This window comes from Peromyscus eremicus, chromosome 1 (assembly GCF_949786415.1).
Source record: "Peromyscus eremicus chromosome 1, PerEre_H2_v1, whole genome shotgun sequence".
Classification (NCBI taxonomy): Eukaryota; Metazoa; Chordata; class Mammalia; order Rodentia; family Cricetidae; genus Peromyscus; species Peromyscus eremicus.
In genome coordinates, this window is record NC_081416.1 from 71,714,726 (window position 1) to 71,786,814 (window position 72,089).

The 72,089-nt window shown below is 42.3% G+C and overlaps 1 protein-coding gene across 5 annotated transcripts; it reads right to left on the bottom strand.

Annotated features, from left to right (window-relative positions):
- Positions 1 to 1,405: 1,405 nt before the first annotated feature.
- Positions 1,406 to 50,686, bottom strand: Plekha1 (pleckstrin homology domain containing A1). 5 transcript variants are annotated; one of them, XM_059265648.1, is made up of 13 exons: positions 50,574 to 50,686; positions 39,227 to 39,387; positions 35,059 to 35,115; positions 33,772 to 33,817; positions 25,818 to 25,915; positions 19,903 to 20,028; positions 16,058 to 16,201; positions 13,473 to 13,541; positions 10,355 to 10,419; positions 9,713 to 9,776; positions 6,422 to 6,511; positions 5,214 to 5,254; positions 1,406 to 4,002 (listed from the first exon to the last, which is right to left on the bottom strand). In XM_059265648.1, the coding sequence occupies exons 2-13, from the start codon at positions 39,365 to 39,367 to the stop codon at positions 3,792 to 3,794; spliced, it is 1,152 nt and encodes a 383-aa protein (XP_059121631.1). In that variant the 5' UTR covers positions 39,368 to 39,387; positions 50,574 to 50,686; the 3' UTR covers positions 1,406 to 3,791. The 5 variants fall into 5 exon arrangements, with proteins under 5 accessions (XP_059121631.1, XP_059121622.1, XP_059121613.1 ...); XM_059265639.1 differs by having other exon boundaries at positions 5,184 to 5,254; XM_059265657.1 differs by having other exon boundaries at positions 3,892 to 4,002; positions 5,107 to 5,254.
- Positions 50,687 to 72,089: the final 21,403 nt, after the last annotated feature.

Below are 72,089 nucleotides of genomic sequence, written 5' to 3' on the forward strand. Positions count from 1 at the left end.
GAGACAGAGTCTTATTATGTAGCCCCAGCTAGCCTGAAACTCTCTATGTAGACCAGGCTGGCCTCAAACTCAAAGAGATCCATTTGCTTCTGCCTCTCAAGTGCTGGGATTACAGGTGTGCACCACCACATCCAGCCCTATATCTTCAAATTTAATTAGGGCCTGCTTATAGTTTCCGAGGGTCAGTCCATTATCATTCTGGAGAATGTGGCAGTATGCAGGCAGGCATGGTGCTGGAGAAGTAGCTGAGAACTTATATCCTGATCCAAAGGCAGCAGGCAGACATAAAGGGAGACTGAGCATGGTGTGGGCTTTCAAAATCAGTGACAGAACTCCTCCAACAAGGCCATACCTCATCATCTTTTCAAACAGTCCATCAACTCGGGACTAAGCACACAAATATATAAGCCTATGGGATCACTCTCATTCAAACCCGAAAAGGAGGTCAGGTTCCCTGGAGCTGGAATTAACAGGTAGGTATGTTGGGAACTGAACTCAGGTTCTTTGTAAGAGCAGTACATGCTCTTTTTTCTTTTTCTTTATGAGACAGGATTTCTCTGTGTTCCTGGGACATATGCTCTATGTTCACATTTAATTTTGCTTTTGAGAACATGCTTTTTGTTTATTTTTTAAGTAAACTAAGCAAGCTTTTTAAACACACAGACATTTTCTTCCTACAATTTCACATGAAATTGTCTTAAGAATTCATGGATTGCCGGGCGGTGGTGGCGCACGCCTTTAATCCCAGCACTCGGGAGGCAGAGCCAGGCGGATCTCTGTGAGTTCGAGGCCAGCCTGGACTACCAAGTGAGTTCCAGGAAAGGCGCAAAGCTACACAGAGAAACCCTGTCTCGAAAAACCAAAAAAAAAAAAAAAAATCAAAAAGAAAAAAAAAGAACTCATGGATCTGCTGGGCCTGGTGGTTCACGCTTTTGTAGCCCAGCACTCAGGAGATAGAGGCAAAAGGATATCTGTTGAGTTCAATGCCAGCTTGGTTTACATAGTGACTTTCAGGCCAGCTAAGACTGTATAGCAAGTTCCTATCTCAAAACAAAACAAAACAAAACAAAACAAAACAAAACAAAAACCCAACAAAACCAAACCAAACAACAAACCCCAAGAATTCAAGAATCTGAATTTTTTTTTTTCCCTTTGATTTTTCGAGACAGGGTTTCTCTGTTGTAGCCCTGGCTGTCCGGGAACTTGTTCTGTAGACCAGGCTGGCCTCAAACTCAAAGATCTGCCTGCCTCTGCCTTCCAAGTGCTGGGATTAAAGGCAATGTGCCACCACCACCTGATGTGAAATTTCTTATTTGTCAAAAGTAAGCAAATGAACTAACCAAAAATGTTTCTTACCAGTTCTACTGACTTGTTCACATGAGAACTGAACCAAACAAAATGGGAATTAAGTGAAAATGAATTCTGAGCAGTTTATTCTCAAGTCATTACAGTGTTCAACCAATTGGACATACAAAGATAGCGGGTGTAACAGTAAACATCAGGAGGCACACTCCTGTTCTGAAAAGAGATACATTATACACACAGAAAAAAATGCAGCAAATATTACGGTATTCAAAGTAAATGTTGACACTTCAGATGTGACATATTTACAGGAAAGTATGTTTTAAAATAATTAAATAATTTCTGTAAGCTTATAAAAGAATTGAGATAAATATTAGGAGACCCTGACAATCACAAGAACATATCCTACACTTTTGAATAAGGGTAATTCTATAAAAAGTCTCAAAATAGAGCTAATATTTTGCTACCATGAAATATATCAAATTAACAATACCAAAATAAGCTAAAATGAACGTGCACTGGGGAGGCTGTACCAAAGGAAACAGCGCCAGGCTCATCAGTACTGCCAAGTGTCTGTACATGGGTTCCTAGGTATGTTCATGAAAAAGGAACTTCCAAAAGAGCCTGGGTAATGAACAGGGCAGCAGAAGGGTGCTAACTGCTTAAAAACCTTGTTGTCCTATGGTTTTCCAATGCAGCTGCAAAAGAGAAAACTACATAGAACTCTAACATATTAGCTTATGAATACAAAAGGTGAGTGGTATGTTCTTGTGCTGGGCAACTTAATAACACATCTTAACCCCTAGGCCCCACATGGTAGCAATTTTCTCGTCCTCCAACAAGTAGTCTTAGAACATAAAAAGGCAAAACACTAACACCCATGACTCAAAAACAGAAGTGTGTGGAACTGTAAATACCATGGAGCAGCAGCCTGGGAAAAGCAAACACTTAAAACTTTGCTGCAAAACAGTACTTGCTCAAACCAGTCTATCACTCAACACCAGAAACTGTGGGTTCCTTAGAGAGGTACTTCTAATTTAGGATATCCCCACAATTAAATGCATACTCAAATTTGTTTTTCAAGACATAAATATTGCACAGGTAGTAGAACACCAACATTCTGGTGTCTCTGACATAAAATGGTATCTTATTTAACATATCAAACTATACTACTGAATTAATTTATTCAAACATTTAAAGCCAATCATGTAGGACTTTGGAGCACAATCCTAAATGAGATGAGAAGACACAGGCACTTGAATATAGGCTATTAATGATGAAAAGGTAGAGGCCACAACAATTTCACGACTAAGGGCAGTTATGACTTCACATATGAACTGTTGTCTTTCACCGATCCAAATTCAGAAATAAGATCTAGTTACAAAAAAAAAAAAAAAAAAAAAAAAAGCTGGATGTGGGTGGTGCACGCCTTTAATCCTGGCACTTAGGAGGCAGAGGGCAGTGGATCTCTGAGAATTTTTGGCCAGCCTGGTCTACAGAGCGAGATCCAGGACAGCAAGGGCAACATAGAAAAACTGTCTTGGGAAAAAAAAAATCAGATCTTCCCAAAATTTATGATCAAATAATTTTTACTGAAATAAAATACTGATAGGTGTAAGTCTTAAGCTGTTTCAAACAAGTGTCTCAGGCTGTGAGACACAGGCCTATAATTTGGGAGGCAGGAGAGGCAGAAAGATCACAAGTTCCAGGACAGCCATGGCTACACAAAGAAACCCTGTCTCAAAAAGAAAAAAGTCCCCACCAAAAAAAAAAAAAATCTTCGCTATAGCTGAGCTCTAATCCTCCACCTTTGCTGCCCCCATTTCAACCCCTACCTGCATTATCAGTCTAGTGGAATCTTTTATGCAAAATTTACCACTCACCTGATATCAAAAATGGCTAGAATTTCTAAATAGTCCATATCACAATATAAATTTTGCAGCACCACAGACATCATGAGTTTAAGAATTTTTGTCTGGCGATGTCCCGTTTGATAATGTTAACTGATATGAACGTGTCAATATTAAATATTTCACAGGGAGTCATATTAGCATTTTTAAATGATCAAAATAATAAGAAATTTTAATGTTTTAAGTTATTTAAAATTTCAAAGTCACTAGAAAAAAAAAATCACACACATTTTTACCACCCAAACATATAAAGCTTCGGACAGTCAGTATGGGCACATCTTTTTTCCTTCCTTTCTTAAAGAAATTACGTTGACTTGGCCACTCCCTAGATTCTTGGTTTGCCAGTTTACAAAGTACACCCAAGAAACAATATAATACACGCACTGAAACCATCCATCCTCTATCATCTTTGGCTAGAAGCCTCATGAAAGGACACTGAGGGATGAGAGGGGCAGGCAGCCCATGTGCTCCCACCTTACACATCACTGACTGGCAGGCTGGCATCATCTAAGTCCACTGGCTCACCATCTTTTCCCTGAGGGCCATTTTTACTTTGAGGTCTAAGCAGAGCTTGTTCAGTCACTTTGGAAGCTGGTTCTCTTGGAGAGACAGTCTGGACCTTGAAGTTCCCTGGCTTGACCTTGGCAAGAGATTCGTAAAATCCTCGCTTCTCCATGGTATAGCTTGAGACCAGAGAGTGGCTGCGAGAGGCTGCGGAATGTGAGGTGGCTGCTGCTGCCCCGGCAGGACGGACAGGGTATTTGGATTCTGAAGGACAGCCGGAATGCTCCTGGAAAGAGGAGTGGTGGTCAGACACAGCTAATCACTGACAACAAAGTTAGTCAGTCACTCAATGTGAGACTTGATTCTCTGAAAAACAAACAACACACACACATACACACACACACACAAAGCAGAAGCATGAGCCATGCAGCATAAATGTGCAAGTTCCTTCCCAAAGCAATGCATTTTAGGGGTGAGTTCAAAGCAATTATAGCCAACAACCAATTCCACTAAGAAACTGATTCTGTCACCAAAAATGAATTTGTCAGCTTATGGCACTTTGAAGGCCTATCTAGCCTAAAATGAAATACGGTGTTCCAACTGCAACTGAATTGTGTTGAAAGAAGAGTCTACCATCATTTAAGACTAATGGGGATTATCCCAAGTATTTAAAAAAATAAAATGACAAAATATAAAAATGAAAGGCTATAGGTTAATCAACAAGAATCAAGACTTTTCAGACATGATTTTATCTAGTAGTCTGACAACTTGTTTTTTGCCTCTCTTAATTTCACTGCAACTAATTGCAGCAGATTTAACTGTTTATTTTGGGTAAGTCACACATTCATATGGTTTAAGATTTTAAAAGTAAGAAAGGGTACAACTGAATCACTTTTAAAACTCTAATGAAGTAAGATCAGTTGGGAATACTGATTTTATTGTACTTCTAGTAACAGATCTGAAGACACTGGGGGTGCTGTGCAGCTCCGGAGTGTGCTCATTTACAACACTAGCTGCTTTGAAAACAGCACCACAATCAGCAAACACTACAGGCTCCCATTACATGGTAAACTTCACCAGAGTTATAAAATGCCATGCAATTCTGGTGACATAGTTTATCCAACGTGGGCGCATGCAGAAATTTGCCTGGATCAGAACAAAGGCACCTTTTAAGTGTTGTATATATATATATAAAAAAAACAAAACTCAAAATGCATAAAATGTGGAAATCAAAACTCTTGCAGCAATTCAGTCAGTTTCTGAAGCTCTGGAAGCTTCCATTAGCATGGTTGCTTTTGTCTTTTCTTACTATACATATTCAGTCTGATGACTACAGTAAAAGAGTTTGCGTTAGTGACGACAACTGCAAAAGGCAGTCAGTTCACTCAACCTTCTGTGATCAGTTGTAAGTAGGAGCGAGTCCAGGCCCTCTACTAAGAAGGCACATTTGCATGAGAGCCCACATACGTGCTGCATTCACCAGCTCTTGATGTATACCTCTGTATACAAGGGTTCGACAGCCTTCTGGCCTGCCGCATCTGGAACACAGTGCAAAGCTAAGATTAGAGTTAACCTATATTGGGAGAAGGAGGAAAAGAGAGAATTCTGCTGATAGTCACAGCTGGACAGTCCGATTTGCCCCCACCATAAAGCACAGAACACAAACACCCTTCTCCAACTTTCCCTCTTCCCAACAGACATTGTTTTTGCAGAGAATCTCATACTTGACGGTTGAAAGTCACATAAAATGCAGGCAGTTACAAAACTTAACACCCATGAAAGAGATTTCTTCAATATTCCTAAAGGAATACCTGTATAATGATAAATGATTAAAGAATGGGAAAAGTGGATTACTATCTACTGATCTGTTATTATCAGCACCATGAGACTACTAAAAGACAGTATTACTACCAGGAAAAATACTGACAGTACAGGATGTCTAGGCAGATACAGAATACATCATAAAGGCTAGGGATGGCACACCAGGACAGCTGGCAACAGTGCTACTTTGAAGATGTAATTTCTCAACAGGGTTTGCATTTTCAGAACGGAGATGAATGACCAAAGTATTCCAAACAAAACTACTTAAGATTCACTTGAACAAGATGAACAAGTGTTTCTCTTGCTGTGTCTGAGCAGATCATTTAGTTGTTCCAATGTTACTATCAAACCACAACAAAGATAATAAGCTTTTCTACCAACCTGATAAAAAATTTAAATAACAATATGAAATAGGAAAAAAATTAATGGGAACACAAAACTGTACTCAAGGCTCTTGTTTGGTCAGTGGTATCCCAACACCATTAAGGAAAAAAATCTTAAATGAAAGTTGGCAAGTCAAGGGGAAACCAAGACTGTGTTTTGCTAGACCCAAAGGTGCCTTGAATGGTCAGGCCAACGCCACATCAAGAGTACCAAACTGTCACACTCAGACCTACTAACAAGAACCTAAGTGCAAGAACAAAGGAAGAAAGGCTCTACTCTTTAGCTGCCCAGCTTGTGCATTAACACAATGTGCACAGAAAGTTATGTACATGTGACACTACAAGGAAGCTCTGAATTAGGGTGAATTATTTTTGCAAGTCCAATTGGTATGAAAGTCAACATGCAAATAATCTCAACAAAGAAAGAAACTGAAGGATTAGGGAAGAGGAAGAAAACAACTCCAAAGGATGCAGAGTTTCCCCAAGAAGGAGAAAACCTACAGAAGATGCTGATCTGCCAGGTCCCCGCTGTGCTACAATGGCGCCAGAGACTGCTTTAATCCAACTGTGCATCTCTTCCGGGCTATCAGCCTAAAGGAAATAAAAGGGATATCTCAGTCAAATTTCTCTCAAAATCACCTTCTACTTCCATATACTCCGTACCTTAGTAACTGCAAACACATTCAAAGACAGTAATTTCTAAAAAATAGTTTTCAAAGCATTTTTATTTCTATTATTTATTTTTGTTTGTTTTCTTTTTCGAGACAAGATTTCTCTCTGTAACCTTGGCTGTCCTGAACTCTCACTGTAGACAAGGCTGGCCTTGAACTCAAGAGATCTGCTTGTCATCCACCTGTTTCTGCCTCCCAAGTGCTGGGACTAAAGGTATGAGCCACTATGCCTGGCTTCAAAACACTCTAAAAGATTTATTATTTTTGTGTGTGTGTGTGTGTGTGTGTGTGTGTGTGTGTGTGTGTGTGTGTGTGTATAGAGTGGAGTTCAGTAAACTCATGAGTCATTGGTTCAGCTGTCCCCAGCTACAGAGGTTAAAAGAGGGCATTGGACTCCATTGGAGCTGTAGTTACAGGCAGTTGTGAGCCACCCAGTGCAGATTCTGGGAATAAAACTTGGGTCTTCTGCATGAGCAGCCAGTGCTCTTAATCTCTGAGCCATCTTTCCAACCCCTGAAGGCATTTTTTGTGTGAGTATGTGTTATTGTGTTATGGCACTTACATGTTCAAGGAAAACACTCGGCCATTGAGTCTTTGTTTTAAAATGTGTGTTTTAGTTTTAACACAGTCACACTAAATTGCTCAGGCTGGCTTCACTTCACTCTTTATCAAGGTTGCCCTTGAAATTCCTGCTTCAGCCTTTTGAGCAGTTGTGGTTACAAGCATATGCCACTAAGCCTGGCTCAAAAACACTATTTTCAACCCTGTTTTTTCTGAGCAAGTTACTATGTGGAGACATATGATAGCCACTGCATGCTTTAAAACCAGGCACATAAAACAGTCAATGATGAACGTTTTTAGAAAGGAAATAAGAGGAAGAAACCAAAGAAAGTTCTTATTTTGCTGTCAAATGCTATAGTCTGAACTTCCTACATGCATAACTGAAACTTTAATTTTAATGTATTAATTTTAGAAATAATTTCTTGGGCTGGAGAGATGGCTCAGAGGTTAAGAACACTGGTTGCTCTTCCTAAAGGTCCTGAGTTCAATTCCCAGCATCCACATGGTGGCTCACAACCATCTGTAATGAGATCTGGTGCTCTCTTCTGGCATCCAAGCATACATTCAAGCAAAAGACTGTATACATAATAAATTTATTTATTTAAAGACAAAGAAACAAGGTTTGTCTGTGTAACAGCCCTAGCTATCCTGGAACTAGCTCTGTAGATCAGGCTGGCTTCTAACTCACAGAGATCTGCCTGCTTCTACCTCTTGAGTGCTGGGATTAAAGGCATCACCATCACCACCTGGCTAGAAATAATTTCTAATAGGACATTGAATTAAAGATGCACTAGTAGTCAAATTCAGAGGTAGTCCCTTTCCTTTTTTTTTTTTTTTTTGTTTGTTTGTTTTGTGTTGTTTGTTTTTTTTCAAGACAGGTTTTCTCCATGTTAACAGCTCTGGTTGTACTAGAATTTGCTCTGTAGACCAGGCTGGCCTCGAACTCACAGAAATCCACCTGTCTCTGCCTCTCAAGTGCGTGCACCACCAATGCCTGGCTATAGTTCTCTTTCTTGATAAAGATTGCCAGTGTGAATTTAAATATAAGACCAGAATGCTCAAGGTGGTATAGCCACAGCACAAGACTAAGAAGGTACCAACACATACCTTCTGCTATTTTAGAACCCCTCAGTCCTTGAGAAGTGATCTAAATTAGAATCTAGAATCTACAATTTCCAAAAAGGTAAAATATAGAATGTTTCTGAGCTAATAATGTCTTTTTTTTCTCCTTAAATGATGATACTTTGCTTTACTGTGGCAAAACAATTTTCCCTATTTGTTTCAATATTTAGGCCATGTTTTTTCTATGCACTTTGTAAACTGCACATTGAATTTTATGTTTTTTACCAATTCTTTGTGAATTTCATACAATGTAGTTTGAACATATCCACCCCCCTCTCCTAACTCCTTCCTCTCTGCTCTCCCATCCTTCCCACTCAACTTCGAGATCTATACCCCCTTCTCGACATCAAGTCCAGTGTGTGGTGCGTGGCTAATATTGGAAGTGGGGCCTGCTCTGGTATGTGGTCAGCCTACCAAGGGTCACACAGTGAAGAAAACTAACTCTCCCTCTCCCACAGTCTATCAAATGCCAATAACTTCAAGGAGCATTTTTCAGAAGGCAGAACCTGGAGCAGGCACAGGGCAGAGCAGGAGCACAGTGATCAAAGCCAGTGTGACAAAACAGAAGGACTGTTGATGGCTAATCTGACCTGGAAACATCCTAAAGAAATCAGTCAGGCCAAATTTTAAACACAGATGCTCCCATCATCACACTTTCACAGTAAATTATGAAAACTACGAAAATGAATGTTTAGTCACAAAAGAACAGAACTTGTGGAGCAGCCACACATGGAGTGAGTGTGGTGCAATTCTAAAATGTTTCCAGAGGTGGCTTTTTTTATTTTTTGGAGACAAGATCTTATTACACAGCCCTGGCTGGCCATGGATTCACCAGGATCCACCTGCCTCTGTCTTCTGAATGCCTTTAAACCCAATTAAAGGCATGAGCCACCAGACCCAGCTATTTCCAAAGAACTTTTAATGGAAAAATGACAATATATGAAAACAAACAAGATTTTATACACTTGGTATGACCTTGCTTGCTGTAAGATCAATGCTTGGATGTGGGAATATGTGTATTTTATAAACTATCATTTTAACTTTTCTACAATAAGGAAATCTGCAAACTCTCATTAACAAAACAAATGCTCTTTCTAATAATTTCATTTATATACCTGAGGCTTTCCTTTTTATAAAGTTAACAAACATAATATTAAAGAAAAACACAGAAAGATAATACTTTTGAAGGCACTGCTAAAATATAAGTAAAACAGCACTCCCTTTCTCCTAAATGTGATTCTGATCCATCTCACTAATTCATAACAGAACACTCCCATTTCTGAGCATGTACCCCACCACCAACCTACTACCTGACATCTTTCAATAAGCTGGTAAATTATATTTGTCAAAACTGACAAGCTTTATTTATATTTATTTCACCTCTAAATGTTATTAATTTCTTGTAAGAGAATCTATAATCTCCAAGTAACTGTCTTACCTGCACATAAAAAGTTCGAGACGTCGTTACAATTTCAAACAGGTTGTCCCTCATCATTATGTCACTGTTAGGAAAAACAAACATCCAGTTGTATGTTAATCACAGTTTGATAGTTTCTCTTTTGGCTGGTTACTCAGTGCCAAATATGTGTCAATAAATCAGTGTTAGAGAAAAAACACCAACAAAATCACATTATCTTTTCCCAGTTTTGCATCACAATTCACATGCTTTGCACAGCTCATTTAAAAAAGATACATAAAGCAACTTTAAAGTCCAAGTGTTTACAGTTCTTTCAATTCAGCACGGCACAGCCGATGCAGCTCCTTGTGACAATCTGTTCTGCAGTACTTTGAAATACTAAAAATACCTCAAATTGTTAAATCTCAGAAGTTTCTCATAATTTTTCCTTTACATTAAGGAGCTACTTCTGAAATGTCATTTACAAATGAGCCATTTCCTAATTTTTAGTTTTCAAATAAAATATTGCAATACTTTAAGATTAAAACACAAAACAAAAGTGCAGCATATCTTAACCACAGTTAAAAATCCACACAAGAACAGAGAAACACCTGCTGTAAGCTCATGAACCACAGGAGGCACTGTTCTTCAAACTGTGCATGCCAGCATCAGGCAGTCCCTTACCTTTGCTTACATTCTTGGACTTTATGAACTTCTTTAAGTGGTATTACCCGCAGAGGTTCCTTTTCCTGGCAAAAGAGCAAACAGACACAGGACATTTCATCTCAAGGGCTAGCTCTATCTTACTTGGAGCTCAAGTCAATCTCAGACACAACACCTTCTGAAACTTGCAGCAACAGGACAGCTTGTTTTATGCCCTTATACACACTGCTGTTTCAGTTCCTGATCTCAGTGACAATCACTAAGCAGCAGACGTGGTCTCGGTGGACCAGTAAGTGCTCTACTCCCTCTTTTGGAATGTTACCTTGGCACAGATGGCACCGTGTAGCAGGCCCAGCTATTATAAGCCTGTGCACATGTGTCTAAATACACACTTCGGGAACGTCTGCAGACAAGTTAAAGACATAATGTATCTACACTACTAGGTATTGAATTTAACTTCTAAAATGGATTTTCCATAATTATGGCACAGTTATGAAGCCTGAACCTTGACATCCTTGCAGTATGACCACAATCCAAGGGCCACGTTCTGATCTTAAGTTACCGCATGGTATCCTTCAGGGCAGACTTGCTTTACTGTCCTTTCTCTCCGTCTCCTTTATTTCAGAGTGGTTACTTCTTTGGTCTTCTGTCATCTTGCAGAGCTGTAAAACGTCACCTTACTTCACAGACTGTGTCTCAGTCTGGTCTTTCTGATGTTTATTCATCCTGATGTGTAGGCCACATGCTTCTAGAAGGAAACCACAGCAGCTGACTACTTCTTGGCCATTCCTTCCAGGAGGTGCGCGGTATGGATTTGACCAACTGCTGGTCTATGACTCATATTGGTCACCACTGAGACACTTGGAGCTCCATTTTCCAACATGATCTTCCCACTAGTTTCACCAAATATTGAGGAGTCTTACCTGAAATCATTATTGGCATAGTTGCCTGCCAAATGGTGATTTTTTCCTAACATCATTCACATACATATCAACCTGGAATTTGAAGAAACACTATTTCTTCTCCACGTATTTTCTCTGGAAACAGCGGATCTGTGATCTTGTCACTCAGCCACAGCCTCATGATTGATGAGTACCATCTGTGCAGTGCACATCTGTATTTCCCTAATCCTGAGTGACACTGAAAATTGTTACATACTTCTGAAGACTACTTTAGTTTATTTTTATCGCTCAGAAGTGCTGAGGCCCCAAGGCCTCAGATACACTGGGTATGCATGCTACCACTTAGCTCCACACTCAGCCCAGTTTCTTTCTAAATGAGTTGTTTGGATTTTCTGTTTATTTTCCTACCAGGTATTCCCCTCAATTTTCGGTCTCTCTTTGAACCTTGAGATAGTGACAAATTTACAAAAAGACTTAAGAACACAGTCACTTCAAGCTCAGCTGCTGCTCTAGTCTGCTACCCTAAAGTCTTCATGTTATGGCCATCAAAGCCAGCAAGTGGCCACCATACAATCTTACAGGGGGGGAGTGCTCGCTTGCTATCTCTCTTTTCCTTCAGTACGAAGAGTTCTCACTCCTCCAGAATGAGGAACGTAGAATCCTGCAGATCACAACAGTTACTTTATTTTGTAGATTGTCCCTTGCCTTGGATGTGGCTACTACTGTCACCTGGTGACTAAATATCTTTAACAGGAGCAGCACAGAACTGATGCTGTGTTTTTTCATGATATTCTGTCAGATGGTTAAGTGGTTTCAACATCCTCATCACCAATGGAGTTCACTCAACCTGACTGCCTGATGGAAGTGGTACCTGGCAGGCTTCTTCACTGTCCAGCTGCTCTCTTCTCTCTGTGCTCAGTGTTTGTTTCACAGCTTGGTCTCTCATTCCTATTTAGGCATCTTGTCCCTCACTGTAGTTACATGAACTGGCCACCACTCAATCATTGAGTCCTATCTATATGAGCACATGGATATGTGGAGTCCAGGTTTCTTTCAGGCGGGGAAATGATCATTTTCCCAAGACACAGTATATTTTACACTCACATGCACTCACATGAGGACACAATATTGATGTCTGGTTCCATATTTGTTGAGTTTTATCAAGAACCCATGCTTTTATACCAGGAACCTTGGCTTCTATTATCCTTGATATATTTCCTCATTTTATCAACAACTATGTGTGACCATTCTCATCTCTGTCACTATCCACTTTCTGTGCATGCCTTCCTCTCTGTTCTTCAGGCTGGGAAGGACAGCCTCCTCATCACATGTGGGCTCTGAATGTCTACACCAGGTACAGGTTGCTTCTGCCATTTTACCCATAACAGCTTCCTAAAAGAACTGACACCTAAGACAAATCTTAAAATATCCCTAATAGAGCAGCCATTGCCCATGAGTAACTATAAATTTGAACTACTAAAATGATAAAATTGGCTTTAATTTTAAAATGAGATGAACTCACCTCCTTACCACATTGGTTACATTACCAGCACTCAAAGGCCACATGTAGCCTGACAGAACAATACAGGTGTGGAACATAGCTAGCAGGGCAGAGAGTTCAACTGGACAGTGCTGTTCTGATGCCTGCCCTCAAATACAGCATGGAGTATACAAAAGTCCACATTTTTGTAGAAGAGGCAGAGAATTTCATTAATTTATGCAATATCTACTGTAAGATTCAGACTACCTGACATCTTAAACAGAGCATTACTCAAACAGGGTGGGTGGTGGGGACAACACTCAATCTTTGATTCTGCCCTCAGAACATGACAAAGGTATCTCAAATGAAACAACTTAGAGTTGATCTGAAACAGGAAAAGAAAGGGCTATGAAAAAGCAGGGCCGAGAAGGCAGACGTGCAGAGGGCTGGATGCTGTTACGGGATTCCTTTCACCACCTCTTCCAATGCCCCTCTGACAGAGGTGTACATATGGGGGGTGGCGATAATTTCAGATCCACCGAAATGGAATGCTTCCTTGAAGATATGGTAGTTTTATTTAAAACACATTTAAAAAAAATGTAACTAACCAAATGCATTACAACCAAGTAGACTGAAATACAGATGCCTTCAAAACCAGAACCAGAGTATTTGAAAAACAAAACAGCATACAAGCATACAATCACTACAGTGTAACTTGCTAAGCATTTGAAAGTATATTTACGAAGTAACTGCATACCAGTTCAGATTTGAAGTAGCCTATTGTGTTCTCATCCAATTGAAAGTATCTTCTCTTCCAGTTTTTCATCTACCAGAGAAGACACAGACATAGGCTTCAAAGAATGTCCAATGTTAATCACCCTTTAGTCGTTCCAATAAAAACCCACAATCAGAAATGCCAAGCACGCAGAAACAACACACCCTTCCCAAGGAAAGTGGTAAATGGCATTTCTCCTTAATAACCAGATCTTGAATGATGGTCTCAGTCCTGGGCAGCTCACTCTCAAGAGTTTATGAATGACTCTGGTATTTCAGATTTTTCAAAACTTTATTTTAGTTTTATGTGCATTGGTGTTCTGCTTCTATGTATATATGAAGATGCCAGATCCCCTGGAACTGGAGTTCCAGACAGTTGTGAGCACCATGTGGTTGCTGGGAATTGAACTAAGGATCTCTGGAAGAGCAGCCAGTGCTCTTAACCACTGAGCCATATCTCCAGCCTCTCAGATTTTTTTTAAAGATGTATTTATTTATTTTATATGTATGAGTCCTCTATCTGCATGTATGACTTTATGCCAGAAGAAGGCATCAGATCCCACTATAGATGACATATATATATATATATATATATATCAGTGCTCTTAACCGCTGAGCCATCTCTCCAGCACAGTATTTCAGATTTTGATCTCTAACAATGGAAAGGAAAGAAAAGGTATTCCCTTCCCTTATTGCCAGCCCAGCCCACAAGGTAAAGATCAGCACAGGAAATGTCATTAACCCATCAGGTTTATCTATCTACAATATGCATTTCAAGTATTTCATATATAATAGGTCAGCAATAAATATAAGATAGAACAAACCCATACAGAAAATATTTAATACACTTTCATAGGAATATTTCTGTCAACTTTTTTAGCACCTGAAAGTATCTGTAAATAGTGTTGGAGAGATGGCTCAGTGGTTAACAAAGCTCTTCCAAAAGACCCAGGTTCAATTCTTAGCACCTACACGGCAGCTCTAAGTCCAGTTCCAGGGGGATCCTACGCTACCTTGCTGGCCTCCACTAGCAGTCCACACACAGATGTACACTCAAATAAGCACACATATACATAAAATAAAAATAGATAAAATCTCAAAAAAATTAAGGAAAAAAATCTGTAAATGATTTTTTTTTTTTAGATTTAGGAATAAGGGTTACCTCCTTAAAAGCCTAATTAGCCTACAACTAAGCCTCACAGCCTGGGGGAATTCTGCCTCCACCTATATAGAGACCCTATCTTGAGAAAACTCTGGCCCCATCTTCCTTTCCCTGGAACCAATGATCCAACAGGCAAGAAGAATTTTCCCATGCTAACCTATCAGAAATTGGAGAACAGATTACCAGGAGAGTTTGAAGTATTTCTTTATTCACATTTTTTCCTTTTGTTTTCAAATGTTAAACTTTATCTTCTCTTGAGATTCTCAAGATTTATTTCATACAGAATAAACTTTATAAAAGCTAATAAAAAAACAAACAAATGAAACAAAAAAACATCAGCTGGGTGGTGGTGGCATAGCACACCTTTAATCCCAGCACTCTGGAGGTGGATCTCTGAGTTCAGAGCCAGCAGTCTGGTCTACAGAGTTCCTGGACAGCCAGGGCTACACAGAGAAACTCTGTCTCCAAAAAAACAAAACAAAACAAAACAAAAACAAATCAAAGAAAACAAAAAACCCAAGATTTTGCTATATAGCTCAGGTTAACCTAGAACTTTCTTTCCTTTCCTCCTCAGTCTCCCAAACACTAGATTATAGGTGTGAACCACAGCACCTGGCAGAAAAATATCTGGAGTCTTAGAAATACTGGTAAATGTATTTGTCTTGTAGAAATCTACCATGACGCTCATAATGGGGACAACCTGGACTCACCTGTGGTGCTTGCTGAAGCACCTGGAGCTGTGTCAAAAACTATACCTCTCATTTACCTATTTCAAAATCCACAGACCATAGGTTTATAAAATCAAACTGGAAGCATGGGAGATTAGGTGGCCCAACCTCAGAGCTGTCCTCTCACAGCCACTCCTCCTGGTCCTTCCACTTCTCCTATGGCTCTACACTGACCCTGTCTGAGGGTGTGGGAATCAACAGAACTTCCTGGGTTAAGATGGCTCAGCAGGGAAAGGCACTTGCCTACAGTGGAGCCTTGGAATCCAAGTGAAGGCATCCAAGTGAAGGAGAGGACTGACGAGGTTGTTTTCTGATCTCACAGCATCATGCACTGCACTCATGTTCCCTTCCCTCACCCAGATATGCACATGCATACACAAACTAAAGTTTTTAATTAAAAAACAAACAAAAATCCCTTTCTGTCATAAACCTAAACTCAGGAAAGTTCATTTCAACTAAATGTTGGTGGAAATATACATTAACTTACCCAGCTGCCCAAAGACCAAGGAAACAACTGTGCTGTGTGATAAACATGGAGCAACCCTTCTCTACCCTTCCCAGCAACAGACTGCTCTCCACTCAGGCTTTTTAAAAACAAAGCACACGACTTGAATTCTGACTTGCAAGCTTGCTGGCACATGCCCTGCCCAACTTCACAGGTCTGGTTAAGCTACTCACCACTGCTCCTTGTTTCACACAATACCCAGCTTTGATAACTGCACTGTCTGGTGGTGGTTTAGGAGCAAAGTAGGGAAGATGGCTTTGGGACCGTTTCAAATTGTTTCTGTCAACAATTTCACCACATTCATTTACTTCTTCTTTCTAAAATGAAGCAAAAAAATTATTTTCTTGCTTTAAAATATACTTTCATTTAATGTTATCTTAGAAAAATCTTAAAATTTGTGACACTCAATCACAACTTTCTTGCCATTGATCAAACCACAAACATCCACTTCTATAGTTTTGCAAAACTGTCATTAGTGCTTTTTCTTGGGGTGGAACACTGCATATTAAAATAATTTAAACAGATTCACAGGAAGTTACAATAAATATAAAAAGTAACAGAGGTCCTGTATACCCTTCAACCAAATTCTTCGCAAAGGGGAAGTGCATATTTCTAGGGTACATTACCCAAACCAAGCATCCATAAACTTTATTCAGATTTTAATAGTTATATACGCACTCTTTTGTCCATATGTGACACTACCACATGCAGCTGCTGTTGTGGGATATCTGTACACTATGTGAAGATATATTGCTGTGATTGGTTTAATAAAGAGCTGAATGGTCAATAGCTAGGCAGGAAGTATAAGTGGAACTTCAGGGCAGAGAGAGGAAGTAGGAGGAGATAATCGAGGCACAGGGTATATGCCAGGAGACACGGAGAGGAAACAGGAGGCGAAAAACGGAAGAGAGGTAACACCAAGTGATAGAACGTAGATTAATATAAATGGGTTAATTTAAGTAATAAGAGCTAGTTAGAAACAAGCCTAAGCCATAGGCTGAGGTTTCATAATTAATAAGGAGTCTCCATGTCGCCACTTGTGAGCTGGTGGCCCAAAGGAAAATCCGACTACAGGCTCAACAACAATCTCTAGAATCAACACAAAGAACTGCTCACTGTCACAGGGCCTCCTTGTGTTGCCCTTGAGCACTCCCATTCATTTGCTCTGACTTTTTTTTTTTTTTTTTTTTGGTTTTTTGAGACAGGGTTTCTCTGTGTAGCTTTGCACCTTTCCTGGAACTCACTTGGTAGCCCAGGCTGGCCTCGAACTCACAGAGATCCACCTGCCCCTGCCTCCCAAGTGCTGGGATTAAAGGTGTGCACCATCACAGCTGGCTAGTCTGTTTTCTAGTCATTATCTGAACAGGGTCTTTCACAAAACAAGCATTTGAAATACTGATGATGTGAAGTTATCAGTCTTCTTTGATGGATAATGTGCTTGATGTCAACTCAAAGGCTCTTTGCCTGATCCTTAACCTGCAGATTTTCCCCCCATGCTTGCTCCTGAAAGTACTATGGTTTTTATGTTTTAAAGCTCAATGTCAACAAATCCTTAGCCATACCCAAGACTTCCTGGCTATTTACAGCATCCACACACTACAATCCCATAAATAAGTCAGTTATGTTTTTAAAACGCAAAAGAACAATTAAGTCAACTGTCAGGTGTATCATGAGGTATTTTCAACCTGTTCTACATTTAAACAGGTCAACGACACTAATTAATCACTTAACATTTGCCCAATAGATTCTGAATAAATTAATCATCCCAAAGAGATTTATTTTACATTTTGTTGATTCTATATTGTCTAAATGTTACTTTGTAAATTTTTTTTCCGTTTTGGTTTTTCAAGACAGGGTTTCTCTGTGTAACAGTCCCAGCTGTCTGGAACTCACTCTATAGACCAGGCTGGCCTGGAACTCACAGATTCCCCTGCCTCTGCCTCCTGAGTGCTAGGATTAAAGGTGCCACCACTGACAGTGCTACTTTGTAATTTAAAATTCTGTATTATAATAAATAGCATTATTTGAAATGTTTTAAAAATGACATCTGTAGAATCTAATCTACAAAGTCATACAAACTGCTAGTGTCTTAACTCATCTATCCACCAACAGCCACACAAACTGCAACAGTGTCTTCATAAACTTATCCACCAATAGCCAACACAAGTCATAGTATGGGAGAAAGTTCGGCCCAGCTACTCATCAACTACATGTTTAGCAGGCTAAAATCATTACTTTTAGATAAAGCAATCCCCCCACACCCTTCTCTCTTCTTCCTTTTTTTTTTTTTTTAATTCAACTTTGACCAAAAAAATAAATAAATAACTGTAAACTCCCCCTAGAGCAGGGACTGGTGCTATTATACACACTTTGAAAAGCATAGAGAAAGATACTCAAGTTAGTTTATTGATGTTATAAGATTCTTCCCACTAACCACAATCACCTGGCACAAGGCTTGAAAAAATATGTTATCTGTTAAAATTTTAAAAGTCTATGCCAGATGATGGTGGTGCCCACCTTTAATCCCAGAACTCCAGAGGCAGAGGTGGGGGATCTCTGAGTTTGAGGCCAGTCTGGTCTATATAGTGAGTTCCAGGACAGTCAGGGCTACACAGAGAAACCCTGTCCTGGGGGGCGGGTGGGAAGGTGTCTACAAAGAATCAAAATCTTTTAAGATAAAAAGACAAAAGTAATGCGAATATTCAACACTGGCACATAGCCATCACTTTAAATTCTCATTTCTCAACTATTACTAATTTAATTTGCATTAAAAGTGTATTTCCTCAGTAAGTAAGTTGATATAAAAGTTTCAAGTTCATCTTTTAAATTACATAACTTTATTTTTCCTAATACCTAGGCACATCAGTACTTTTAGAATACAATCCAGCCAGGATTGCAGTCCCCGGGTCACAAGTTTAAAAAAGTTACACATATTTGCAGAATCTAACCCAGCAACTTTACTTCCAAGCATTAATTTATCTTGGTGTAGACCTGCAACCTCAGCTGCTCAGGAAGCAGAGGTAGGAGGAGCCAGAGTTCAAGGCTAGTCTGAGCTACAAAGCAGATTTGAGGACAACTACGGCAACTCTAAAAAGAACTAAGATATAGCTCAGTGGTAAGGCTCTAGCCTAGCATGTGGCAGCCCCTAGTGTTAGTCTCTAAAGTTTAAGATACATGAATGTGGGCTGGAGAGATGGCTCAGGGGTTAAGAGCACTGGCTGCTCTTCCAGAGGTCCTGAGTTCAATTCCCAGCAACCACATGGCAGCTCACAACCATCTATAATAAGATCTGGTGCCCTCTTCTGGTGTGCAGGAATACATGCAGGAGGAACACTGTATACATAATAAATAAAAAAATAAAATAAAATAAAAAGATACATGAATGTTCATCCCAACATTGTTAAATAAAATTTTAAAAAGCCCTCCATTTCTCTATTAATAGAGGCTTATAAATTATGGCAAATCCACAGAAGAACTCCAGCCATTACAAGTGACAGAGAATAACTTCTGATGACTGGTATAAGATATGCTGCTACAAAGTCTAACATGTAACTCTCATCTCCACTTCTGTACGGAGAATACAAAGAACTCAGCTCAGAGAAGGATCCAGTGTTTATCTGTGTAACTTCCGATCTTTTTTACAATAAACATACAAAAGTTTGCAAAACATTTTCAGAATAGGAAACTAAATTAAAAGCTTTTGTAGTTAATAAATACTGAATTAACTCACAAAGACATTCTGTTTCAGTTATGATGAAAATATAAATATCACCGGGTGATGGTGGCACACGCCTTTAATCCCAGCACTTGGGAGGCATAGCCAGGCGGATCTCTCTGAATTCGAGGCCAGCCTGGTCTACACAGCAAGATCCAGGACAAGCTCTAAAGCTACACAGAGAAACCCTGTCTTGAAATACCAAAAAAAAAAAAAAAAAAAAAAAAAAAAAGGAAAAAAAAAAATACAAATATCGATATGCAGTCATGAGACCTACATTCAACAGAAGCATTTATTTGTTACCTGAGTTGGAGTGATGATGGGAACACCACCAACAATATCAGTTCTGTAGGACACTTGCTTCTTGCCACAGTCACCTTGGCGACTCAGGCTGTCAGAAGCCGGCTGTGAGTCTGACTGCTTTGGTACCTGGAAGAGTGAGATGAATTATCATGCGACCAGAATTGTATTTGCAACCCTCTCCATCATCACAGAATTTTCAACTAGTTGTCTGCAGATAAATGACAAATGATAATCTATTTACCATATTGTAACAGAAGCTCTCAGATTGTTCCAGTCTGACAACACTTCAGGATACAGCCAACACCACCTACTGCTTGTGCAGTCACTACTTCATACACAGTTTGAGAAGGAAGCAGGGCTTAGAGGCAGCAGTTGAGATCCCTGCTGTACTACATTCTAGCCAAGTTTGTACAATAAAATGAAATAATCACACTCGGCATCAACAACATACTGAGTACGATTTAAAAGACATTTTATTTAGGAATCCTCACAGTCATTCAGAAACATTATCAACAATAAGAATGACAAACACAATGGCAATGTATAAAAATGTCTAAGTTAAAATTAAGTCATTTGTCCATCACCTGTGAACTACAGAGAAACTACCAACACTGTAGTCAAAGGCCCTACATGTACTAATGTGATTCTATCCAAGGCAAGGAATAGACACAAGACATCACCCAGAACATCACTAAAAGCTGTAATTCCCAGGCTCCATCCCCAGAATGAGTCTCTAGAACATTCCCCTCAAACTGCAGTTTCGGAAGGAACAGGTGCTTTTGAAGGACAGTGTTTCACAAACTACACTGTACTCTCATTGCACACCACACTGCACTCACCAGATCTGAGCTGGGGGACAATGCAGACAAGGATTTATTGACAAAGATGTTCTTTTCAAAGTACTGAATAAGCATGGGCTGTGTGCATGAGAAGATCTCAATCCATACATACTCATGAACATAACTATCCATGGGTAAAAATGACTTACATCTTAGGTAATATCATTTTCTCCCACTGCCCCCCTTGTCAGGCTTTCTCTTGGGCCCTGGCAACATCCTCCAGCTTCAAACACATAACCCCCTACAGTATCAACCACTGGTGGAAAAGGGAGGAAGAGAGAAAGGGAGCCCGGCACTGGTGGCATGTGCCTTTAGTCCCAGCACTAGGGAGATAGAAGCAGGTGAATCTCTAAGTTATTGGCCAGCCTGGTCTACAGTGAGTTCCAGGACAGCCAGGGATACACAAAGAAACCTAACCTAGAAAAAACAAAACAGAGAGGGGGTAGGGAGAGAAAGAAAAAGGGAAAAAGGGAAGGAAGAGAAAAGGGAAGGGGAAGGGGGAGGGGAAAGGAAAGGAAAGGAAAGGAAAGGAAAGGAAAGGAAAGGAAAGGAAAGGAAAGGAAAAGGAAAAGGAAAGAAAGGTAAGGAGGTGAATCCTGAATGCCTGTGATCCTAAGAGGGCTCACTCTTGAGTGCTTTTTAAAGGTGATTATAATAGTGGACAAAGTGTTAGTTGTTGGCTAAAATTAAGATACCACACCCTAGAACAATCTGCAGATGAAATCTAGTACATTTTCTAGAATCACATAATTTATTTCAGTCATTTTGCGAAGTGTGGTCCTGTCAACTCACTGAAAATAGAAAACAGCAGTAAGAAAACCTGAAGCCACAGAGATGACCTGCAAGAAGAGCAGCGGCTGTCCTCCAGGTAAGGGTTCTGCTACTCACAAGGACAGCTAAAGAAAAGGCTCTCATGAAACTTTAAAATACACTAATACATGCTGCCTTCCCCACTCTCCTTCCAGAAACATATCATACCAAAAATTCTTTTCTGTGCAACTGGCCCACTGTTGACAACCTGACAACCTTCACAATAAAGTCTGTGCAAGTACAATCCCCCACTCAAACCGATGATTACAAAAATTACAATTACCTTGTTTTCAAAAAAAGTACAAGTAAACTATCCAGATATAGAGTAACTCCCTCAGAATTTACAAAAAACTCTTAATGAAAAGTGAGCCAAATCCAAGATAAAGAACCCCCACCCTAACACATACACCCCACCTGCAGATCAGCCAACTGTTAATGAGCATCAAATAGTTAACTCACAGGGCTCTCTGCTCTATTGCTTCTTCCCTGCTTTTTATTTGACTATTTCTTGGGAGGGGTCTCAACACACTCTTAGCAGGCATTTACTATGACCCCAGCACAATGTCCCAATATTAGAAAAGAAAATAATGACTAGAGAAGGAAGATTTGAGCAAAACAGACATTTATGACTGAAATAAATAAAAGGCTACAGGCCTCTCAAAAGTTACAGGGGAGTGAAATTCAGCTAACCAGGAATGAGGGCAGAGCTGGAGGACAGAATCTAAGTGTTAGATAAATTCCTTGGTGGCAAGACCTGCAATCTCTCCATCTGAGCTGGCCGGCTGGCAAAGGCTTGGTTAACACTGCAGGGCAGCAAGGTCATTCATTCTTTAGATCAATATTCAGCTGACTTGTCCCAGTTGCCATTAAAAAAAAAATCCTTGTGGAGTTTCTGTTACTATTTTAAAAGACTAGTTTTTAGATTAAAAGCTAATGTAGACTTTTAAATTACAAGTTATGATGGGGCCGGGCGGTGGTGGCACACTCCTTTAATCCCAGCACTCGGGAGGCAGAGGCAGGAGGATCTCCATGAGTTCGAGGCCAGCCTGGTCTACAGAGTGAGTTCCAGGAAAGGCACAAAGCTACACAGAGAAACCCTGTCTCGAAAACCCAAAAAAAAAAAAAAAAAAAAAGAAGAAGTTACGGTTGGAAAAAGACATTTTAGAAATAGTGGACTTCTGCTTAGGCAAAAACTATGGGCATCTTCATTACTCTTTAAACCAGTAAGGGTCCAGGAACCACTACACTGATGGTAGACAAATACACATTTGAAAGCAGGCTTCCAATTTTGGTTTTTCCAAACTCAAGTCACTGAAAATGTCCTTCAAGAATATTTCTTCTAATATTGACCTTTTAAAAGTCTTCTTTTTCTTCTTCTTTAACTACTTAGGAAAGAATTTACAATGTCACAGACAGGGAAAGTAAGGAAAGACAGACTATTGCCGTGAAAAGCAGTGCACTAGGTGATATACTACTACCGTCGGAACAGTAACTAATCACCATACTCTTAGCCACAATGCTCTAACAATCTCTAAGGTGAAATCACTCTAGAAAACTCCACTTTTAAATTTCTGTATGTTTTAAGTGTATAGATGACACAGTACTCAGCAGATCACTAAACTATAGTTGATCAAAATATCATTTGGGAATGACTGCAGAGGAAGGAAAACTATACATGTACTAAAATGGAAATATACATCTTTCAAAGATCCTATGTGTAAATCATTAGCTATTTAGATACGAAATTAGACATATCACAGTCCAATATACTTAAATGTGCAAAATGCCTATGATGTCTAAATTGGTAAAATCTTTAAAAAATTTAACAAAATATCTATTTTTAACTGTACACACACACACACACACACACACACACACACACACACACACACACCGAGACAGGGTTTCTCTGTGTAGCTCTGGCTGTCCTGGAACTCGCTTTGTAGACCAGGCTGGTCTCGAACTCACAGAGATCCGCCTGCCTCTGCCTCCCCAGTGCTGGAATTAGAGATGTTCGACACTACCACCTAGCTATTTTTTAAAGATTGATTGATTGATTGATTGATTGATTGATTGATTGATTTATTTATTTATTTATTTATTTATTTAAGATGTTTGACACTACCACCTGGCTAATGTTTAAAGATTGATTGATGATTGATTGATTGATTTTGTATGCAGTGTTCTGTCTGCATGTATGCATGAAGGCCAGAAGAGGGCACCAGATCTCATTACAGATGGTTGTGAGCCACCATGTGGTTGCTGAGAATTGAACTCAGGACCTCTGGAAGAACAGCTAATGCTCTTAACCACTGACTTAGCCATCTCTCCAGCCCCCACCTCCTTTTTAAAATTTTATGTGTATGGGCGTTTTGCCTGCAGGTCTGTGTACCACCTACATGCCTGGTGCCTGTGTAGGCCAGAAGAAGTTACCGTGTCCCCCGGCACTGGAGTTATAGACAACTGTGAGCAGTCACGTGGGTATAGGAAACCAAACCCTGGTCCTTTGCAAGAGCAGCAGTGCTCTTAACCACTGGGCCATATCTCCGGCCCCAATAAAATACATCTTATTAAAGCCTAGGAATTCTCTCATTTCCCTATGTTTACCTAAAATTGACTCCAGTCAATTACCAGTTCTATATTTACATCACTGCATTTATAATTACTTTACTGATGATTTCTGTATTTTACTTTATATTTTCTAAATATGAATTATAAAATCATAAAAATCATTATCCAGATTTATCTAAAAACAGTAAAAATGTCATATAAAATAAAGCTGCAAGATCCCAAGAGCTAATTAAAGCTAATTAAATTTTACCAGTTTCTCCTTCCTGCTGAAAAGCTTGCAATGACATGAAGAAATATTTAGTCCCAAAAATAAATGGGAGAACAATTCAAGGCATTCCAACTTGGTAAAATGATTAGAACATTATTCCACTTTTCTTTAAATCACTAAAAGAAGCCAGTTCTGCTTATTACTATAGACTATGAAAAACAAATGCAGTAAAGTACTACATACAGACTTCATAAAGACATCTTCCAGGCAGGGAATATTTATTAGGAGTTCAAAATGATCAGCTAAAACCCTGTAAGAACATAAACTTCTGAATCTGCTCAAAATATTGTTATCCTGTAACTGCACAAGCCCCAAAATAACTTCTGCTTCACATACAGCTCAGATGTGGTGTGTAGGCGTTTTCTGTCATGTGGTAACAAGCTGTTCTGATGCAAGACAAAAAATTTGACCTAACTAAGAACAGCCTTGGTTGACTAGCTTAATGCTGCTGCTGTGTGGCACGGACATAAAATCGTTCACTTTAGATGAAATCTATATGCACTGATTTCCTGAGAACATGCTCTTTGACCGAGAGTAGATTAGGACCAGTAAATAACTATACTTCACTAAAAACAAACTTTAATGCATTAAAACCTCAGACAGGAGGAGTTCCTTCCCAGCCCCTTCCAAGTAGCCTACTTTGTCTAAGGATGAAAGCTACAGCAAGGCAGTTCATGGGCTCAGCAGCAGCTACTTGCTCAGAAAAGCTTGGCTTTGCTCATCGCACTGCAAAGTTCAGGGTCCAGGGACCAACAAGCTTGCCTGGGTTCCAGCTTCATAGCTTACCAGTGCTGAAGTCTGTACAAGTCACTCAACCCTTCCGGAAAGCTGAGGGAAAACCTTCCATCTAAAGCCTGTCTGCTGGCACAGTGTAAGTAATCAGTAAGTCCTGGTGTTCATTTTAAAAGAGTTTAATAGCAGTGAGTTGTAGCCTCAGCAGGAGGGAAGAGTAGAAGGTCCTGGAACTCCAGGGAAAAAGGTAGATGAGAGAAGGAGTTTATAGCCTCAGACATTCCTATAGCACACAGACAGGACCCTCTGGTTATCACAGTTCTTCAGACTCAATCTTTAGACCTGAGCCTTCCCTTGTTCACACCCATCTTCTCCTTTGCCTGACAAGGCTTAGAAAAGGAGAATGTTTGTGTCCATCCCCAAAGTAAGTGGTCCAAAGCCTCTTATCCTACTCTAGATGTAAAACAAAAACACAATCAGCATAAACAGTGATGTGAATCCTTACTAGGGACACAGTAAAAGGCATTCACAGGCTGACCATCTCCATGCACCAAAAAAGGCTCACATTCAGAACCCATCTTTTAAACCAAGCTTAAATATGCAACATGCTGGTAAGTTGAGGATATCACAGACACACTTTAAAAATGTAAAGATTACTTCTATAAAGGAAAAAAAAATTTTAAATACATACTTACTGTAATTTTTATAGCTTTGTTCAAGACATTTACCCACTCCACTAAGTCTTGCTGATCATTGGCTTGTAGGAAGTATTTTCTCATTCCCGCATTCATAACTGTCACAAAAAAGTATATGAAATATAGTTGTTACCTTTAAATTATGTAGAGAACAGCTGCAAAAGTCCTAACCATATTTAACACTACAGCTCTTGGATTTCACAAAATACACAGGCCATATAAAACATTGCTTTCATCACTGTCATGACCAGTTTTCATTAAATGCATATACCATTAAATAGTGAGTCAGTGATGTTTACTGACTCCCATGATGCATACATACTTCCCAGCACTCAGGAGGCAAAGGCAAGTAGATCTCTATGAGTTCAAGGCCAGCCTGGTCTTCAGAGTGAGTTCCAGGACAGCTAGAGCTGTTACACAGAGAAACCCTATCTCAAAACAAACAAACAAACAAACAAACAAAAAGAACATTACAATGAAACATCACTTGAGCACTTTCCTCCACACTTTGACCAGTATTTCTATGGGATAATTTTCTTTGGGGGAGACTGGAGAGAGGTCTCAGCAGTTAAGAGCACTGGCTACACCTCCAGAGGACCTGTGTTCAATTCCCAGCACCCATATGATAGCTCACAATTGTCTGTAACTCCTGTTCCAGGGGATCTAACATCCTCTTCTGGCCTCTGAGAACACTGCATACAAGTAGTACACAGACATACATGCCAGCAAAATACCCATACTAACTAATAAAATTATTTTAGGAAGCATTTTAAAAAATTCTGATTTTTAAAAAAATTGTTTTGGGTCAGGTATGGTGGCACATGCCTGTAAACCTAGGACTCAGGAGGCAGAGGCAGGTGGATCTCTTTGTATTCAATATCAGCCTGGACTACAAAGGAATCCCAGGCCAGCTAGGGCCATATAGTGAGACCCTATCTCAAACAAACAACAAAAAGAAAAAGAAACTCAACTTTTGCATTATAAATTGTCTTCCCTAATGCTGAATCCCTATACAAAAGCTTCTTCCCAATTATATATACAAGGTCTCTAATTCTGCTCACCAGTACTGTTATTAGCATCTGTGCTACATATACATCCACTGCTTTAAAGTCTTTAAGCTTGGGGGCTTGGAGTCTGAAACGTTATTTCATAGTTTCCTGGTAGCTGCTCCTCCACAGTCCAAGGCTCTGTACTACATTTTCCCTCTCTCTTCTAACCCCAAGTGAAGCTGCTTCGTGCTGTCTCCAATGTCTAAGTCACTGCAACATCTCCACTGTGCTCTTTCTGTCTTCCGACATTTGTGAAAATAATCCCCTGTAACAATTACTTTGGGACCAAGAAATGCCTCAAATGGTATTTCATTCAACAGACCTTAACTGATACAGCACTCTATTAACCTAATTAGTTGCTAATTAGTAGATAACTAGACCTTGTTTGAATTTGAATTTAATTATTGAGAAACAAAGTTCTGTACGGGTATTAGGCACCTGCATTTACTTCATGAGCTTTGTACAGTCTTTCACTCACTTCTCTTGAGCTGTTCAGTTGTAATTCACCGATCTGCAGGAGCTTCTCTATTAACTAGTTTTTTTTTTATCATAAGCACTTTCCCTGTGAATTCTTACTTTGCTCATTTGACTAAACAAATATTCTATCAGTTTTCCCTTTAATCTTATAGACTTCACGTATTTGCAAACCTCTATAATTTAAGCTTATAAACTTTTTTTTAGTCCCTGGCAATACTTTTAGCCCCCAAATAATATTTGTACTTAAAATTAAATTTTGTATTTTAAATACAAAATTGTTACACTTGAAGCTTTCATCAAAAAAACAAAAACTAACAACAACAAAAACAACTTTTTTTCTTTTGAGACAGGGTCTCCTTATATAGCCTTGACTGGCCTGGAGTTTGATATGTGTAGACCAGCCTGGCCTCAAACTCACAGAGATCCACCAGCCTCTGCCTTCTAAGTGCTGGGATTAAAGGTATATTTTCTATGAAATTTATAAATGCCCCCTTAAGGGACTGGGACTATGTACTTCATAAAGTACATCTGCAGATAGCTGTCTACAAGTCATAAGGGGCTCTTTAATTACACCTATTTATATCATATGCATTTGTTTAGAAAATCAAATACTACTATAGGAGCTAAGGCATCTGAATAGCCACACTGTTGAAATTGTTCAAATATAAAATCAACTTCCAAGGCCAGGCATGGTATCACACACCTTTAGACTAGCACTCTGGGGAGGCAGAGGTTGGCCTACCTCAGAGTTCCAGGTTGGCCCAGTCTACATAGTGAGTTCTAGGACAGCCAAGGCTACAGGGTGAGACACTGTCTCAAAACCAACCAAAAAACAAAAAACAAACAAACAAAAAAAAAACCCAAGAAACAAAACAAAGTTTCCAAAAGTCTCCACCCCATCAATGAATGATTAATGTACTAGCACTCAGTTGAACATGACCAAGAGAAGGAGGAAATGAAAATCCTCAAAGGAACACATGATTTTGAAATTGGGCCTGGGAACAAGTTACTCTAAACAGCTCCCTAGACTAAGTTGAAGATCCCAGAAGTCAAAGTATATCTTATGAAGTGCTACAGAAAAATTCATCTGAAAAGTAAAAAACATTAACACACCATTAATTGTACTTCTGCATGTTTCTAGAGCAGTGGTTCTCAACCTATAGGTAGTGACCCCCTTGGGGGTTGAACAATCCTTTCACAGGGGTTGCCTAAGACCATCAGAAAACACAGATATTTAATTATGATTCATAACTGTAGCAAAATTACAGTTATGAAGTAGCAACGAAAATAATTTTTAGTGTTGAGGTCACTACAAGGAGAGGAACTGTATTAAAGGGCCACAGCATTAGGAAAGTTGAGAACCACTAGAAAATAGAAAAGTATCCTAAGTGTATTTCAGCATAACTAGGAACTCCCTAGGACACTGCATCTGTCTACAAATAGCTTCTGTCGTTAACATCCAGTAGTCAGCATAGCATGCATTCAGACCTTGTCCAGTGTCAGCTCAATGGTGACTTCTTCCCCAAAATATTGTTTGGAGCATCAGCTCAGAACACTGAAGAGATTTACAATCCAAGTATTTGGAGCTGGAGAAATGGCTCAGTTCTTCCAGAGTACACAAGTCCAACTCCAGCACCCATGTGGTCATTTACAACTGTCTGTAATCCCAGTCCCAGGTAAATCTGACAGCCACCACCAGGCACACACCTGGTGCCCAGACACACATGCAAGCAAAACACAAAATACACACAAATAAAATAGTAAGTTTAAAAATAAATAGAATCTAACAGTGTACTACAACTGCTGGCACTAAGCAAATGTATAATACACATAATTCTAAATGAGTAATATTTATATGAGGGTCTTTTGGAAGGGGAAAAAAAAGAGGCCAACATAACTGAACTAAAAAGACTCCATGACGTTTGATATGTAGCTCAGTGTTTGCCTACCATGCACAGGCTCTGGGTTTCATCTCTAGCCCCTCACCCCAAACCCAAAACTAAAACAAACAAACAAAAAACCCACACAACTCTTGATATACCTTGTGGTTTGAATAAAAAACTCTCATGTTTTTATTTTATGGCAAGAGGGGCAAAGACATCTGCTACAAACTAAGAAGCCAGGACTCAGCAAGGCTGATAAACTCATGCAGGGCTCCCAAACACTGTCCCATCTGAGTCCTGCTCTCCTTATCTACGCATCAGCAATGTCACGTGTCCTTTCCCAGAGAAAAAGTACCAATGCATGTGAAGAAACGGACACAATAATCCTCTCTTATCATCGTCCTCTGGAAAGTGGTGTGTATGCAATGCAGGGGAGTGAGCAGACAGGGGAAGGAAGAAGCTGTGAATACCACAAACACAAAGCTAGGACACCTCTGGGCTGCCAAGCTTTTTAAGCAAGAGTATCATATGAACCTTAGTCCTCAGAGGCTTGTCTGCTTCCTACCTTTTCACCTGAGTACACTTTTATTCAAATCTTTACAACAGAGCAAATAAAACAAATGCATAAAAACTACAGCACAGATATTGGCATAACTGCAGCAAAAACCCTCTCTCATGATCCAGGACTAAATGGCTGTGGCTCAAGTGTGGCCACAGATCTGGTGGTGATGAGGCATGCATGCATCAGGTCTTTTCTCACTTTTTTGGTTTTTGTCTCCTACTCTTGATTTTTTTTTTTTTTTTTTTTTTTTTTTTTTTTAGTATGCAGTCCAGGCTGGTGGCCTGGGACCTGCCATCCTCTTGAAATGCTGAGATTACAAGTTTAGAAGTGAGATTGCCACATCAATTTCACTATTACTGCTTTTTAAATTTGCTGATTTTTTTGCCTTTCTTTTTTTAAAGTTAGCCGGGTGGTGGTGGCTCATGCTTTTAATGCCAGCACTAGAGAGGCAGAAGCAAGCAGATCTCTGAGCTTGAGGCCAGTCTGGTCTACAGAAAGTTCCAGGACAGCCAGAGATATACAGAGAAACCCTGTCTTGAGAAAAAAAAAAAAAAAAAAAGGTTTTCTCCTGAGTTCTGCATTACTTGTTTATTTTTCTGTCTGATAATTCTCAAATACTAAGTAATTTGGGCTGTCCGTTACTGTTTTAAAAGAGGGACTAAAGAGGATGGTTGAACCCTCTTGGGTTGGGAGGCCCTAGTGGAAATATCCAGATGTCAGTACCATTCCTCAGTTCTGGAGGGTAATCAGGCTCAACCCACCTACTGCTGGCTGCAGCTGGCTGCAGGTTCCCTGGGGCTGCACAGGATAGGGCTCTGTTCAGTATTCAGATTCTCCTTTAATCCTCCTTTTCAGTTTCATGCTTCATTCCTTCCCTTCTCCAGGATTAGTGTTAGTTTCTATTTCTGGACACGCCACACATCCCATTCCCTGCTGGGCTGGGGGAAGGGTGGCTACCCACATGAGCCAGATGGAGACAGAGACTAGAGTTTTGTTTTGTTTTAAAAGACATCCAAACAAAGAACCTGTTCTCAGGCCCCCTTCACTGTAGCTTCCCCCATCCCCCAAACAGGCCCCACTACCTAAGCCTATTAGAGAGGGATGGGGCAGGGTACAGACATAGTTAGCTCTTCATTGGCCCCTTTCTCTGCTCTGCAAAGTGAGCTGCTATTCCTCCATCTGCTTCCGTATTTATACACTGAGGGCCACCTGCTCATGTCTCCTACCTTTATCAAAGACAAGGTTTGAGTTTCTTTTTCCCCCTTTTCAGGGGAATTAGAGACATCCTGCACTTAGAATGAAGTCGGGGTTCCAGTATCTCTCTCTGAAAGCAACTGTTTTATGAATCTCTTCTGTATTCCTGACAGATGCAGAGGACTACAGAAAGATGAACTCATCTTACTCTTTGATTCCAACTAAAATCACCTTACTCCAATTAGGCCCAATAACTACAAATGTTGAGTTTATTACTTAAGTGTTAAAAATACGTGTGTTTGGGCTGGAGGTGCATTTAGCTCAGTGGTAGAGCATTTGCCTTGTATGCCCAAGTCCTAGGTTCGATAACCAGCACTACAAAATAAGCACGTGATCATACATTCTAACAGAATTCTCCGTTAGGTGATGAGCCCTAATACCCTTCAATTCCAAGGCTCTCAAACATTGTCTTATTTAGTAACTGTAATTCTAATCTGCAGTAATGTATAACTTTTACAAAAGTTTCTTAGTAGTGACAAACACACACACTAGCTTCTCTGAGTGGCTAACTTCAGTCTGTTCATAATGGCTTTTCTTACTGGATATATGTGGCTGCTATCTGAATACCAACCTGCAGAAGAAAGCCACCCTCTACACACAGAAGAAAGCAAAAAATTTTAACATTAACTTTGCCCCAAAAGTATCCTTTTTAAAAAAAGGGGGAGGGGGTTGGGGATTTAGCTCAGTGGTAGAGCCCCTGCCTAGCAAGCGCAAGGCCCTGGGTTCAGTCCTCAGTTCCAGAAAACAAACAAACAAACAAAACAACTTGATGTAAAATAGTGCCCCCCAAAAAAATAGTCCCCCTTTTATACCAGTCAGTCTTAATTTCTGTCCCTTCACACTTTAACATATGGAGATGGCGACAATTTTCTCAGTTTGACCTACCACTCATTCTCTTAACATACTCTAAATTTCTCAATATTAATGCACATTAATTGTAGAAGCCAGAGGTTTTACTGTGCCACTCCGTCCACCCTCCCTGGATCCTCTCTTGCTCCATGTTTTAGTTACTTGCCTCACTGCTGGAACAAAATATCTGGCAGAAGTAATTTAAGGAAAGAAGTTTATTCTTGCTTACACTTCCAGGCGATACAGCCCATCACAGCAGAGGAGGTGTGCAAGCAGGAACAGAAGGTAGCAGGTCACATTGCATCCACAGTCAGGAAGCAGAGCATGATAAATCTGTGCTCCGCTCACTTCCTCTTCAAGCCCATATAATGGTACTACTCACATTAGAGTGGATATTCCCACCTCTGTTAACCTAATCGAGAAACTGCCTTACAGACATGTTTAGAGGGTTGTTTCCATGATGACTCTAAATTCCATAAGCTGACAATCAAGATTAGGCTTCACACCCCAGCATCCTGTTCCACACTGTTCTGCAGAGAAGAAGGTTCTCTTCTCCTTCCCTGGCCCTTTCTACTTTCAGGACATTTTATTTCCACATATAAGGGAAAAAAACAAAACATGCCACTTCTGGACATATGCCTAAGGAAATGAAATCAGCATACAGAGACACCTGCAAACCCATGTTAGCACTATTCATAATAGTCAGGATCTGCCTGGGTGGATGTAAATCTCCGAGTCTCCGTACTTTTTTTTCCAAGGCTCCTCTAGCTTCTCTCACCTATATCAGCTCCATTCAGGTTGAAGGCCTTTAGTACATTAGTTCAAAAGTCACACGACTCATCTATCTGCTTAACTCCCAAGCATGGAGCCAGCACCTTCATTCACCTCAGGTCTGCTTCAGGCACTCTACTTTCTTCCCTTTTTCAAAATAAGGAAATGCACTGCTTGTCAACATACCACACCCTGACTTCTGCCTCCAGCATCTGCCTCCAGTTCCTACATCACATTCTCCCTTGCTGCACACCTCTGCCCATGAGGTCTTATTTCTTCTTACTGGTGGTAAAAAGTGGTCAGTGATTTACTTGGTCCCCAGCACGGGGTGTCCTCATCCATGGTGGCACCCTTGACTCTATATCCCCTCTATCTACTGACTGCTGGAATGATAACGACAGGTACTGTATCTGTCTGTCACCTAGTCTGAGATCCTTGAGGCACCAATACTCATTCTCCCACAGCCCAATGTGCCCTAGGCCTTCACTAAGCACCTGTTCACAGTTTATCTAACATCCTCAGTTCCTCCTGCCTCCAAGTTGTGAATACTTCATTCCCTTGCAAAAGACAAGGTCCTTTGCATTATTTATTTGGTCAATAAAGAAAATAAGGTACAGAGCTAAAAGCTACCTGAAATATTGCTGGGTGAGATCTTAACAGTTACACATGAGTGTGGGGAGGTTATAACCAGGATAAGAAGAGGAAAAGCACTTGGGGTTGGTAGCCAGGGTCAAAGTTTTATTCCCTCACCTGGATGATGGGTATAAAGGAATTTCTTAGAGATCCATTAAGCCATAGGTTTGTTTCTTGTGACTGTATTACTTTATAATATATCCGCCTAATTTAAAATAACAGGGCTGGAAAGATGGCTCAGCAGGAAAAGGCACTTGCCATCAAGCCTGATAGCCTGAGTTCAATCCTTTGAACCCACATGGTGGAAGGAGAGAACTGACTACTGTAAATTATTCTCTGATCTCCACATGAATGCTGTGACACACACACACACACACACACACACACACACACACACACTTTTTAAAAAGAACTAAGAGGAAGTTGGTGGAATGGTATCATTTAGAAGACAAAATAATGTAAATATGGCTACTTACCAAAACAGAACTCTGCCTTTGGCCTTAACTTAGTTGCATCACTAACCTAATAAAAAAATAAAAATAAAAATAAAAATAAAAAAAAGAGGTCTGAGTTACTCCTCCACATGCTACAATACTCAGTTTCAAGTACTATACAATCTTCCACATGTACAACTTCCCACCTAGCACACCAATCTGAAATTAAAATTTAAAAGCAACCTAAAGATAGCAAATTAGATACAGAATCTGGGTCCCAGCTGTACTATAAAACAAATAATACTTCCACATTTTCTTTGAATGAACTTCTTACTCCAGGAAATGTGAAGAAGTCAAAAGTGCACCTGGAGGCGTCATGTCACACATATACTCTTATGACAGACAACATGCCCTCAATGCATACAGAAACTACGGGTATCCCAAATTTATTTCTACATTGGCAGCCAACTGCAAGTAAAGACGGTGGACTGCAAGCTTGTTTATCTAGAGTTCAAAACTCCAGAAGGCCTTAATCTCTTTGAGAAATCAAGAGGGCACTCAACCTCCTACTCACTAAACACAGAACAGCTCAACTCATAAGGTGAAACAGCTAGCCACACTACGTCAGTACCATCCCTCTGAGTAAGACGCCCTCAGACCCTATTCATGACCTCTGCTGGGCTGTTCCCAGTGACAGGACTCATATTTTGTATTTCCAAATAAATTCTAGTCTGGAGTTCCTGATAAATCCCAACTACAAATTCACATGATGAAGTTTGTTCTAGGAATAAATTCTAGGGGGAAATAGCATACCTAAAGTGGGGCAATAAAACTGTACAATCCAAACTACAGTAAGCTGCAGGACAGAGTGGAAGGAGAAGCATTACACAAAGGGTTACAGTTTAACTAGGCGTGGTGAAGCAGGGGAAACAGTGGCCACCCCTTGCCTGTTTCACTGAGCTAATACTTCATTTCGTGAACAATCTCCCATTTTAAAAGATGTAAGGCAACAACTTCCAGTTTTATCAACTTAAAGAACTTCTAGACACAGTAAGTGGGGACAATCTTCAGCATTACTGGAACTGAGCATCACTGCTAAATGACAGAGAAGCTACTCTGTTCTGTCCACATTACCACCTGGGGGCAGGAATTCACATATGAGAGGACCACAATGAGAATTGCACAAGATGGTACACACATGTAATCCCAGCCCTCAGGAGGACTGAGAATTCAAGGCTAGCCTGGGCTGCATAGTTAAGATTTTTATCTTAGAAACACCAAATAAAGAACAACAACAAAAAAGGTTTAAAAATAATATATAGAGTCTACCTTTGAAATGTAGGTAAGTTTAATGGCTCCAACCCGTGATGATCCTGAAGGCAGGTTCTAAAAATATATATTAAAATACAATTATCACCCAGCATTATTTATGTATTTTATAATATAATACTAAAAACATTTGAAAAATTTTAAAACAACACTTTACAAATATACTTTATTCAATTTACATATTTACTAGAGCTGACATCAAGATAACAATGTAGCCGGGCGGTGGTGGCGCACGCCTTTAATCCCAGCACTTGGGAGGCAGAGCCAGGTGGATCTCTGTGAGTTCGAGGCCAGCCTGGTCTACCAAGTGAGTCCCAGGAAAGGCGCAAAGCTACACAGAGAAACCCTGTCTCGAAAAACCAAAAAAAAAAAAAAAAAAAAAAAAAAAAAAAGATAACAATGTAGGACTGTGGGTGTGGCTCCGTGGTAGAGCACTGGCCTAGCATTTGTGAGGCCACAGGTTCCACCCCCTGCAGGCAAAAAAGTGAAACAAAACAAAAAGATGACACCTGGGATAAGGAGCTGAGTCTCACTCTGCTCTACTATGTACTCTACAGCTAAAGAACTGTCTGTCTCATTGTAGCTAAACTAATATTCTTTTTTGTGAACATCAAGATTTGTAAGTAAGATCAAATTTTGTTTATGAAAGCAATGGGAGAATATTTAGAGACTTAAAGAAATACAGTTGTAAGAAGTTTTTTTAAAAAAACTCTTTTTTACATTGATCTAGTAAAACTTCTTTATCAAATACATCTCTTTAAAAATATTGGCCTTTTGACACCAGGCCGGGAGCAGATCAGTGCCTTGCTCAGCCATCCTGAGAAAAGCTTCCTCCTGTAGCAGATGGGAACAGATACAGAGACCCACAGCCAGACACTAACTACTCAGCCATAAACAGGATCTCTCCATCAAATCCCTCCTCTCAGGGCTCAGGGAACCCAGCAGAAGAGTAGGCAGAAAGAGTCTAAGAGCCAGAGGACACATCATTTAAATGGTTTAAGTGCTATGCTATAATCTACTTTAATGCTTTTTTCAAAAATATTAACTGATACTCTTTTTAAATGGAAATGTGCTGTGCACACTTTTAAGTTCCTTGGCTCATTTTGCCATATACGAAACTTTTCAAGTCTCTTCAAGTTCCCTTCCTAGTATAGATACTTCATTAATTCTGTATCATTATCAACTTTCTCAGCAAAACATAGCCACAAAATGAGTTCTTATAATAGACTAGAGTGGATTTTTAAACTGATGGTTAGTGGCAAAGAAAGCAGAAAAAAAAAAAAAAAAAAAAGGAAGTGGCTCCCCAGGGAGAGATGAAACAAACTGCTTATTTTAACCAAAGCTCTTAAGCACTTGGACATACGCAATGAGATGAAACCATTTGAAGTTTCTATTTCTCAGTAATTCAAAATGGCTCTAAATTTGCAATCTCATATGGCTTAATCTAATAGTTTCAGCAAGATTTCAAGAAGATGTATGTCTTAGTCTTTATATTTAAAGATGAAACAAACTTGGTATTGATGACTATTATACTGGCTGATAGAAATAAGGTTTTAAAAAGTTCTCTTAAGCTAGAAAGAAAACTGTAAGGACTGAAAAAAGACTTTATATACAATGTTCAGGAAACTCAATACACTAATTACAAAAAGGACAAATGTCTTTTTAAAAGCTCATGTGAGAGTTCCAGGACAGCCAAGATTGTTATACAGAGAAACCCTGTCTCCAAAAAAGAAAAAAAAAGTTCATGTGAGCTGGGTATAGTGTTCCACACCTGTAATTCCAATGCACAGGAGGTAGAGGAAGGAGGATCAAGAGTTCAAGGCCAGACTTGGCTCTATAGAATTTAAGACCAGCTTGGGCTTTTTGTGCCCCTGTCAAAAAAAAAAAAAAAAAAAAAAAAAGAAAGGAAGGGAGGAAGGAAAGGAAAGAAAAGAAAAGAAAAGGAAGAGCTCTCAGTGGGATAGCCTGAGCTTAGTATAGCTGGGACAATCACCTGCACCTGCCTTACACACTGCCCCCTTATGCACAAAAGTCTCTGTGAAAGGACCCAGCTGAGTGCAAAGCTTAGAAGACACCTCCCTGCCAAGACAGACTATTAATCCAAACACACTGCAGACACCTACGATGACTCCTTTGCCCTTGCTACTCTGAATCCAGGAACCGTCACTTCTCCACTTCTAGGCCAAAGTCAAACCCAATCTTCTAGGTTAGTTTTAAATGTTACCATCCCTAGTATGTCAGCTCCCTCTGCTTTTTTTTAAACTATGCCTTTTTCTGATTCCAAGTCTGTGTTTCATACATGGTAACAAATACACTTCATTTTGTATCTATCTTTGTGTTAAGTGAAAAGTTTTGGTAAAAGGGAGAATTCTAAGAGGAATTTGCACAAGAATAAAAAAAAATAACAAAGAGTTTTATGGAGAATTCAGGAGAACCATATGTAAGGTCCTCTGCAAAGAGAGGCCAATCAAGGAGAAACACTGACAACATATGCCCTGGCTCTGCAGGAACCAATAGCTGAGATCTTGCAAAGAGGATTCAGTGCTACCTCTGAGGGACTCATGTCCCAGCTAAACACACAAGACGATAAAAGACAAGAATCTGATTCACATGTTGAGGAAAAGAAATCAACACAAACCTTTGATTTCTGCTGCCCTGTTATTTCTCCCACTGACTCAGACCAAGTAAATGAAGATAATAACCATGCAGCTGCTGAGCCAGGTAACTGCCTCCCAAGAAAGGTCCTTAGACCCAGAGGTAAAGGCATAAAACTAAGTGTCAATAAGCTCTGCATGGACAGTGACAGAGAATGCTATTGCCCTCTAAAAAGCCTCATCATACAAAGTGTGTACATAGCTAATATAAACTAAATTAAAATATAACCCATCCCATCCACCTAAATTTCCAAGATTGCCTGTAAATAAAGGGCTAAACCTACACAGTAGAGAATCAGAGTGTAAAATCAAGACTGATGAGAAGAGCCAAAGAACTGGATTTTAGTTGACAAAAATAATAACTGACAATTTCAAATATGATACGTACTTTTTAGCCATGTGTCACTCAAGCTATAACCAAACTGAAGAATAGGGAGATGCTTTCCTTCATTGAGGAGATTGAACTAATACTAAGGTCATTTGTAACCCCCAGTCTATATAAATAAATACCTACACAGTCTATATAAATAAATACCTACACGTTATCATAGCAGTACAGGTAATGAAGAATAGAGACTAGTTACAGGGGACTTATTTCTGATTATGTGAAGCGTGGTAAACTTTCTAAAATTCCTGCTCCATCCCAGTCCAACACACTGGGTAAGAAGCTGGCCAGACTCATCCCTTACTTTCCACATACTCCACTGTAGCACATACCTCCATTTTTAGCTTTTAGAATAATTTTGAATTGAAATAAAGAGTTCCACAGGCAGGAAGTTTTCAACTGTTCAGCGGACAATTTTTAATTCCAGGTCTCTCACTGATCTTAAAACTGGGATTTTTAAAAAAATGTATATTATATTTATTGGGGCAGGAGGGTAGAAGCGAGGGTGTGCACATCATGGCTCACGTACGGAGGTCAGAGAAGTTTTGGGAGTCTGCTCTCTCCTTTTACCGTATGGATTCCAGGAATAGAGCTCAGGTCCTCGGACCTGCCACAGTGCCTATACTCACCGAACCAACTCTCAGCCCTTAAAAATAGTGTTCTATTTTTCAACTTTTTACATCTATCCCAAAAATTTGCAAGAAAACAACAAAATTAAAGTCAATTTCAGTCACAGACTCATCACAATGACTAACACTCACATGATCAAAGAACTACATGTGCCGGAGAGTATCAAGTCATTTCAGTAGCTTTTCCAAATGGTAACGCTCATAGTCTTAAGCAGAGTATCTTAAATCTGTGATTACTCAGAATTTTTCTACAAGCCAAGTACTTCCAAGAGGAAAAAATACATATGCATGGAAAAAATTTAACTTCAATCAAATAAACTTAATTTTACCCTCTGAAGTTCAAACAAGAGTACAGGTTGCAGGTACCAACAGGGGGAGAAAGTTAAACCAGTGGAAATAAATATAAATATGTACGATTTCAAATTCACAATCTATATCAAATACTGTAATAGATATAACTTCTTCATAATGTTATAAAGTAATCTTTGGTTTTTACAAACCTGTGGATTATCCATGTACCATACGAAGCTGTCTTCTCTGGTATCCAGGATGAAATACCGTCGAAGAAATTTCCCACTGTTTTCATTTTCTTCAATGTCTAGAAAACCACAAATGCGATTCTGTCGATCCACATAAGGCATTTCTGGGCTTGAACATTACACTGTAGAATGAAAACAGTAACAGTAAGCTCCTAGAAAGAAGTAATTTCTATGTGAACACCAAGATTAGACTTGGACTACACTACAGTCTATTCCACAGGCAGCACACTTTCCAATGTATGTGAGACTAGTGAACAAGAACTCACACCAACATCAGACACACTGGCAGAAAGCACTTTAGGACTTAAGTTCGCCACAAATGTGCACTAAATCCAACTTCAAACTGGTGTGAACAAAGAAGAGCCATTCTACTCAGTTAAATAACTCACTTGATCTCCTAAAATAAAACCAAGTGTGCTAAAAATTAGCCATTCAAATTTTAATTTCCTCACAAATCAAGATGACCTACCTTTTAAGATTATTCATGGTTTTAATATTTTTTTAAAAGATTTATTTTCTGTTTGTTTTAAGACAAGGTCTCACAATGTATTCCTGGCTGGCCTAAAACTCAATATGTAAACCAGGCTGGCCTCCAGCTAACAAAGATCCTCCTGCTTCTGCTTCCTGAGTACTAGGATTAAAGTCATGTGCCACCACGTCTGACTGATATGTGTGTGTGTGTGTGTGTGTGTGTGTGTGTGTGTGTATCTGTGTGTGGGGATGTGCACATGCAAGTGCAGGTGCCAAGTTCAGAAGACAGTGCCAGATCTCGTGAAACTACAGTTACAAGAGGTTATGAGCTGCCTGGTACAGGTGCTAGGATTCGAACTTGGGTGCTCTTCAAGAACAGTACACACTTAAACCTCTGAGTCATCTCTCTAATCCTGCAGAATATTTTTAAATTTACACAATAATTAACATTTACTGAGCAGTGCTACATGCTAGCCTCTGTGGCAGGTTCTCTTCTAAGCATAATCTTAATCTTCAAAGAGATCCTATGAACAGGCATCAGTATTTTCACTTCTCAGTCAAAACTGACAGGGGAAGTGAGCTTTCTAACTAAGATAGCAGGAAGCGGCTGGCAGTGGTGGTGCACGCCTTTAATCCCAGCACTCAGGAGGCAGAGGCAGGCAGATCTCTGTGAGTTCAAAGCTAGCCTGGTCTACAGAGAGAGTTCCCGGGCAGCCTGAGCCATATAGGTGAAGAGACCCTGTCTAACAAACAAACAAACAAAAGACAGCAGGAATATATGCTTAAACACATATTCCTAGGTACTAGACTCCTATCAAGCACTCTTTAAACTGTTCAAAATAAAATGAATCAGAATAAACAGCTAAACAACAAAGAAAGATGGGCCAGGTATCCGTATTTCCTGATGGAAGACATTCAAACATCACCCGTGAAACCAACATGATAAGAAAAGATTTTATCTAAATCTGACTGAGTTACTAGATTCTCCTACATTCAACTACCAATTTACAAGAAACATAGACGACAGGAAGATACTCTCAACTGCTCCACAAGAATTCAACCAGCAAAAACTGGGAAACAAAAGGACACACAATCCAGTTTCTTCAGAAAGTAAAGAGGAGCTACAGATTGAACCTGTTGGAGGAGTTAGAGATGGCCCAGCAGTTAACAGCACTGGCTGCTCCTCCAGGACCACGGTTCAATTCCCGGAACCCACATGACAGCTCGGAACTGTTTGTAACTCCAGTTTCAGAGGATTTGATGTCCTCTTCAGCCTCTGCTGTGCACTGCATGCCCATGGTGAGCACACACACACACACACACACACACACACACACACACACGCAGGCAAAACACCCACACAAATAAAATAAAAATAAATCTTTAAAAGTGTTACAGCACTCACTCAGCATGTACAAGAACGTAGGTTCTAGCCCCACCAGTGCAAAAAATAAAGGAAAAGAAGCCACAAACATGGGAGAACAAATACAGCATACCTCTATCAGATAACTGATATCTAAGAGCTGTTAACTATTACAATTGAATAAAACAAACAACAGTAAAATGGGCAAAAACTTAACAGATCAGTTCAGCTAGCAAAGATGTACAAGTAATGATGCTCATCATTATTCAGGAAAATATGACAGACTTCTAAAAACAACCCTGAGATGCTCTTAACGCCTCCTAGGACAGCCCAAACAAACTAACAAAGCACCTAATACCCACTGTCAGGGATGAGAGACAAGCAAACTTTCATACACACTGCTAGGATGCAAAATGGTTTACCAACTCTGAAAAACAAGTTAGCAACAGCTTCTAATAAAGTTAAAAAATAAATACAATACAAACCAGAAATTCTACTTCCAGGTATTTATCCAAGTCAAATGAAGGTCTGTTCACTCAAAATTCTGTAAGCAACTGTTACTCCTAAGTGTCAAGAATCAGAAGCAACCCAACTGACCTGCTGCTGAGTGAGCACAGCGCTCTAGCCGGTGCAATGGAGCTTTACATTTGGAAAGGGGTGAACTACAGATGCCCGGAGCAACAGAAATCTCATCTGTACTGTGCTACGTGAAAGAAGGCAAACTAAACATGCTGTGGAGACAGAACAGATCACTAGGCGAAGAAGAGGTTGACTTCAAGTGGTCAATTTAGGGTGAAATGGAATGTTCTGTACCTTACTTGTGAAATACAAACTATGCACTTATCAGAGCTCTAAGGTCTACAGGCTACAGGACAGAGAAATCAAGCTGGAACTGAGTTGTAGAGTCCCTCCCCGCTGGCTTGAGTTCATAGTGCTGAAAGGTGCTATAAAGGCTGCTAAGAAAAAAAACAATCAAAGATTTCATCCACCTGTAGACCTGTGTGCTACAACACTGAGCACCAGGCAAGATATGCCCCCTGGAACAACTGTAGCCAACTATTATAGGGATAACCAACCACTTTGTAATTGGATTGGAGGCCTGCTCCACAGGAAGGAATACACATCTGTTATAACCTGGTCAAAAGTCCATTAATGGAAAGGCCAGAGTCCAAAGGGAGAATTTACTATACCACTGTTGCCCTAAATGGACATGTTGTCAAACTATCATAAACTCACAGACTAGTGCAATTGGAAGCCTAGGACCAAGAAGTTCCTTTTTGCAGAAGGCAACCACAGTTAATGCAGAGGCTCTTATCTGGCCAAAATGCCGAGAAATAGTAACTGTTGAGAGCTCAGTACTAAATAGGCTATATACATCACCATCACCTCTCAAGACCCATTGAGGAAGTGGGGGTGAGCAGGGCGGTGGTGGTACATGCCTTTAATCCCAGTACTCAGGAGGCAGAGCCAGGAGGATCTCTGTGAGTTCGAGGCCAGCCTGGTCTACAAAGCGAGATCCAGGACAGGCACCAAAACTACACAGAGAAACCCTGTCTCGAAAAGGAAAAAGGGGGAAGATTAATATCAAAAAGCAAATTTAAAGGTTAATAGCAATCTTGAGGCTGGTGTGGTGGTATGCGTCTTTAATCCCAGCACTTGAGAGGCAGAGGCAAGCAGGTCTCTGAGTTCAAAACTAAGCTCATCTACAAAGTGAGTTTCAGGATAGCTAAGGCTATGAAAGAGACACTGTCCCAAATAAATAAATAAATAAATAAATAAATAAATAAATAAATAAATAAACAAATGAATAAATAAATAAAACAGTAACAGTTTTAGGAAATTACTGATGAATAACTACAAGTAATTTTTAAAGAATTTGAATGGCAAAAATTAATATGCATTAATCAAAGTCAAAAGAATGTGTTTACAACTTATTCCACAAAGGGCTACTTTTCAGTGCCAAGAAATATCAAGGAAAATATACCAAAAGTTCAACAAAAAAAATGAGTCAGACACCAATAGATATTGCATAGAAAAAGATACAAGCAAACTTTGTATGCTTCCTCACAGAAAAGCACTGTAGCCTGAGAGCCTAAAAAAGGGCAAACAGAAAAGAGAAACCTCTCTACAATGTATCTGAATCTGAAATTATGTGAACTCTTTGAAAACACGAGAGCAAAAGCAAATCATGACTGTGTGTAATCCCACCACTGAGTGAGAAGATGTAAACACCTCCAATGAACTTTATAAAACCACCAGATGAAATGTCAGGGAGAAAAATTAATCATATAACTTCAAAATATCACCCTACAGTTTTCTTACTAATCAAAGAGGAAAATGTATTTTTTCAATGGAGGGATCTTATAGCCCCACCTTTACCAAGTGTTTTAAAATCTAATGAATCCAGGAACTTGGTCTTAATGGATATGGCTCCTCTCTCAGTAGAGTACACTGTACGATTCTACTGGTATGAAATATCCAGAATAAAGCAAGTAGATTAGCAGCTGTCTACTTACAGGAGAGGAGGGTGGGCAGGAAATGAGAAAATGAGGATAGGAAGGTATGTGGGTTTTTTTTTTTTTTGGAGGGGGGGATACAAATATTCAAAATTTTGGTAAAATCAATGAACTGTATGTTAAGCAGATGAATTATACTGAACCATAGCTAAATAAAGCCTCTTTTAAAAATGAAATAATTATAATTGTCTTTCATCCTAGAGAGCATCAGAAATCCGCAGGGGCATTTCCTCTCCCAGACCTGTGAATGATGGTATGGTCTAAAGCTTCATTTCTATTTAAACCTGGTCTCTTGGTGAGCTCACTTTCACATGTCTAAATAGTAAAGGTTCCAGACTGGTACCTTCAGTTTTAAACATGCTTGAACTCTAGACTCATCGATACACTGCCCACACTATAGAATCCACTTACTTCCCTAACATACATCTCCAACTCACAGAACTGAACCTAGACACTCCCCTCATAAACTGGACCCTCTTGTCTTGTCCATCTAAGAAAACCAGCATGCCCTTCTTCTAATAGTTCCAGCAAAGTATCTCAGAGTCACACTTGATTAAAGTTCTCCCTTCTCACTCCATGTCCAATACATCAATAAGCCCTGTTGGTTCCATCTTTTAAATATATACAGATTCCTTCCATTTTCCATTCTTGCTGCTACCTGGATTACTGCATAGACTGCCTTGCTTCTTTAGTCTTTGCCCCACTGCAACCAGTTCCCAAAACTGCAATCAGCCGGGCAGTGGTGGCGCACGCCTTTAATCCCAGCACTCGGGAGGTAGAGCCAGGCGGATCTCTGTGAGTTCAAGGCCAGCCTGGGCTACCAAGTGAGTTCCAGGAAAGGCGCAAAGCTACACAGAGAAACCCTGTCTCGAAAAACCAAAAAAAAAAAAAAAAAGCCCAAAACTGCAATCAAAGCGATCCCATAATTTAATAAAACACAATTCAAGTGTTTACTCAATAAAAACAGACATTTACCTCTTTTTAGGTGCTGTTATAAATAAATATTAGTTTAATCCTTATAACAATATTACAGATGAGAAAATCATAGCCCAAGGCCACAGGGTTGGGAAGAGGCAGGAGTCAGGATTCAAATCAGGGGAGCCCATGTCCCCTAACACTACATAGTATCTCTTACTACTCAAAAAGCTGCAGTAAAGTGGATGCCAACCTCGGCTGTTTAGTAAAATTACCTCCGAATCTCTGAAAACCCTGATGCCTTGGATGGCCTGATGACGCCGGACTCTAGCCCCTCAAGACCAACTATATTGGAAATTCTGGGATTAAATCCAGTCACCAGTACCTTCCTGTTCATCCAAGGCTTCTCAAACACTGTCATTTCAACAGGATCCCAAGTCACTCAGAGTAAGAACCAGGGCCTTTACAAAGATCTGTTCCCTGCTGTCCCAGTATACCCCCCACCCACCCACTCATTCATCTGCCATCAGACTAACCAAACAAGCTCCCAGCCGAGGGCAGGGAAGGGCCTCTTAGCTCAACTTCACTTCCTTCAGTGAAGACATCCCTAAGAACTAAGCTACAGTTGCAGAGCCTCCAAACCCACTTCTCATCCCCCTCCCTGCTTCATTCTTCTCTTTAGCACATATCGACATCTAGCAGGTGAGGACTTATTTTTTTACCTGCATCTTGTCTATTTCCCCACTCTGGAATGCAACCTTCATGAGAGCAGGGATTTTTGTTTTTGTTAACTCATTGCTGTTTCTTCAAAATCTACAACAGCGTGGTGGAAGGTGTTCACAAACTCCCTTCTGAATGAAGTGTGAAGTAGCTCATAATTACTGCATCAAATGTTCAGGGTTTCCAGATACAAAGCTGCTTTTTCCTCATCAGATAAAAAGTCATGTACCAGATTTAACTGGTTTGTTTAGTTGACAGAAAGAAAAAGGCCCCACTACTATATTCACATCTGAATTTATAGTCTCAGTAAAGCAAGTATCAGGAAAAACATAAAATTACATGATTACAACCCACCTTCTCAAACCTATTTTTCAGCTTGATACATGTACTAAGGCATAGGTGGATTTAAAACTCAGTCACAGATTAACATTCACAGTTGCCATCTCATCAGTTGGAAACCAAAAAGCAAGGCAAGACCCAAAACAAAGATCAGACAGAGAAGAAGAAAAAGGAAGGGAAATGTAAATGTTATACTGAAAGACCTCCACAGAATGTCATAGTATTGGTTAATCAGGTGCTCTAAGGACCAGAATCCCACACAGACAAAGCAGAAACATTCAGTTGTTCTCCCTTACCCATGGGGATGGGTTTCAGGACCCCCACTGACATCACGATCTGTGCTGCTCAAGGCCTATGTGAAGTGGTGCAGTATTTCCACATGCCTTCTCCTTCTGCTGCACAGCACCTCTAGATTACTCACAACACTGAACACATATAAATACATGTGTACAGATATATAAATGTTAATATAACAAAATGACAAGAAAAAAACCTGTGCATGCTTAGAACAGATGAAATCCTTTCAGTCTATGGGTGGCTCAATTTGTGGACAAAGAGTCTACACTGTACAGACATCTGTACAGTTAGGCATGGCTTTTACCTACCTGTCACATTAGCTCTCAGGGCTCTGCACTCGGAATACCACCTTAACACCCTTTTCTTCAATAGAAGCAACTGACAGAGAGAGAGAGAAAAGAAGTGTTCCACGTCTTCAGGGAGAACAAGACAAGACAGAAAGTGTTCACCACATAATAGTGGTAGGGGTCTCCAAGATATTCTATTCACTACAACTTGGAATGCCTAGGAGACAGGGAGACTGGTGTTGCATCTTCCAATTCAGTTTCAGCCTACATACGAGACCAAGCAACAGACTCTGCCTCCCTGAGCAAGGGAACAATGAGAATGGAGCATAAAAAAATTTTTTTTTTTTTTTTTTAATAAAAGCAGCAGGGCACAGAAAGGCAGTCTTGGGCAGCCTACAAGCAAAGAAGTGAGTTTCCAGTGGACTGTGTGGCAATTGTAGGCATACCGGTACTCAAGTAGTCTCGGCATTATCAAAAAACCTGACTACAGAGAAAAGGATCCTTAACCCTCTTCATCCCCACAGGGAACAAGCTGGTGAGGAACGGAAAGGTGAGGAACGGAAAAGGTTTGGCCACAGAAATTTCATACACCAAAACTGTGCCATAGGGAGTGCAAAATCTCACCGGAAATAACCAGCTTGTGTCTCAGACCTGCCACCATTAAGGAGAAACAGATAAGGAATAAGTGCATTTTTCTAGTCTTCTGACCAGTCCCTCTCCAAGCAGATCCCCAAAGACAAACAGCAAAAGGTTACAGAGTAGCAAACAGCACTCCCTCTGTATCCCAAGAGCAGTCAGACTCTGGGTAAGAGAGGAAATGAGTTCTAAACTGAGTATCAGACTGATGCTTTAAATTGGAACAGATTCGACTAGAGCTTTTTGGGGGAGTGGGGGAGTTCTAGACAGGGTCTCATTATGTAGTTCTGGCTGTCCTGGAACTATATAGACCAGGTAATCCTGGAACTCACAGAGATCTGCCTGCCTCTGCCTCCCAAGGGCTAGGATTGAAGGAGTATGCCACTACACCCGGCTCTGATTTGAGCTTTTAATAGCTGTATTGATAGAAAAACTATCATTACTCGTGGGATATGAGGGAAAAAGAGAAAGATCCTTCAAGCACAACTGAAAATAGTGAACATTAAAACTGTCTTACATTTACTGTCACTAGCTCAGACTTCTCAATAATCTAACGGCATATGGACCTGCATAACCACCCTTAGTAATGGGAATTTCCTGACATGGAAATTCTCAGGGAGGATTTACTATACCTGCTAAAAAGCTGCATCAGAAGTCCTCTGAGATCACTCCTAACTCTGGCACTGCTAACAACTATCTTTTCTTCAAGAAGAGGATAAACAGAATCCAGAACCAAGAACTCACTGGTTAAACTATAAGAAGCAAGGTTGCCTAAGGGCATTATCACAACTTTTGGAGTGTAAAGCTATCAGACTGACAAGTCAAATTAAGAGTTTTATTTGGAAACAGCATTTTATTCTAAAAAACACTCGAATTCTAAATGACTCTAATTTTCTTTTACATTCAAGAAAAATTCCAGTTCAAAGAAAGTGTGGTATAAAAATTGCCAAAACACTATCATTTCCAATCAAAGCTATTCAATTTGTCCAATGGCTCATCAAACAAATGTTCACTTAAATATATTCTAGGAATCACACAGAACCTACAAGGAAAACGACTAATTCTTAAATTGTTCAGTTACTCTAATTGTAAGAGAGTCCCAGTTATGTAGCAAGTTATCAGCAGGATGTCTTTTTTAAAAAAAAAAAAAAAAAAAAAAAGACAAGTTCTCTCTATTATGTGGCTCTGGTTGTCTTGAGTCTGGTTGTCTTGAGGCTGGCCTGGAACTCACAGAGATCCACCTGCCTCTGCCTCCCAAGTGCTGAGTTTAAAGGCAGCCTGAATGGGATGTCTTTTTCTTATATGAAAACATTCCATGCAAGTATTTCTAAAAGCAACTGAGTATTATAAGCAAACATCTAAAGCTACTTAACGTTTCTGCCACATGAAGTAATTTCATACACAAGTCAATCTGCTGCATACTCATAAATAGTAGGAATAAATGAATAAATTAACTGACAAAACTAAAATTTGATGTTTCTCTCGTACTGAACCAATCTTATTTCATTACTGTAGATCTGGAAATAATTTTTGAAATTTTAAATAAGTCTTGATATGCCAAAAAAAAAAAAAATGCATTGCTTGGGCATATGGAAGGTGATTATTTGTGTATCTTCAGCTAACAGCTGGCGTCCTCTGGGTGCTTAAAAGCATCACTACCGCAGCAGCTCTTGAAACTTTTCAGTCACAGCAGACCGCTACTAGCACATCTGTCCAGTCACTACAGTCTACCAAAAAGCCATCTTCCTCATTCTTACATGACAGCTATTCAGACAAGAACAAGTGCACGCCACACAACATGCCCATGACAAAGTCCCACTTAAGTCATACTCACAAATTATTTCTTAGATCTCCTTCTGGCTTACAAATTATACAGGGGGGAAAAGTGGGATTTGCAATCTGACTAGTGCGTAATAGTAAAGAACTTTCATTCAGCCTTAGGCCCAGAAGTCAGTTTTTCAGTAGAAAAGTCCACATAGAGATGTAAGTTTCTACGTTTTTCAAGTATCTTCCTGGGCACTGCCCACAGCATCTTATCCCATCTTTGAATACTGCCCACAACAACTGTTTAAAGAAAAGAATCCAATGCTATTCTTAACATCCTTAAATACTTCTAAAAAGGTCCTTCCTGCTTATGAACTCATGGCCGTTTCCTCACAATTGTATACTTATCCTGTCCCACTGTCTCAGTCTCCAAACAGATGTACACAGCACCTCTTTCCTATTTTGCTACACTGCTAAACCCAGACAGAAAAGAAGATACAAACCTGCTCCTCTTCCCCCAACAGCAACAGTGAAACTATTAGTGAACAGGATAAGGGAGATAGAAGGCAACATGTCCACATCGCTTCCCTGCAGTGGCTTTACTACAAGCAGATTCACAGTATGTCCATCCACACAGGGTTTTTCAGGAGAAACGTCATTTGACACACTGTAGGGTTTATAACACTATGAATAAACTATTAATTTGAATTCTGCCTGATTTAATATCTTGTTTAAACATATCCCTGCTCTTAAAAAAAAATTAACTTTCCCTAAGAGTTAGTACAAAATATGAAATATTTAAATTTGAGGGAAAAATGCTTTGCCACAAGTGTGTTGGTAAGGAAAACTAAGACGCACGCACTGTATTCAAAATGCATGTTACTATTTTTGAAATAATAGTTCCTCAACTCCAGCTGTAAACTAAAAATGGTTTTTCATTTTTACCCGCAAAGCTTGAGTCACTGAACTTTCTCCTAAACTTCGCAGGAGATTCTTCCAGTGGCAGTCAACGCAGAAAGCATGGACCCTAGCTCCTAGGAGGGAAATAAAGCAGACTGCTCTACAGTTTTAAGATAAAAGACAATGGTATAAACCTTGGAGTGGGCTATTTGTTCCGGTCATAAAGCACACAGGAAATAAGCTTTTCTAGTTAGAAAACTAATTTACAAAGGGCAACGACTTCATCAGAGTACAGAAAATCTTATTAAAATAGATAACAGTCAACTCATCCAAGCAAGTATTAGAAAGGATGGGAAGGCGAAAGAAAACGAAATGCCATAAACCACCTGTTCCTTAAACCTGTCCTCGGGACCTGACCCCAAACAGCAAGTCACTTTCTGAACTGACTTGGCCCTCTCTGCCTAGGTGTCGTAGCAGAACGGGGATTCTAGCAACGGCGGCGCACCACGACCAGCAGGGCGCTTTCAACCTGACACCACTTTCTTCCCGGACGCTCTCCCGGGAGGGTCCATAGAAAGCATCTGAAAGGGACCCCCCGCCGGCCAGAGCCGGCTCCCCCACGCAGGCTACCCTCCTCCAAGTCCCGAGCCCCGGGTTCGGGTCCCACCCGCGTGACCTTGCCCGAGGCACTCCCAATCTTGCCACCCGCCGTCCGCACACGCGGGGAAGCCGGGCTGTACCGGAGCGAGCGGCAGGGATGAGGCGGACACGGCCCAGGAGCCGCGCCGCTCCGACAGGCGTCGTCACCGGGATCCCGGACAGGGGCCGAGCCGTGGCGGCGAGAGCGAGGACACCAGGGGCTGTGGGCCTCGGCGGGGACCCGCAGGGAGGGCCGCGGGGCGCAAAGGAGCCCGTGCACAGGTGAGCCCGGCCTCGCCCAGGTGCACGCGCTCCCGCGGACGTGCGACGGACGAGGCGCGGCCCCGCGCCCCCTCAGCAGCCGGTGGCCGCCTCACACTCGCCTCAGCCTCGCGTCCCTCGCCCCGCTTTCCCCTTCCACACACCCACACCCGAGCTGCGCGCCTCGCGCCCCACTTTACCGCGGCCTCCGCCCGGAGCACCCGCGCCGCCGCGGACCCGGCTCCTTCAGGCACTCAGCTGCCGGGAGCGGCGCCCACGACGGCCCGCCCGCGCACTGCGCACGCGTGCACGCGCCGCCTCTACCCCACCAGACGGCGACTGAGATTCCGGAGCGGGCACTCCCAGCCGCGGGCACTACAAGTCCCGGCAGGCTCCGCGCGCGCCCGGCGGCGTGGCGGGCAAAGGAATCCGGCGTCTTCCTAGTTCTAGGGCGGTGGCTCGCCTCCGCGCGCGGGGCGCTGGGTCCCTGGGCCGCGCTGCATCTTGGGGCTTGCAGTTTTCGAGGACCACGAGGCTCGGCTTGGGACGTGGAACTCCGGGTTCTCTGATGTCATCACCTAGAGCTGCGAGGCGCAGGGATCTTTAAAAATAGGCTTGGTTCCTTTGCAGATAATTTTCAAGCGGTCCCCGCAGTTGGTTCAAGAAGCGCACTGTTTTTTCCACTCATAAACATTTCTTTCTCGAAATGCAATTTCGCCTCATCCTTACAATGGTGTTAATAGTGTAAGAGGCCAAAGAATTTAAAGGATTGGTCAAAACCCATTCAGAGAGATGTTTAGAAATACTCAACATATTTGTTGAGCAACTACAGGGTATGAAGTCTCTGCCCTCGTGGAGTCTGTGTTTCGTAAGGGGAGCTAGCCCTTTAAAAAGTACAATCCTTTATAGATATTAATACGTGGGAGAGAAGAGTAGGGTTCAGAGACAGGAAAGCCAGGCTTCCTCAGAGAGGACATCCTCTCCAGCAAAGTTCTCTGAGGAAGAGGTGTTTGAGCTGAAACCTGAAGAAGGAGAAATATTCAAACACCCAAAGAACTGGGAGATAATTTGATGCGCCACCTTTCACAGTGAGTGACACAGTCCAGACTCTGAAACGTTTGAGGGTTTTGTGTTCTTCCTATCCTCGCTCTACAGCTGTGGAGCATGCCCTCTCCCTAGAAAATCTTTATCAACACTTCTCATGACACCCTTCCTCTGCCGCGTACGTGAAACAACCCGTAGGTTATGCTAGTCCCAGAGCTGGATGAGAGGGTGGAGGTGAAAACGCACTGGCGAACTGCCCTGTGCTGACTCTCTGGCTCCTCCTCGCCAGCTGCTTTACATCCAAGATGATCAGCATGTTGCCTTCTGAGAAGTCTCAGCTGCACCGCCTTGCTGAGGACCATCTGTCTTGTCTTAGGATCGGAGCAGCAGACTCATTTCATCTACATAACGGCTGGAAGAGTCTACAAAGCAGCCAGAGCAGACACTTTTATTTGGTCCATGCACTCACTGGGCTTTTGTCGATGTATCTGAATAGGTAGATGGCATTTTAAAGAAGTTTTCACATAGAAATCCAGATGCCACCTGTCTGATTTTTCCAGGTTTTGGAGCCCACCTCCCTCGATTCTTGAAGATCTGAAAGAAATGTCTGGCTTTTCAGCCCTTGGAGCCCTAGAAGATTCCATTGGAAGTAATTAGGACATATTAAACAGAGTGCTTGTTTACATTTCTGTAACAAAATACCCCAGAAAAGCAACTAAGTTAGGAAGGGCTTGTTTGGGTTCCCAGCTTGAAGGTATGGTCCATCATGGCGGGGAAGGCACGGCAGTAGATGAATGAGATGGTTCATCACACTGCATCGGCAATCAGGAAGCTGAAAGAGATGAACGCTGGAACTCAGCTCACTTTCTACTTTGTATTCATTCTGGGACCTGAGTCCATGGACTGGTGTGGTGGCCCATATCCAGGGTAGGTCTTCTCTCCTTAGTTACGCTTCACTGGAAATTCCCTCACAGATATGCCCTAAGGTGTATTCTTCTCTCTCTCTCTCTCTCTCTCTCTCTCTCTCTCTCTCTCTCCCCCATCAAGTTAGCAATTAAGATCAACCAACCCAATCTGAGCGACAAATACAAGTTCAGTGTCTTTTTGTGAAAAACCAGACCACCGAAGCAGTGGACCTCTGACTCCCTCTGCCCCTCTGGTGTTGACCAGAGAGCCATTCCTCTCCTGACTGTCGTTACCATTTGACTAAGTAGTGTGCAATTGCATAATAAACCCTAAAGCTCATCGGCCTTGAGAGCTAAATATATATACAATGACAGAAACCAGAAAAGTGACTCGATTTGCCCAATGACACACAGCAAAGTAATCCCAGGGCTACTTCAGGGTTGGGATCCAGCCAAAACTTGATAGCTCTTGATCTGCCTTTAAGTGCAGAGACTGAAGGGGGGTAGGTGTAGGTAATAGAAGGTTCTCTGCTCTTCCACTGCCCCTCCTTTTTTTCAGTTCATTACATAACAGTACTTTCAGTGTTATTTAAAGAGAAAAAAAGGCATAAGCATGTGAAATATTCCTCTGCTGAGGTTAGAATCTGACAGCAAACCAAAGGAAAGTAGACCCAGTGAAAGAACCGAGGCGTGCTGAGGTACCTCCTAGAGCCAGTCTCGATCCAAGGCTCTGTAACTTACCTCTGAAGCATCGCCGTCCCATCATCACCATGCTGTGAGTGGAGACTGTACTTGACTATTTTATTCCAAACACTCCTTGGTTTCTTCCCATACACTTAGAGCATGACCCTGTGATAAAGCCAAGGAGATTGGCATAGAGAAGTCAGGAGCCTGGTCCAAACGCAGATGGTTTACTGGATGTCATTCTTCTCTTTGATAGCCTTTGACTTCCTTTCCCCAGCAGCACTTCATCCCTCCCTTCTTTGCTTTTTACTTTCTCTCCTTCGCAGTCCTCATATATATCTTTTTTTTTTTTTGTTTTTTGTTTTTTGTTTTTTCGAGACAGGGTTTCTCTGTGTAGCTTTGCGCCTTTCCTGGAACTCGCTTGGTAGACCAGGCTGGCCTCGAACTCATGGAGATTCGCCTGGCTCTGCCTCCCAAGTGCTGGGATTAAAGGCGTGTGCCACCACCGCCCGGCTCATATATCATTTATACAAACCCGAGGAGGAGACCATCACATACATATCTCACTAATCTGATTTGCCTCCTATCCCACTAGAGTAGAAACCCTACCCTGACCGTGTTTGATCTAATGTTTAATTCCCTGCTGTTCTCTCAGTGTCTTGAACAGAAACGTGTGCTAAACAATGTCACAAGCCTCCTTTCCTGCTGGAGCCAGAATCAGAAGTCAACCCGCAGCAACAATTCCTGAAGTAAATCCCTGTCTAGCCAGAAGTCAGGGCCAAGGTGGAGCAAGGATTAAACATGAACAGAACACTCTCTGGACCCAGCTCTGTTCTGTGTTTCCTCTGAAAGCTCGGAATCAGAGAGTTAAAAAAACAAAAACTAAAAACTAAAAATACAGCTCTTCCCTAATGTTTGCTGTAAATGTAGAAGTAGAGCCAGGGGAGAATCGGGGCTTTGCCTCTGCAGCTGCAGAGTGGAGCAGCTGGCTCCTGCCTCGCTGCCACACCCACACACCTGGCAACAAGCTGTGATAGGGAGGATGGTTCCAGGTAATTACCTGGGGCTGGTCGGGTTAAGGGACTTGCCTAGACTACAAATGAAGTGGCTGGAGTCTCCTTCAGGAGGCACATCTTGCTCAGCACAGCCCTGCTCCAGGAATGAATGTGAAGGACTGTCCTGGGTTGGTGCCTGCCCAGGTGCAAGAACAGTGAGATTTCCAAGTGGGTCAGCAACCAGCCAGACTCCCAGGCCCACAAAGAACAACAAAAGAGAGAGGGGGTGGGAGTGGGAGAGAGAGACAGAGACAGAGACAGAGAGACAGACAGAAAGACAGAGACTGAGAGCAGGAGACTAGCTCTAACACCTGGAGAAAGCAAAATTAAGTCTCCTGATTTCTGATCATCAAGCAATCAGGAAAGAGCATAGCCCTCCACATCTGGATCAATGTGATATAAAATCACCTAGTGCCACTAGAGTGCCCAAAGTCCCTGGCCACTCTGGGGTCTAGGAGCTTCTAGCCACGTGAGACATCTGGTTATATCATAGTCTAATTCTTCTGACCACACATGGCAGTTCTAGGGTTCCAGATAAGCCCTAAAATTGAGCCGCTCAGATTGTTACATACTATCCAAGCATGTGGCCTCCTGCTCCATTCAGACTTGAAAAGCAAGGTTTTCTAAGTTCAAGTTCACCAAACAGCTATGATTAGGTTGCTCATAAGGTAATGAACATTCTCGAAGGTGAAGGCTCTTTTCAGAGAAAACTGAGAGAGACTCTGGGCACTGGGAACAGCTCCATCTTGGCATCACACATCTTCAGCCTGTAGGAAATCCCTCTCAGATCACTGCCACATGCCTGTCCCACTTCAGCCAGACTCCAGTTGCAGTCAAAGCGCATCGGCTTTTCCCATCCATCTCACCATTTACCAGAAGTGATCATTAGCATCCAACAACAAGAATAAAGCCTGCAGGATCCCAGAGGGTTAAATGCAAGCTATGATCTGCTTCCCAATAAAGAGAACGTGGAAGCTACAGCTTTTATCACGATCCCATGGCTGCCTTGTCCCATCCCAGAAAAGGACCACAAGGAACCTGGGTTCTCCAGTCCATCTGCGTTTACCAGCTGGGTGACCCTGGCCATTACCTGACTTCTCTGAGTGTTAATATTGCTTCTTTGTAAATGGAGGGGATAATAGTTCTTCTTTTATAGTTTCCTAGGGAGTCTTAAATGAAATAACACATGTCAAGTCTGGCCCACAGACTGGCCCATCCCTGTGAGCCATTAAGTAGTTTACCCCCAGCTTCTTGGGCTGCTATGGACTCTACACTTACCAAGGAGACTGGCATGGGATTGGCAACTTGGGGCCTTGGGGAGTTGAGCATGTCTGGGGAGCAGGGCCAGGTAGATCCCGTGCTAGAGGAAGTGGAAGGACGCCAGAGACGAGTCTAATGTGGGGATTCTGGTTTGTCTTCTCAAGTGCACCCTGCTATCATGGCCACAAAAATAAGCACATATACCTAAGAGAGACTAAGGCTTGACTTTGATAGTTTCACTGTTGTCATCCCCTGTGACTCCCTGAGAAACATTTTAAACTTAAAAGACCCCCAGGTTGCTCCCTCCTTGACAACTGGCCCGCCCCCAGCCAACAGCAAAGGCAGCTCTAAATCCAGCATTCCTTTGCCGACCCCCCCCCCCCGCCGCCCCCCCCCCGGCATGTAAACACATCTTTGTTCCCAGCTGGCATTTAATAACTGTACTTTATAGTGAAACAAAAGCTGCAATCAGCGTCCAACAATGGAAGCTGCAGTCAGTGCTGAACAATACCTCCAATTCCCTTGGTGATCTCTCCCATCCGCAGCTGTGAGAACCAGAAGTTCAAGCGTGAATTCCATTCACCATTATTCACCCAGCCCCACTGGGGCTTGTTTGAATCACGGCTTTCCTGCCTCCTCAGCGGGGCTTTCGAGGGTCTGAGATGGCATGCCAAGCCTGGGCCAGGGCCAAGAGCAGGTGTACCCACAGGAGCTGGCTCTGAGAAGTCCTAACAGTGATCACAGGACGAAGCCAGAGGGCCCCCAGCTGGAGCGGCCATCCCTGCGCCAGCACTTCATGCAAGACTTACTCCGGACGAAAGAGGACGATTTCCTGAGGACGCTATGGTCTCACATTCCAGAACATGTCCAGCTGCTGGCTGCTGTACCCAGGTCCTGCAGCCTTGGAGAAGAGAGGTCGCTGAGACTGCTCCAGCCAGTGCCAAGGTCTCTGCCGCACCATAGAGTCACTGGGGCCCATTAACACAATTTGGTCTGAATCCCTGGCCACTTTTTTGTTTTGTGTAGGTGAGGTTTCACGTAGCTGAGGCTGACCTCAATTTCCCGATGTAGCCAAGGACGATCCTGACTTTCTGATCCTCCTGTTTCTGCTTCCTAAGTGCTGGGAGACAGGCCTATGCCACCACACATGGCTTACATGGTGATGGAGATTGAACCCAGGACTTCACGCATGCTGGGCAAACTGAGCAACATCTCTTACCTCTTATCTTTCCTTCTTTCTTTGTAATTTGTTTGAGATAGAACTTAAAGTCTCAAATTATTAAATATAAAACTCAATAAACTGTATATACCACCCAAGACATACTTCCAATATTCTTCAAGACTTCTACGACAGCTGGAGACAGCCATTCTTCTGGCTTCTGTCACCTTAGAGTGCTTAGTTTTGCCTGTACTTGAACCTCACAGAATGGTATTAGCACATTATGTTATGTAGTCTTTGGTGGTCTGAAATCTTTTGCTCAACATTGTTTCTTTCTTTTTTTCTTTTTAAGACAGGGTTTCTCTGTGTAGCTTTGCGCCTTTCCTGGAACTCACTTTGTAGACCAGGCTGGCCTCGAACTCACAAAAATCCACCTGGCTCTGCCTCCCAAGTGCTGGGATTAAAGGCGTGCGCCACCACCGCCCAGCTCAACATTGTTTCTATGACACAAAAATGTCATTGTGTGTCACATTGCTGTGTTATATTGCACTTTGTGAACAGCGAACAATTGGTTCTTCTACTGTGGGGCATTTGAGGTTCCAGTTTGAGATGATGACGAATAAAGCTGCCTCGAACCTTCTTATACACCTCTTTTGTGGATATCTCTGCTCTTAGCCCCTGGGGGTTAAGTGGCTTTGGTAGGTCATCCAGTAATAGTACCTTTATCATCTTGAAAAATTTAAGAATCTGGTGTTAGAATCTAGCCCCTGCTTGCATCCACTCTGCCCATCTCACAGATTCCAGCAGGGACCTATTAGGCTATTTTCTGTGAGCCAGATCTGACTTGCCTGCCGGATACTACTGTTTCAACCTGGGAAGTGAGTCTATATCACAGGGGTGCCACATTCTGTCTCCCACCCCCTTCCCAGCTCCTGCCTGGGAATCTAAGAGCCTGGCTGCAGCCTCATGCTGTGAATACTCCCCCCATCCTCAAAAGGGATGAGGCTTACCCTCTGCCTGTGGGCTCTGAGTCTCTTGAGAAGCCTTGCCACACTGTTTCAAGCCAGGTGCTGGGTGCTAGGCTCTCAGAGCCCCTGTCAGAGTTGCCCCTCTATGTGTCCATGGAGCTAATTAATAACTCTTCTATTAAACTCTTTAGTTCCCCCAGTGCTCTGTCTTAGTGTCCTCTTGAAGTCACTTCCAAAACCCAACAAGAAACAGCAATACCATTCTCAGAGAGCTTCCCCAGCTTCATTCCCACCGGCAAGGCAAGGGCTGGAGAGTTGCTGTTGCTCCACAACCTCACCAGCGCTTGCTGTTATCTGTCATTGACCTTTCTCTCTTAGCGCTTCTAGTGGGAACATCACAGACTCTTATCATGGCTTCATCCATTTTAAAATATCTCCACATTACCATATACAGCCTGGGCTCAAGGATCTTATCAGTCGTGGTTTGTAGATAAAAACAAAAACAAAAACAAAAACAAAACAAAAAGAACCGAAGATAAGAAAAAGAAAGAGCCCAAGACCAGCACGGGGCTCCCTGCTCCTGAGCATAGGTTTCTCCCTATGACTGTGTGTCAGCTTTCTGGTCAGGTCTGGCTGAGCAAAGCTGATATGATTTTGATGTGTCAGCATCACAGGGGAAGGGGTGGGGGGAGCAGGAGGAAGTGGTGAAGTTCCTGGGCTGGCTCTGGGGGCTCCCACCGGGGTGTTTGCGAGCACCATAGCCAGAGGGCAGAGAAAGCTCTCAGGTGTTAGAAGCCAGGAAGGCAGCTGCTGGTACCACACACTCTGCCCAGAAAAGCCAATCTCTTCGTGCGTTCTCATTACTGTCCCAACACCTTTCGGTCAACAAACAGAAGTCTGGTCACCTCCTTTGGTTCCTTCCTAGCCCTCCTGGCCATAGTCAGCTAGTACGGAGTATTGTCAGGAATGACTTTTTTTTTTTTTTTTTAAAGAATTTTACTTTTTATTTTATATGTATGTGTGTTTGTCTGTGTGTGTGTATGTGCGCCATGTATGTGCCTGGTGCCCATGAAGGACAGAAGACAGTGTCAGGTCCCAGGAACTGCAGTTACAGGTGTTGTGAGTTACCACGTGGGTGCTGGAATGGATCCCAGGTCCTTCCCAAGAGCAGCAAGTGCTCCTAACCACTCAGCCATCTCTCCCAACTGACTCTTAGCCATCAGGTAAATCTACCCATCCCCTCCATCTCACTATTCCTCACCTGAGCTGGGCCACGCCATCTGTGCCTGAACTCCATATCAGCCTCCTTCTAGAGCCAACTTTCAAGTACAAACTCTACAGCTCTGTCCTACTTAAAAGTGTTTCGTGGCTCCCAGAAGAAGCTCTAAGCCAGTGGTTCTCAACATGTGGGCCGTGACCCCTTTGGAGCTTCAAACAATCCTTTCACAGAGGTCTCCTAAAACCACCAGAAAGCACAGATACTTACACTATGACTCATAACAGTAGCAAAATTACAGTTATAAAGGAGCAATAAAAATAATATAGTGGTTGGGGGTCACCACACATGGGGAACTGTGTTAAGGGGCCGCAGCACTAGGAAGGTTGAGAACCCCTGCAAGCTCAGCACAACTGTCTTTTGCTGTCTGAGTCAGCATAGGCTTTGCTACAGTCTGACAAATGGTCCCCAGGCTTAGCAACTGCCCAAGGCCCCTGTGTCAGAAGTCAGCTCTACCGAGGACAGTCGATGCGCAGTAAACCACACACATACAAAGACTAAATACAGCACAGTCCGCTCTAAAACCACACCTTTGAGAACATCACCACAATCGAAAGAGTGAGCACACTGTCACCCCAAAGTGTAAAACTGCTCTTCTTCTACCCCTTTACCGTTTCTCCTCCTGCTCCCCATCAGCTGCCACTGCCAGTATTGATGCCTTTTAAGTTTCTAGACCCTTCTATAAGTGGAATCATGCAGTAGGTACTCTTTTGTGTGTGGGTTCTTCTGCTCACCTATATGAGATGTAACTGTATGTATCAGTAGGTTTTTATTGCTGAATAGTATCCCAGGGTATGGATGTGCCACAGTCCGTTTATCCATTTACCTGCTGACAGACACTTGGGTTGTTTGCCCTCCTGAATCTATTTTTTATGTTGCTTCCTCTACCTAGAATGGCTTTTCCCTTCAGCCCTTACCTACCACCTAACCTCAGACAAATACAATCTCTTTGCCCTGAGGGGTGAATATTAAGATCTCGGTGAAAGTTCCACTCCTCAGAGGAATCCTCCTGAGCTCTCTGGGGAAAATGGCCATCTCTCCTCTGCGTGCATCCCTCACCTCACATCCACTTTATACTGTAGTACTGACTTCAGCCTATAGCCAGGAGACTGATTTCCTCACTAGCAAGGCCTTTGTCTTAAGTGTCTGGCTAAGAATCTGCCCAAGAAAGCCAGGCATGGTGGCCCACACCTTTCATCCCAGCACTCAGGAGGCAGAGGTAGGCGATCTCTGAGTTCAAGGCCAGCCTGGTCTACAGAATGAGTTTCAGGACAGCCAGGGCTACACAGAGAAACACTGTCTTGGTGGGGGAGAGGGGGGGTGGGTAAAACTCTGCACAAGTGCAGTGTCCCAGGTATTGAGAGGACAGAGGTCTGGTAGCTTGTTTCTGGGAGGCAGGTCTGCTACCAGGGTGTGTGTGGACAAGTCTTGGGGCAGATCTGACTTTGGGAGATGTGACTGGCAGTTGGAGACAAGCTCTAGGCCTAGAAGGGACTGGAGAACATAAAAGGCAACATGACAAGACATTCATGGGACACACTGGAAGAAGCATTGGGCACTACTCAGGGTTCCCTTCTGGCAGCAGACCCAGGTGACTTCCAAACCCTCACCCCCAGCTTCAGACACTGAGCTCCATAGTTGCTGTGGATCCTGGGAGAACGGACCCTCTGGATGGATCAGCGAGCCCAGCAACAAAGGACTGCAGTCCTGTGTCCTGAACTCCATCTTGGGTAGTACCATGTGTTCCTCATCCTTCAATTACCACGGGTTCCCAGCAGAGCTTTGGACCTGTCCAAAAGACTCATCAGAGGATTCCATTTCAAATTTCATTGCAGAATTTCTTCTATTTCTCTCTTGTTTTGATATGAATCCATTAAGGCCATCAATACAGTTTTAAATCCAGTATGGCAACTCAGCAGCTATACTGAGAAAGCCTCATAACCAGGATCTACCTCTAGTTAAGCCTTTTGTCCTACAGAGATAATAAGTAGGGGCTGGGAAGATGGCTCCATTGTTAAAAAGCCTGCCATGCAAGAAAATGACTTCAGTTCAGACCTCTAACGCCATGTAAAAGAAGCCAGGTATGGTCTCCCGTATCTGTAAGCCAAGCACACGCTAGTGGACACAGAGCTCAGTGTCTAGCCAGTTTAGCCAGCCAGTGAGCACCAGATTCAGTGAGAGGCACTACCTCAAAAAAATAAAGTGGAGAGCAGTAAAGGAAGACATGCAATGTCAATCTCTGAACTACACATACACACACACACACACACACACACACACACACACACACACACACACCCCACAGGCATACACAGCACACATATACCACACATACATTATAAATATCACACAAACCTCTCTCTCTCTCTTTTACACACACAAATCACACAAACCTCTCTTTCACTCTTTCATACACACACACATCACACAAACCTCTCTCTTTCTTTCATACACACACACACACACACACACAAATCACACAAACCTCTCTTTCACACACACACACCACACAAACTTCTCTCTTTCTTTCATACACACACAAATCACACAAACCTCTCTCTCTCTTTTACACACCACACACACACACACACACACACACACACACACACACACACACTGGATAGTAAGTATTATTTAGGAAAACTGCTTTACATTATAACAGTGACTGGCCTTTTACAAAAACCTAAATGAGCCAGGCAGTAGTGACACACACCTTCAATCCCAGCACTCAGGAGGCAGAAGCAGGTGGATCTCTGTGAGTTGGAGACCAGCCTGGTCTATGGAACAAGTTCCAGGACAGCCAAGGATACACAGAGCAACCCTGTCTCAAAAAACAAAACAAAACAAAACAAAAACCTAGATGATCATATGTCTGTGATCTAAGTTTTTGACCCACGATACCAGGTTCAAGCCCACTGCTTGCTGGCTGTGTGGCTTTGTGCCAATCACTAAAATTTGGTTCTGGGATCAGTTTGTTTTCCCGTTGGAAAACCAATCTCTGCTGCAGAAAGGCTGTGAAGATGGCGCTTGGCACACAGTAAGCGCCAGTAAGCGCTTTTATGATGATGTCCACTAGGCCACGGCAGGAGTCACGTGGACCTCTACGAAGCCTGCTTCCCGGCTTCTTCATCTGCTTCCCAACAACAGTTGAGTCTGTTCCTCTGGAAGTTCTCCTGCTTATCCTGAGATGCCCTCTTGCACTCCATTCCACTGCCCACACGCTGCCCGCCAGACTGTTTGTTTTGGATGCAGGAGGCCAGCCAGGGAGTGGCAGGCCTGCCCATACGGTTCCTTGAAACAAAAGTTGATCCCTGAGTCATAGCTGAGAGAAACCAGCACATCTAAGCGCCCACAGACATGTCAGAGGCAGAAAGCCCCGGGGGCAGAGTGACAGAGTGTCAGGCAAGCCTGACAAGAGGGGGAGGGGGATTTACCCTAGGGAAATGTAGAGTAATACATAATAAATACATAATAAATGTAGAGGAGTAAGTCCTACGGGCTCTGAGAAGGCACTTTGGGAGCAAATGCTCCACCCCACCCCAGTCTAGCCTCCTCATCGCTTGTCTCTTGTTTCAGTTCCGGCTTTAAAGCGGACTTTGCACTCCGGCCTCATTTACCAGGCTCTCTACTGGCAACAGCCCCCACTGTCCTTCAGGTCTAGCTTGCTGTACCTACTCCAGGAACCCTCTCCATACCCCCAGCACATGACTCTCGCCCTTCCCTATCAGAACCCATGGCTTTTTCCCACACACACCCAGTGGAGAGAGCCACTTAAAAGTGCTGCCCTAGGCAACTAATCCTTGGAGCACACAGTGCTGTCTGAAGAACAAAGTCTTTGTAGTCGGAAGACCTGAGTTCAAGTCCGGAGTCTGTGTAGCAGCTTCACGGTCTTCAGCATCTCCGCAGCTTCTCTGAGCCATACTTTTCTCCTTTGCCCGTAGGCCAACACAGGCATCTCCAGGGGTTATGGTATCAAGGGAATGTTCAAGTACTTGGTAAACACCCAGATCAAATAAAAGCTGGAGACGACATGGCTGAAGTGCCAGGGAGGCCTGGTGTGAAACCTTGGCTCACCCTCCTGCTCTTGACTCCCTTTAGACATGTCAGCCAATCTCTCTGGGATTACTTTCCTCCTTGGTGGGTGGAACGTTTAATAACTGCCCTTGGAACTAAAGGGACAGTCTAGTGTGTTACGAGGTCAGCACCATGCCTGGCATACGGTAACCTGGCAACGGATGTTGGCGCCTCTCCTTCCTCACTGCTAACAGAGCTTCGGACTTTGGAGTTTATATGTATCTGTTGGTTGCCTAGATGATTTCATTACTGGCTGACCAAATGAAATGATAGATGAAAGGTGAGTAAGCAGGTTGATGGATGAGTGGAGAGGGGATGAATGGATCAGGGGATGGAAAGAGGGAAGGAGGGAGTGTTGAAGGGTTGGAGGGATAGGTATTGGATGATTAAGCGTATCTGTGAACAAAAGACTATCTAACTGGATAAATAATAAATCAGCAATTGGATAACCAAACTGATGGCTAAATGAAATCCAGGAGAAAATTAAGCACCTAAATAAATGGCCAGTGAATGGAAAGAGCAAAGGCCTAAAGGAATGACAGGGAGATTGGACAAGAAATGGCTGTCCCCTGTGACCCAGAGGTGTAGCGTGAATTGTTAGAAGGACTTACTAAAAAAACAAACCCGGACCAGGTATTGGGGTGAACGCTGGAAGATCAGAGAAGGAGAACAAGCAACAGCCACCTCACCTCGCTAGTTCCTCAGCTGACCCTGTTTCCTCAGACTGGGGGCCTCTGAGTCCTCATCCAGAATGGGTCTCAGCTGAAGTGCTGCTCAAAAGCCTGAATGCTTAACCAGGCCAAATGCTTAACCAGCCAAATGCTTCTAGTTTCTGGTCCTCACGCCTTATATACCTTTCTGCTTTCTACTACCACTCCCTGGGATTAAAGGCGTGTGTCACCATGCCTGGCCGTTTTCAATGTGGCCTTGAACTCACAGAGATCCAGAGGGATTTCTACCTCTGGAATGCTAGGATTAAAGGTGTGAGTGCCACCATTTTCTAGCCTTTGTATCTAGTGGCTGTTCTGTCTCTGACCCCAGATAAGTTTATTAGGGTGCACAATATTTTGGGGAACACAGTACCACCACACAGAGGCTCTCCTTCTGTCTGTCCTTTGCAGTAGCATGCTTTTTACTACACAGGCCCTTCCTATGGGTAGACAGATCTCACTGATGTGTATCCAAGGCACTAAAGTTCCTGAAGAAGCAAGGCGTGATGGCACATGCCAGTAATCCCAGAACTAATGAGGCTGAGGCAGGAGGATTGTAAATTTGAAGCCTGCCTAGGATATTTAGTGATACCTTGTCTAGAAGCAAAAACAGTTTTGGAAAATAGCATCTTTGAAGATGCATCCCAGCCTGTGTTGGTACAGAGGTCAGCCTTCTGGGACCATGTAAACAAAGAAGAGCCCACTCCGAGCAGCCGTGGAGAGGTTCTACCTACTGCTCCAGGTACCCTCTACAGTCTATGAAAGAGGAGGCCTCGTTTACCTCTTTGAAGAAGATGTGCACATCAAGTTATAATCCCAGGAGGTGTGCTGTGGGATGTTCTGTATGTCAAATATGTTGCTCTGATTGGTTAGTAAATAAAACACTGATTGGCCAGTAGCCAGGCAAGAAGGATAGGCGGGACAAGCAGAGAAGAGAATTCTGGGAAGTGGAAGGCTGAGTCAGAGAGACACTGCCAGCCGCCACCATGACAGCAGCATGTGAAGACGCTGATAAGCCATGAGCCACATGGCAAGGTATAGATTTATGGAAATGGATTAATTTAAGATATAAGAACAGTTATATTAATTGATTGACAGCCATTTCTTGACCTATGGGCTCACAATTGTGACTCACGCCCAGCTCCAGATTCCCACCTCTGTAGCTAGAGTTTTCCTGCCTGGCCCACAGTCAGGACAAATCTCTCTCACCCGCCAGTCCCACAGCTACTCAGACCCAACCAAGTAAACACAGAGACTTATATTGCTTACAAACTGTATGGCCGTGGCAGGCTTCTTGCTAACTGTTCTTACAGCTTAAATTAATCCATTTCCATTAATCTATGCCTTGCCACATGGCTCGTGGCTTACCAGCATCTTCACATGCTGTTTGTCATCAGGGCGGCTGGCAGTGTCTCTCTGACTCAGCCTTCCACTTCCCAGCTTTATTCTTCTCCTTGCCCCGCCTATACTTCCTGCCTAGCCAACGGCCAATCAGTGTTTTATTGATTAATCAGCAACACATTTGCCATACATCCCACAGCAATGCTGGGGTCTCCACGGTGGGATCAGTGGTCTAACAAGAAATAAAGAGGAAGCCAGGCATGATGGCGCACGCCTATAATCCCAGCAGTCAGGAGGCAGAGGCAGGAGGATCTCTGTGAGTTTGAGGACAGCCTGGTCTACAAGGTGAGTTCCAGGACAGCCTGGTCTACACAGAGAAACCCTGTCTCCGAAAAACAAAACAAAACAATGACAACAACAACAACATGCATAGAGGCCCGTCCAACCACGTGTCACCCTCTGCATGCTGTGCTGCAGCATGAAGGCCTCCCAGATGTTGAGCATCATGCTCTCAGACTCCTCAGATGCCTCAGCTGAGAGTCAAATAAACTCCTATTCTGTTTCAGTTGCTGGTTTTGAGTATTTTACGATAGTAACACAAAATGAAGATAATCCCATATGGGAAAAGATTCTCCCAAGGCTAAAGAATGGTAGCAGAGCAAAAGCAAAACCCTCGGTTTGGGGCTGGGGACATGGCTCAGTTGATGAAGTGTTTGCTGTCCAAGTACGAGGACCCGAGTTTGGATCTCTAGTACCCATGTGAAAGCCAGGCACAATAGCCATGTCTGTAACCACAGTGGGGAAAGGGTGGGGTAGAGACAGGTGGATCCTTAAAGCTCATTGGCCAGCCAGCCTAGCCAACTGACTGAGCTCTGGGTTCTCTCAAAAAATAAGGTGGAGAGGGACCAAAAAAGATATGTGATGTTGACCTCTGACTTCCACATGCACAAACAAACATGCATGTGAACCCACACACACATGCACACACATGCATGTGCACCCCCCCCACACACACACATAACACACCTATCTTAGGGTTTCTTTGATTTTGTTTTTCTTAGAACAGGGTTTTTCTGTGCATCCTTGGCTGTCCTGGAACTTGGTCTGCAGACCAGACCAGGCTGGCCTCGAACTCAGAGATCCTCCTGCCTCTGCCTCCCAAGTGCTGGCATCAAAGGCATGCGCCGCCACCCCCGTCCAACGTAGTTAGGCTTTCTATTGCTGTGACAAAACGCCATGACCAAAAGCAACTTGGGGAGGAAAGGGTTTACGTCACCTTACGGTTTATAAGTCCATTTCTGAGGAAGCCAAAGCAGGAACTCAGGGCAGGAACCTGGAGGCAGGAACTGAAGCAGAGGTCATGGAAGAGTGCTGCTTGCTTGCTCATGACTTACTTAGCTTGCTCTGTTACGGCACCCAGGACCGCCTGCACAGGAGTGGAACCACCCACTATGGCTGGGTGCTCTCACATAAGTCACTAATTAAGAAAATGTACTGCAGACTTGCCTACAGGTCAATCATATGGAAGCATTTCCTCAATTTAGAGTCTCTCTTCCAAGATGACAATTGAGTGTGTCAAGTTGACATAAAACTAGTCAACACAACACCATAAGCCATAGAGAGAGAGAGAGAGAGAGACAGAGACACAAAGAGAGAGACAGAGAGATGAAGAACCCAGTTCACTTTAATGTCATAATCCTACATGTACACATTCCCAACTAAAAAATAAAAATCAACCTTCGCTCACCAAAACCAAGCATAACACGACTGAACTGGCATGTTTTCATCTGCTTCCTGAAATGGATCCTTCTAGGAAGCATTGGGTTGTGCTGTCACTGCTTAGCACATCGGGGATCAAACAATTATGACTGATTGCTACTGCTATTACTAATTAAGACAATTAATATCCACCAGCTCAAAAAAAAAAAAAAAAAAAAAAAACCCGAGAAGATCTCGGTTGTGAGTTCTCTGTTTGGTCTTTAACTGAATTTAAAGATGCTGGCCGAGTGAGGATGTGAAATGGACTGAGTCCCAAGGCATTCGCCCGGGCACGCACACGGTAAAGAGGTGAAGGATGAGGTCGCTCTATCTGCTTCTGAACAAAGATCAGGAAAGCAACTGGTGCTACTGGACTCCCGCAGAGGCTGCAACCATTAGGAAAGAGTAAATATCCTTACCAGGGACAACCCCTCAGGTGTCAGATCCACACAACCAGCCATAGCCCACACCACTCTTGCACGAAAGCTCAAGACAAATAGTGATCTTCTTTCATTCCCTTCCTTTTCCCAGCATGCATCAGGGGTCTTAGCCACTTTAGATTTCAAGTTGAAAATAACCCAGACAGTACATAGAATATGAAGACAGTGAAAATCATCCTCACATGTCGTCTCAAATCTGGCAAATATCTTTCCAGATATTCTCTACACAGACCTATTTAGCTAAAGATATGTGATTTCACAAAATATAATATTCTACATCATATTCTTCAAAAAATTTAAACTCTGAAGTAACTAACCAGGAAGTTACAATGAGAGTACAAAGAAGCACCCAGTATTCTTCACAATTTTCCTCAATAGTTACATGTATACAGTTACAGTATAATATCAAAACCAAGAAAATGGCATTGCTACAATTTGTGCAGATAGATAGCTTTATTCCATTTGTTACACTGTATGTAACTGTGACAGTCAACATACAGATCCACCTGTCACCACAAATGTCTCTTGTGTTTGAGGTTGACTTTGGGGTCCATCCAAATCTTTGAGTTAACAGCTCATTTGTTTTTATTGATAATTTGTATTTCCATGATTTAAATATATTACAGTGTGTTTGGTTCATTCACTTGTTGGGAGATTTAAGAGCTATATTTTGGTTACTTCCAATCTGGGGCTGTTACGAGTAAACAGATCTTAAATAGTCATATGTATTGCCTTCATTTTTTTTTTTTTTTTTTTTTTTTTTTTTTTTTTTTTTTGGTTTTTCGAGACAGGGTTTCTCTGTGTAGCTTTGCGCCTCTCCTGGAACTCACTTGGTAGCCCAGGCTGGCCTCGAACTCACAGAGATTCGCCTGGCTCTGCCTATTGCCTTCATTTTTATGTGGTAAGTTTCCAAGAGTTAAGATTCTGGGTCATGTAAGTGCATGTTTAGATTTTTTTTAACTAAAAATTCACTATAAAGGGTACATTTTCCCTAGATTTTGTTCTGAGCAATGCTCCATTGTGTCAGAATGACCGTTCTGTCTGTATAGAGTTCACTGAGATGCAGGGTGTGGGATGGGCAGCTGCTTGAGTGCTTTTGGCAATCTAGCTGTATGTTATTTGTGAGTTCGTTAAAATAAAGCAATTTCAATTCATTAAAAAATAGCTGGAGCATTTCACTTGTATCAGCAATGTGTGGTGGACCCATCCTTGTCAGATTTGGTCTTATCACTTTTATATCAGCTATCCTAATAGGTAGCTTTTATCATTCTTTGTGTTTGGAGAACCACCTTTGGCTATTTCTTAGAGTCTGTCTCTAGGCAACAAGTGATCCCAGCTTCCCTTCAACTGAGAACTCTTGCTTGCTCTTCGATCTTGATATTTTCACTGGATATGGAATTATGAGTCAACAGTGGTTATTTTTAGGATATTAAAAAAAAAGTGCCTCTTCCTTCTGACCTCCAAATTTTCTAATGGAAAAATCTGGTGCTATCCAAATGTCTTATCAGTGTTATGTTTTTTTTTTTTTATTCAAAATATGTATTTGGTGATTACAGGATGTTTTACTTGCTTTCAGCTTTTAGAAATTGTCTGTAATGATTCTGAGCATGGATTACTCTGGTTTTTTCATAGTCATGATCCAACTGCTGTCTTGACTATGCAGTCTCACATCTTTACCAACCTAGAGACACTTATAGCCACTGTTTCTTTTTCAATGCTTTTTGGCCCCGCCCTCTTTCTCCATCCTTCTGGGGCCTCATGTGGTATAATTCTCTCTTATAGTTCCATGTATCCCTTGGGCTCTATTCAGTTTATTCCGTTTATTTTCTCTCTTTTGTTTGGATTTGGTAGTTCCTACCTTCAAAATTCTGCTTCTTTTCTTTCTTTTCATTCCATTATTACATCCACGGAGGGATGGCTCTTCTGTTGGCTTCTGCTTTGTTTTGTATTTTTGTTGTTGTGAATGTGGATAGTTAGTCTTCATCATCTGCTTGAGTGGATTTAGAGACACCTGGGACACTGGTGAAGGCATTTCTAGAGAGATTAAACAGTGAGGAAAACTCACATTGAATACGGCCAGGACCACCCCATGGGCTGGGAGTCTGGACGGAATAAATGAGGGAAAGAAAAAATCCAGCAGAATGCTTCCTGCCCAACACTAGGTAATGAATTTCCTGTGCCACATATGGGGCACACCATGCCCACGGGGTTAAGAAATCATAGGCTGGACTCTCAGAAACCATGAGCTGGGATAAACCCGTCCTCCCTTATGTCTATGTCAGCTGTTTCTGTCACAGAAACTAAAAGTAACATTGCGCTTTCTCAGCTCCAAAGTTTCCATGGCTCTTCTTTGAACAGTCTATTTGTTTACTGAACTTTCTATTTCTGTATTGACCATTTCACACACGAGTGTGTATGTGTGCGTCATGTATGTGCACATGTGTGAGAGTGTGCATACCTGTCTGGGTGAGGGAGCTGAACAATGAAGCCAGGTGGCCTGCTCTGTCACCCTCTGCCTTAGTCATTGAGACAGATTCTCCCACCGAGTCTTGAGCGAGGCTGGCAGCCAGCAAGCCCCAGCAATCCTCCTGTCTCTGCTCCGCACAATGCCGGGGCCACACATACCTGTGAGGCCACCCCTGGCTTCTTAGGTGGGTGCTGGGATCTGAACTCAGATCCTCATGCTTGCGTAGCTGGTACTCTTACCTACTGATCCGTCCCTCCAGCCCTGGGACGAGAATTTCTAGACTTGCTCCCTCACGGCACTTTTGTGGTTGATTTATTGGGAATATAGAACTGCTACTAAGTCTTTGTCAGGCAACTCCAGTCTGCGTCGTTTCATGTCGGATTCTTTTTTTTTCTTCTTCTTCCTCATTCAAATAAAGATCTTGAAACAATGAGTAACATTTTGTTTTGTTGAAATTTAGACATTTGAGTGCATAATCTGAGGCTCTAGGTATTATTATCTCTGTGCTCCAGGCCTTCTGTAGTCTTCTGAAAAATCACACTGGCAGGGAGCTAAATACCATAGGTAGTGATGGACTTCAAAATTCTCTACTTGTCCTCCACTGCCACAGGAGGTGGGTAGGAGGTGTGGGGGAACGCCTCATTATTTCTGGGAAAATACAGATTTTCCCACTAGGGTCCAGCTGATACCACCTTGGCTTTGAAGGGCAGGAGTGCTCATTTTGCACCCCAAGTGGTCTCCGATGGCCTTGAGGTCTAGGGGTCATCTTGTTACTACTGATCAGTGGTGAGAAGTCCCAAGTTTCCATTAGCCCTTTTCTGACACCACCCTAGCTAGGAAGGAGAGGGGGGAACGTCTGGGTATCAGCAGTTCAGGCTTCCTGGACTATCTCTACTCCAACGCTGTGTGGTTGGGAGGGCAGGGAACCTGTTGCGGCAAGGTTCCCGCTTGGCCTGCTCTCACAATAACACCCCAGTGTGTGGGGTGGGTGCTTGAGTGAGAACTGGATCACTGCTACATCACAGCGCAGGCCTACCCTGCACGCACAGCTTTATTGGCTTGAGTGTAGGTGGGGTCACTAAAGTCATGTTGAGGCTTGGTTCCCAGTGAAGTGGTGTCAGGGCATTTGTGCTTGTGAGGGAATCTGCCCTCCTGAGTCTATTCCTTCTGCTCTTGAGGAAATGGAGTCATTGTTGCCAGAACCCATGATTAGGAAGCTGTGTCAGCTCCTCTGTTCCCTTCCCTCTTTCCTGTAGGTGCCTACTTCCCCTTCTGCTTTTTCACTGTGGATGGGCAGCATGGAGCCTCGCCGGAAATCCAGAAGATGACAGTAGCTTCTCAGCCTCTAGACCATGAACAGAAATCAACTTTTCTTTTTCTTTAATACATTAGCTAGTCTCAGACATTCTGTTATAATTAAGACTGGACTAAGGAAAAAAACATGCAAAGTGTACTTTAAAATGTATAATTGCCTGTACCTCCAGAGAACTAAGTTAGTTATAGATAGCTATTTAAACATTCTTCCTTTGGTATGCCGTCCGGTGTTTATCAGCATTATCTGATAGAAAGACTTGATAAAGAGTTTGTTCTTCTCTTTGACTCAAAAGTGCTCTCCCTGCTCTTCAAACTCAGCAAAACCTTCTGGGGCTCCGGTAGAAACAGTCCATTCTCAAAAGGGAAAAAATCACAGGCTGAAGACAACCACTGTTGACAGGTACAGCCCACCCCTTACATGGATGACCAAGAAGCCCCCTTTTCTTTCTCCTTGAATGACAGATTTCAGATTCCAAACATTTAATTTCCTTTGCAAGACTCGGGGTCTTTTAACCAGAGCATAGCCCTGTGGGTATCCAGTAATCCTGAGGGGCCTAGGGAAAATGAACCTGCCACATGGCCCAGGAAGACCCTGCTGGATGGCCTCCGGTGTGATTTTGATCTCACAGCAAAGCTACTGGGACCCTTTGAGTTCTAGTCCATCCTCCAGTCTTGTTCCAGGGCCCCCTCACCCCCTTCCCCTCTCATCACAACTCAGGAGCTGTCACCATGCGTTAAGGAAGGGTGTCCACTTTCCCACCTCAGTCACTCACTAATAAAATGTCTGCCCTAGCTTTGGATCTAAGAGTTCAAACGTCTATGTGTGCGGGCTCACTGCTCACCCACGCTGTGTACCGCTGGACTGAGGCGGTGGCTGACAACACTCTCAAGCCATCTCTCCTGAGCCTCCAGCTATCCCGTCTGCAAGGTGACAGACAGCAATCAGAGGGTAGGGATGCTGGGTGAGACCTCTGCCTGGGTAGCAAGGGAAGACTGGGGCCAGCTGCTCAGAAGAGAGTCAGCTAAAGGTAGAGGGTGATGTCATGTTCCTGCCTCCTCCTTCACACAAGCATTTACACCTCCAGCCATCCCAGAAATACGGCTTTTAAATTGGACCTGATGTTTTGCCTGGATCACTCCTCGCCTATGAGCCCAGTGTCACTCTGCACAGTTCTTATCTTGATTGTGGCTTTGGGGTCCATTTCTTATCTCAACCACCAGGTTGTAAGTGATAGAGAAGAAAACTCAGATTTCTACACTC

Bases quoted from the DNA above. Each gene is read 5' to 3' on its own strand.
- Plekha1 (XM_059265630.1), bottom strand. From the start codon at position 39,367: ATGCCTTATGTGGATCGACAGAATCGCATTTGTGGTTTTCTAGACATT. The intron at 33,818-35,058 runs GTAGACTCTATA...TTTTTTTATTAG, and splicing joins AACTTACCTACATTTCAAAG to GTTAGTGATGCAACTAAGTT. The intron at 10,420-13,472 runs GTATGCAGTTAC...CTCTTTTGCCAG, and splicing joins GCTACTTCAAATCTGAACTG to GAAAAGGAACCTCTGCGGGT.